The sequence below is a fragment of the Vombatus ursinus genome, unplaced genomic scaffold, assembly GCF_900497805.2.
Source record: "Vombatus ursinus unplaced genomic scaffold, bare-nosed wombat genome assembly UNPS02009205.1, whole genome shotgun sequence".
NCBI lineage: Eukaryota > Metazoa > Chordata > Mammalia > Diprotodontia > Vombatidae > Vombatus > Vombatus ursinus.
Window position 1 is genome coordinate 47614821 of NW_020948983.1, and position 72089 is coordinate 47686909.

Consider the following 72089-nt stretch of genomic DNA (forward strand, 5'->3'; position numbering starts at 1 on the left):
CTACTATTTGCCAAACACTGTGCTAAGCCCTACTCTCAAGGAGTTGACAGTCTAATGTTGAAGACATGTCAACAACTACCTGAAAACAAAATATAAATAGGATGAATTGGAGATAATTTTAGAGAGAAGGCTAATTAAGGAGAGTGGGAAAGGTTTTTTGAAGAAAGTAGGACATTAACTGGGACTTGGAAACCATAGAAACTAGGAAGTGGATATAGGCGGGTGCGTTTTTCAGGAATGGTGGGGATGGGATGTAAAAATGCTTAGAATGGGTAGAAAGGGGAGTCAGAGTGTTATGTATGTCAAAGTCAACTGAATGAAGCTGACCTTGTCTCCATTCCCAGATCCATGAATTGCCTGAGGTTGACCAGACATTATTCCTCCCAACCTCTGATTATTCTGTAAACGTCCCAAACTCTCCCTTCCAGGATTCCCAAGCTTTCTCTATGGACTTTCAGTAATTGTGCAAAACAGCTTACTTTATGAAACCTTGAAATGTGCCAAGCCCCTTGTACCAGCAGCCCCTCTTCCCTCTGCCCAAAGACTTTATAAGAACCATGTACTGTTCCCTTCATAGGGTACCCTAGCACTTGCTGCATAATGCCCTGACCTGCAACTCACTTGCCCCCATTAAAGACCTTGATTTTGCTATATTGGCTATACAGTGTCACTAGAACTCAGAGTGCATGGAGGGGAGTAAGGTATGAAAGAAGACTGGAAATGCAGGGAGGGGCAGAGTTATGAAGGTCTTTGAAAACCAAACAGAGGATTTTATATTTGATCTGAAGAGTCGTTGGAGTTTTTTGAATAGGAAGATGATAGGGTCAGATTTGCATTTTTGGTAGACTGAGTTGATAACTAAGATGTACTAGATCACATGAATGTGAGGATGTAATGGGGATGGTATCTGAACCACTAAAAGGAAAAGACCACATCTTCGAGTTCTAGTCCCCCCAAAAAAAAAGCCCTGGACTTTTCCACTATAATCCTCTCAACTGCCCTTTCATTGTGGCCTATGCCCAGTCTCCCAATTCTCTGTTACCTCCTGATCGCCCCTGGCTACTCCCCACCCTTGATTTTATCTAGACCCCGTTCTCCCTGCCAGTCACCCCTGACTACTTGGCCACTCCTAGATCCCTCCCACAGTGTTTCTGTATTTAAGATCCATTTCATCTCCATTAAGGTGCTCAGATTCTTAAAATCTGGCCAATAGCCCAGACTCACTAGGCATCTTGCTCATCCTAATCTGTGTTCTAATAAACCCTGTCTTTGGCTGAAAGAGGGCTTGAGCCGAATTCATTAGGGCAGGACCTGCATGTTGCTATTTCGGGGTCTCAGCACCCCTAAACCTCAGCAAATGGACTTGGAGTAGAGAGAGAGCTGAGGCAGAGAGAACAACCAGAATATTATTTCAGTTATCATGAGGGCCGGAATTAGGGTGGTGACTGAGTGGAGAGAAAGGGACGTATACAAAAGATGTTTCAAAGGTAGCTACAATAGGATTCGACAACATTTCATGTGAGGGGTTGAGAAAGTAAGAGTAGTTGAGCAAGACACCGAGATTGTAAGCCTGGTTTACTAGGAAGATAATCCCACCCTTGACAATAATTGGGAAGTTAGAAAGGGGCCCAGGTTGAGGAGGGGGAAGATAATGAGCTAAGTTTTGAATGTATTGAATTTATGATGTCTATAGGACATCCAGTTCAAGATGGGTCATACACACACACACACACACACACACACACACACACACACACACACACCAAACAAAAAAAGTTAAGAACCTTTGCTCTAGAAGGAAATAGGACAAGGTAAGATCAGAAGGTAGCATAAGAAGAGGGTTTAGCTTTGGCAAGTAGAAGAGCGACCTAATCTTTTTCTACTGAACAGAAAGAGAAGTTGATTTAAAAAAAAAAAAAGTAGAGTGCTTTTGAGGTATGAAGGAGAGAAGATAAGGAAGCTCCTTCCCTCCTTCCTTTCTTCCTTCCTTCCTTCCTTCCTTCCCTTCTTCCCTCCTTCCTTCCTTCCTTCCTTCCTTCCTTCTTTCCTTCCTTCCTTCCTTCCTCTTCTTCCTCTGACCACATGGGCAATCATACCCTTACATGTGGGTACTCTGCCCAAAAGAATATAAATTTTGATCTCTTGAACTTCATGAGGTATCTTGGGGTTTGGGGGCTAGATTTTTTTTCCCCCTATTCCCTACTTATTTATTCTATCTTTTTTGTTTTATTAAGAAAACCTGGATAATTAGCTCTTTTGTCCCATGTAGTTTTATTTATGATTTCTTGAAATAGAGCTCTGGACCACCAGGCTTTGATAAAGCCCATTGGGATTCAAATTGAGCTACTTAATTATGCCTTAAACCCATATCACTCTGGCTCTCACTGATTGGCCAATAATAGGTCCCAGCCCAAGCCTTACTTGGCTATTGTTTGGGTTTTGATGGCACAGAGTGAGTGTAAATAGCAATTGTTTCTGTTCTGGCCAGAAATCCTAAGGGTCTTCCCTCTTAGATTGATTTTTTTTTTTTGAGTAGGCAAACTAGGCCATCTTTTGCCTCACTTCTTGCCTACCCTTAAATCACTGAATCACTGAATAAGTGTTGCCTCAGACAAACTGAGACCTGGGAAAAACCTTAGCTTAAAAAGGCCAAGATGACCTATGTCTTGCCACTGGACTCAGATAACTTTGGAGGAGAGAGTGAGGCTGGTGACTTTGCACAGCCCTGCCTCACTTAAATCCATTTCCCTTGCAAGTCAAGACATCATCTTTCTGATGTCATTGGTCTTCTTCCAGAAAGAAGGAAGAATAATAACAAAAACAAATATACAATTTTAATAAACTAAATATTCAAGAAACTTATAGTTTCATATCCAATCTTCTTTTTGTTGTTGTTGTTGTTGTTGTTTATATATTGGAATGTTTATATTTGTTATAATTAATTTTTTTTAAAGAATGAATTTATGAGAAGTGAGGCTGTAGGAATGGTGGAAATTATGACCAGAAGAGGATGTCAAGGCACAAGATCATGAGGATGGATGAATTCAAAGTGATTGTGAGGTCAAAGGTATGACTATCCCATGGAAGTTGAGGAAGAATGAAGGTGAAAGTCATAGGAGTTGAGGAAATTAAGGGGTTATGGAGGCTTAATGAAGTGAAGGTTGAAATGAACATGAATGAGGGTAGGGAATGGGGTAGAGAGGAAAACTATGGGGTATTCCAAAGCAAGGAGAGTTATTTAAAAGTTATTAAATTATAGAGACAAGGAAGTGGACAGAGTGATATGACAGGATGGAGAGAACAGCAAAATAGAGTAATGGAGGCAAGAAGGGGTCTGCAAGTGGCAATGGAATTTCCTGACACAGGAGATAGCTTACTCCTCCAGGAGAATCTGGCTCCAAGCTTTAATCAGTGGATCAATCAACAAGCACTTATTAATTGCCCCTTAAATGCTGGGCATTAAGATAGATGCTGGGGATATAAAGACAAAAGTGAAAACAATCCCTTTCCTGAAAGATATTATGTTCTATATGTAGATGTATTTGTTGTTCAGTCATGTTCAACTCTTCATGACCCCGTGAACCATACTGTCCATAGGGTTTTCTTGGCAAAGATACTGGAGTGGTTTGCCATTTCCTTTTCCAGTGGATTAAGGCAAACGCAGGTTAAGTGACTTGCCTAGGGTCATGCAGTTTGTAGGCATCTGAGGACAGATTGAACTCAGATCTTCTTGATTCAAGGCCCAGAACTTTAACCACTGAGCCACCTAGATGCCCCATGTAGATATATACAAAACAGATGGTAATCAATACAACAGGGGAAGGCACTAGCAGGTAGCAGAATCAGGAAAGGCCTTATCTAGAAGGTGATACTTGAACTGAACATTGAAGGAAACTAGGGATTCTGAGAGATGAGATTAGGAGAGATTGCATTTGAGGTACGGAGACAATCTGTACACGGGCATGAAGGCAGGAGATGGAGTGGGCTGAAGTGTGTGTGTGTGTGTGTGTGTGATAATACGCAATAAAGTTGGAAAGGTAGGTTGGTGCCAGATTGTGAGGGACTTTCACTACCAACCTGAAAGTTTCATGCTTCCAATCATAGAACAAACATGGCGCTTCAGGGCTTAGACTTTGAGACAGTCAAACCTTGCCATGCAGCCACACTATTGTCAGTAAAACTCAGCCCAGTGGCCTTCCTGAGAACTTCCTGACAACTTGGTTTAAGGCCAAAGCTCAAATAATTGCTTCTATTCACACTATCAGTTGGCTGAAAGAAGAAGGAGGAGTTCTAGACACAACACAATGGGCTTGCTGTGTGAAGCCACTGGCACTAGAAAGGAGTGGCATTAAGGCAAAGATCACTGTCAATGGGGAATGGGCACTCGCATGAAAACTAGAAGTCAGAAAATAATCGTCAGTCCATTAGTGATGGACAAGTTTAATAAATGAATGCACACCTCATGGTGATGAGCCCTCATTCAACAGGTATTTAGCAACTTTGGCATGCCCATCATCATGCCTAGCAAAATAGTGGAAACAAAGGAATACAATTACAAATAAGTACCATTTACATAGCACTTTAAAGTTGGCAAAGCATGTACATTATCTGAACTTTACAACCACCTTGGGAGTAAATACTAAAAATATTATTTTCTCCATTTTACAGATAAGGAAACTGACACTCAGAAAGATTAAGTGACTAATCCATGGTCACTTAGCTAGTAGGTATAAAAGGAAGGATTCAAAACCAAGTCTTTCTTGACTCCAAGTCCAGTGTTCTTTCCACTGTACCATCTCCCTACTGTGGACATTTCAAAGCTGTCAAGGTCTTCTTCTGGTCAAGGAAAGAGGGTAGGTGACCAAGATCAAAGCTGAAGTGCTTTTCCCCTCCTCTAAAAACTTAACAATCATCTCTCATGGAATGGTACAAGCTAACTTCAGACAATCCAGTTACTCAATCAACCCCCCTTGGGAGTCAATTCACACATCTAGTACAATGGATCACTCAGAGTCAAAGGATTCAGACCAACAGCCCTTTTTACTGAGAACATATTCCAATATCCCCAGGTAAAATATTTCCCAGGGCTGTTAAAAGTCAGTCAGTCAATAAGCACTTATTAAGCACCTACTAGGTGCCAGGTACTGTGCTAAGCTGTGGGGATCCAGAGAAAGACAAAAAACAGTCCCTGCTCTCATGGAACTCACAACACGCAAACAGATACATGTCTATATATATGAATAATCCATGTGTAAGATAAATAGGAAATAATTAACATAGGGAAGGTACTAGAGCTAAGAGAGTTTGGGAAAGACTTCCTGTAGAGAAAGATTAAAATAAGAGTAAAGCCACAGACATGGGGTTCCCTGAATCTCAGGAGCTCCCCACCAAGGTCCTAAAAATGGTTTTTAGACTCTTTTTTTGCCCAGAGGACCAACAGTTGGGTCCTAGATGAATCCATCTGTCCTGCCCCAGGTCTGCTCCACAGCTTCCTTGATCCCGGTAGTCTCATCAAGTGCTTTAGGAGTGTGTAGACTTAAATTCCCAGTGCCAATAATATCCACCTTACAAAAGACATGACCCCTACGTTCCAATACCTTATAATTTTGTTAGGGAGAAAAAGACATAAGTAAGTAAACTAGCTTGAGAATAATAATAATATTTCATAAGACATATTACTCTAAATTTTGCAAAGCACTTTATATGCATCTTTACAACATTTGCTCCTTACAACAACCTTGTGAAGCCAGTGTTGACATCATTCCCTCTCACAGATGAGAAAACTGAATAAAGCCCATTGAAGTTATATAACTTGCACAGGTTAATTAGTAAATAAGTATCTGAGGCAAGATTCAAGTCTAGGCCTTCTTGATGAAGCATCTTGTTGTTAGGGGAACTTGAAATATTGAATTTGGAGTTATGGGCTCTGAATTCAAATCCCAGCTCTGCTACTTACTACCCATGGGATCTTGGGTAAGCCTTATTGTTTGGCCTTCTTTTCCTTATCTAAAAAACAAGTCTAGATGATCTCTAAGGTCCCTTCCTTCCCCACCTCCCTTACCCCCAAATCTATGAGCCTATCACTCCAAGCTCTTCTCTCTCTACTATTCCATACAGGAGATGATTGAGTCACAAGAAGATTGGTAGAGATGAGATACATGCCCTTTGACTTCAGAAGAGGGAAAAGTCACTTGCTGTAAGGTGGAATGATCTGGGGATGACTGAGACAGGCGGGTCTGAATAGGTGGAGAGGGAATGCAGAGGCCATTGCTGGAGGGAGGATGAGTATGGTGATTCATGGACAGTAAGGAAACTGCCTTGGATCGTAGGATGATATAATTAAGAGCTGAAAGGGACTTTAGTGGAAGAGAGTGTTCATTTTAGGGGAACAGAGGAAGATGAGGTTAAATAAGTAAGTAATGTGATACCTTCTGGAGTCAGAGAACTAAGGTTCCCATTATGTCTGTGTGAAACTGGGCAAGTTACCTCCCTAGGTCTCAGTTTCTTCATATATAAAATAAGGGAATTGGACCAGGACTAGGTGGTCTCTAGATCCCTTCCAATTCTAGTTTTGTGGTTCTATGATCATACATCAAGGTAGGATGGGGTTAGATTGTGGAATCCCTGAATGACAGCCTTTGGGGTTTTATTTAAATTGAAGTAGGGGAGCCTTAGATAAAGGATTGTATTGTATTACACACACACACACACACACATACACTCAGTCATACTGTATAGGAAACTAATCCCCATAGAAAGTGAGAATAACATGGCCAAGATCAACTTAGGATGTGGTTGGTGAGAATGATATGCCCAAGTCATAGGTTGCAGGAGAGGCTACACTACCACAAACATTCCGTGGAAGCTGCCCTTCTCCTTTGAAACTGGCACTGAGTGCTCTCTTGGGTCAGTCAGGCTGGCTCCTGGGAGCCCCACAGGGCACTGAGCTCATCCCAATTCTTTTGTTTGATTGAGCTAAATTCTGCTCTAGGTGGAGTACTTTCCGTCTGTTGAGGTACACGGCCCATATGAGGGAATGAGCCCATGCTGTTAGTGACCAAAAGGAAAGATGCTATTTTTAGTTCAAAACTAGGCTGGTTGTTTCCTGTTTCCTCCCTCACCACCAGGAGGGTGAGAGTGTAGGAGCAGCTTCTGGTGACAACCTCACAGGCTTCCATCTGCTCTGGGGAAATCATATGGGCACAGAGATGATCAAACTTATTCCAAGCTGAAAGACTAAACACAGTTCCTTTTAGACGGAAAAGCCAGCTTCTCTTGGAAAGTCTATTTTTGTTGCTTTGGGAAACACACACACACACACACACACACACACACACACACACACACAAAATGAAATTAAAAACAAGGACAGGCCCTGAGAACAGAGGGAGTCTGTCTAGGTCAATATCATTTCTGACCAAGGTTCTAGAGGTTTGGTGCCCGACGCATCTGTGTGAATTCTTTGCTTGGAAATCAAAATATATTTCTACATAAAAACAGTATGAAAAAAGAGTGGCTAGGGTTCCAGGCCAGCCATTTAGCCTGCATTTTTTTTTTTGCCAGAATTGTGATTTCATTGATGTAAAGGACTCCAGATGAACAGATTCTATCTATTAATGCAAATCAGAAATTCTCCTGCAATTTAGAGTTTAGGGAATTGCCTGGGGTGGGAGGCATTGAGAAGTTAAGTGACTTGCTTAGGGTCATATCTAATATGTGTCAGAGCTTGGACTTAAACTCTGGTCTTGTAGTCTCAGAAGTCAATTCTCTATCCTCTGCCTTTAGACTGGTAATATAACTGAACCTGAACTAGTAAGACTAATACTATTGAACCTAATCTAATCATTACCATTGTTTCTTTAAAAAATACAACCAGCTGTAGATACCAGAAATATACATGCGTGCGCGCACACACACACACACACACACACACACACACACTCACATAATATCATGGAGGAGAAACCTTCCCCTAGTACTTAGAGTAGGAACTTGCCCCATACCTCTTGCCTCAGTCTCATAGGGTGGGACAAGACTCAAGTGTAAGAGCTCCCAAAGTGGTTAGTGGAAGTGGGATTTGGACAAAAGGGAGTTGAGGTCTCCAACAGCTTCCGTATAACCTGACATTAGATAGGAAGCACTAGAATAAGAAATGTGGGAATCATAGAAACCAGAATCAGTGGCAACCAATGGGGATGGCTTGTTCTCTGGAGGTATGGAAACGTTTGGCAAAGGTGGCTCAGAAGAGGGCAGGGGTTCTTAGAAGCCAGCAAGGAAAATCCAATGGTATCACATCCCACTGGCAGCAATAGCAACAGCTTAAGCTTTAGGGCTTAGAGACATTTGCAGGGCAGGGAGAAGGTAAGGAGGTTGGGAACGAGGAGTAGAGGGGCAAAGAGGAAGGAAGAAAGGTCTTTTGTGCAGATCATTTCTAAGTTTTATTCAGCAGTAGGAGTTTATCATCCTTTTAGAGTTCTGAGTTCAACTCCTCCAGGAAGCCCTTCCTTATGATTCCAATTGTTTGTGCTCCAGCCTTCTTCCTTATGTTACTGCATGGATAACCCACAGAGCTTGTTTATTATTACATCATATGAAGGACAAACACCACAAATAAACGATGAGCTTGACTCAGAATTGAATGGGAAGAGGAGAGTTAATTGGAATGCCTTTGGAAAATTGCATGGTTCTAACCCCAAGGTTCTCCCTCAAAAGTCCATCTTTTTTTAATAGTAGTATTCTGTTGGTGATGCTATGTGGCTTTAAGCTTGGGATAACTCAAAGGGCAATGGTGAAACATATCATAGTGTTATGCGTTTTGAGCTGGAATGGATATGGTAGAGGCCATTAAGTCCAACCTCTTCATCATCCTCATCCTCATAGCTAATATTTTAGGTTTTAGAATCCTTTATATTATCTCATTTAATCATCTTAATACCACTTCAAGGCAGGTGCTATTATTAACACAATTTTTGAGGCTACAAAAAAATTAAATAATTTCCCCAGGGTCATACAGTTGGTAAGTGTATGAGGTAAGATTAGAACTGGAAGGGAAAAACTCAGATCTTCTTGTCCAGGGTGCAAACAGGATACAAAATATTAAAAACATAATACTATTGTTGCTGGGATGGTGAACAGGTGAACAAAACGGTCGTTTCACATCCCTCCCACTTTTGTGTGGGTGGAGCTAACCTAGGTCTCACCCCAGAGACAGGACAATCTCTCTTTTTCTCTTTTTTTCTTTTCTTTTCTTTTTTTTTTTTTGAGGGGGGCTAGGCAATGGGGTTAAGTGACTTGCCCAGGGTCACACAGCTAGTAAGTATCAAGTGTCTGAGGCCAGATTTGAACTCAGGTCCTCCTGACTCCAGGGCTGGTTCTCTGACAGGACAACCTCTAACCACTCCTTCAGCCACCTGCCTTTTGGGGCTGGTTTCCTTTCAAATCTGCCTTACTTGCCCCAACCAGCCATAGAAGCAATAACTGACTCACTTTGAACCTAGAGAACACCCCAGTGACTGTATTCTCTGCACTGAGAAGTTGTTAACATCAGTCAATACTTCCTCTGTCTTTGAACATGAGTCCTCAGTGGACAGATCCTTTAAATCTCCTTCCCTTCCATGTTTCCTCCACCCCTCCATCCACCTAATGTTGCATCCAAGTATTGGTACACAGTTTAATCACTGTTTCAACAAGATAAGAATTAAAACAGAATTTAGGCGTAAAACTTGCACATGCCAGTGACATAGCAGCTAAGAGAGACAGCAAAACTATTCCTGGTAGTGGCTGAAAGTGGGGGAGGAGAGCTTTGTGCTTGGACTGTAATGAAACCCTATCAACAGACACCTATCATCTTTGCTCTGGATTATCCCTCACTGAAGTATCCTGGATCTAGTCTGTTTCTTGGTGATATTTCCCATTGTCTTCCACCTTAGCAAGGTTGGAAGATTTGTGTTCCTGTGTTCTCTGTGACCATACCCTCTCATGGCTACCTTTCCACTCTAGCTTACTTTGTTTAAGGTCAAGTACTTTTACCCCCAGGAAAACTGTCACCCTCCCAGGCACTACTTTGAACAGGCAGCAATTACAGAAAGAAAAGCTAATACCTTGTCCATTTCCATTCTCCAATTCTCACCAGTATCTGGAAAGGGTATTAAACAAGGAATGATTCAAGAGAAATAGAATAAAAGAGAAATGTACATATTACAGGAGAAAAAGATGGGCCCATCATATAATAAATCCCATATAAAATTCCACATTCTACAGTAAGCCTTTCCAAACCCTTTTTAATTTTAGTGCCTTACCTCTCTTAATTATTTCCCATTTATCCTGTATATAACTTGTTCCTACATATTTGTTTGCTTATTGTCTCCCTGTTAGACTGTAAGCTCCTTGAGGGCAGAGACTTTCTTTTGCATCTTTTTACATCCCCCTGCTTGCCATATAGTAGTTGGTTAATAAATATTTATTGACTGGCTGAAGGATGTATTCCATTGGTATCCATCTTTGTTCCACTGGTATCCATGTAATGTCAAGAGAATTTGAGGAAAACTTCTAAATCATTGGATTGTCAGTTTTAGTTTTGTGTGAGGGCATGGATGAGAGTACCTTCATTAATGAGATCATAGATCCATTGGAGTATGGATCTTAACTGTTTACATGTCGTATTTCCTAAAAGAACTTAAGCTTCTTTTGGGCAGAAACCATCATTTTTTCTTTGTATGCTGAGCACAGTGACTTACAAATTCTAAGTTCTTAATAAATGTTTGTTGGATTGGATTGAATGGAGCTATCATAATGGGTTGGAGATAGCAATAAAAGGAAGAGATGGCATCAGTGTTCCCTCTAATCCTCTCATTCTGTGAAAAGATCATCATTCTGTACCAGTAGCAAGCTATAAAGACTAAGTATAGAGTTGATTGTTTCAATTAAATGGAACTGGGAGCAAAGTAAATGTGGCATATTTAATGATGCAAATAGTCATTAGACTAGATGAGAACATAGCATTTTCCCAGTTTCCAAGCTTTTTCACATGCATCATCTTATTTGATTCTCACAATAACCCTGTAAGGAAGGTAGGATAGGTGTTATAATCTCCACTTTGTAGAGGGTGAAACTGAGTCTCAGTGAAATTAAATAACTTGTCTAAGGTTACAAGTAGCAGAACTAGGTCTCAAACCCCAAGCTCTTGACTTCAAATCTAGTGTTTTGTTTTTTTTTTGTAATGCACCCCACTGCCTCTTTTACTGAATGGTAATTAGGCATAAATGGAAGAACGTTTATATAAATCACTATAATTAGTGTTGCTTTTTTCTATAGTCAAAATAAATTCTTAGGATTATAGATCCAAAGTTTGGAAGGACCTTCTAGTTTTTTTTCTTTTTTCCCTCTCTTGGTTCTCCAAGATCTGTGATCAGTGTTAGATCAACAGTTTCCCTGATATCATTTGCTCAGTCTTTATCATATAATCAGAATTTCAGATGTACAAGGGACCACATCTAAATTCACTAAATCTTCATTGATCAGCTGCTATGTTCAAAGCTGGGAGTATAATGACAGAGATCAAATCATCTTAACTCTCAATAAGTTTACATTCTACTGGGTAGAATATAACATGTTCACAAACAAAACAGTGAGTTGATAAAAGTGAGGTTCCCAGGTTCTAGGTTCTAGGGCAAGGAGGGTTCCAAACCCATTCCATAAGAGAGGCCAGAGTCGGATATCCATGGCATTATGTTGGGTGTAAATGGGAGAATTAATATTCTTTGAGAGAGAGAGCTCTCCCTATTCTGTCAGACCACCTACTTTGGGTCTCCAAACTTTTTTGATTGAGCACCACCAGTTATTTTTTTCCCTAGTGGATATGATAGTGTATGTGCATGTGTGATTTTCCAATTATCACCTTAACTGCTATGAGTGCTTAGATCAGAATTGGATCATAAATTCCTTGAGGTTGAGAGCTTGCAAAGCAAACACAAAGGGGTAGAGTGGGGAGAGTGTTGGACTTTAGTGGATGAAGGGAAGATGTGATTGTGTTGGAAACAAGCCTCATGATTGGAAATCAAGAATCACTTTCCCACCCTCTGCTTGGTTAGTCACATTCCTGTAAGGTCACTTTAGGGCCTGTACCTTGGAGACCAATGGCCTAAGCCACCCTGCTGATCTCTCACTCTGTTTCAGCTAATGATACCCTGAACTTTCAATGTTAGAAGACAAGAAATCAATATGACTCCCCCTGCTTTTCTCTCTATTGTTTTTATCTGTTCCTCAGTTTTTTAAAAATTTGACTTCTCACTTGCTTACCACATATGCCTGTCATCACTCACATTTTCAGTCACCATATTTTGGATTCAATGTGGTGTGGTGAGGAGACAGTGTTCATAGATATTCCCAGTTGAAGTTCAGCTGCAAAATATGCACCTTTCTAAAACAAAAAATTAAAAGATCTTATCTCCTCCCTCCATCTGTAAATACTAGGCATCACTACTTCTTCTTAAGAAAGAGTCCTGGGCTCCAGCTCTATCCAAAAGGTCTTTTAAGTAGTCTTTGTAAATAGATCTCACAACTTCATCTTCCCTTGGTTAGTTTTTTTTTTTTAAATTTAAGCAATCTCCTTCTCCCTCATCCCCCAGCCCCTGCCAAGTAGGGACAGAGATAACAGAATTTATCATTCACATGAGTGGCATTGTTATTTACCCTGGGTAAAGGACCAGATTGAAATAAAACTCTGAAGTCTGTCTTCAGTCTTTTCTGCAACCCTCTTCCTGGTTAAGTATCCTGCACTCACATTCAGGAAGAAAACCAGTCAGATAAGCATGAGTGAGACCCTGACCCTCCCTATAAAACACCTGGTCCTCTTCAGCATACCTGAGGTGCCCTGATTCATGGAGTGACTCAGTTTCCTTAAACTGATACCTTACATTTTATGTCCTAGGCAAATGTGCTCTTGGGGCTGATCTCACACCTAGGCAGAATAGAGAGTCACCTCTTTCCTTCAAAATATGTCCCTTGTTCAAGTGTCAGTCTGAAATTTTACCACTGGAGAATCATTGCCCACAACCCTTTATAAAGGAGGGAGGGGAGAGAGTTTGTGTTTATACTACAGTGTTTCCTAATGTTACCCCCTAAGCATCTGAACTCTCCTTTATAGCAAACAAAAAGTTATGCAAAATAAACAGACACAGGCTGCACCTGACAGCATAGGCAACTTTCTACAACTCTGCTGAGAGGAAGGAGCTGGGTTCCATCTTCTGTTCTCTGAAATCACAGTTGGTCTTTACAATTAATCAGAGACCAACTGCTTTTTAGTGTTGTTTCCATTCACATTATTATATTCATTATGTTATTTTCTAGATTCTGCTTTCTTTACTCTGTATCAGTTCATGCAAGTCTTCCAATGTTTTTTTCTGAATTCATCATATTCTTTTTTTTTTTTTTTTTTTTTGCTTTTCGGTGAGGCAATTGGGGTTAAGTGACTTGCCCTTGGTCACACAGCTTATAAGTGTCATATGTCTGAGACTGGATTTGAACTCAGGTCCTTTTGACTCCAAGGCCAGAGCTCGATCCACTGGGCCACCTAGCTGCCCCCATATTCATCTTTATAGTACAAAAGTATTCCACTACATTTACATAATTAATTTGTTCAGCCATACCCAATTAGATTGGGACCCACCCTTGTTTCAAGATTTTGGGTTTTTTTTGCTACTAGAAAAAAAAAAGTGACAGTCTTCTTTTAAAATTAAATTCTCCTGGTAGTGGTAACACAATTGACGATTTATATTTTTCTTTTTATATTTTTTATTAATTATTTATTTATGTATTTAATAAATTTATTTATTTTTACTTTTCGACATTTACTTCCACAAGATTTTGAGTTCCAAATTTTCACCCCTCCTTGCCCCTCCCCCACCCCAAGATGGCATGCATTCTGAATACCTCTTCCCCTAGTCTGCTTTCCCTGCTATCTCTCCCCCCTTTTCTTATCCCCTTCCCCTTCTATTTTCCTGTAGGGCAGGATAGATTTCTGTGCCCCATTTCCTGTATTTCTTATTTTCCAATTGCATGTGAAAACATTTTTTTTAAACATGTGTTTTTAAAACTTTGGGTTCCAAATTTTCTCCCTTCCTCCCTCCCCACCCACCCTCATTGAAAAGGCAAGCAACTCAATATAGGTTATACATGTGCAGTTATGCAAAACACTTCCATAGTAGACATGCTGTGAAAAACTAACTCTATTTCCCTTAATCCTATCCTGCCCCCCCATTTATTCTATTCTTTCTTTTCACTCTGTTCCTCCTCAGAAGTATTTGCTTCTGATAACCCCCTTTCCCAATCTGCCCTACTCTCTATTATCCCCCTACTCTTTTGTCCCCTCCCCACCCTATTTTCCTGTAGGGTAAGACAGACTTCCATACCCAATTGAGTGTGTATGTTATTCTCTCCTTAAGTCAAATCCTATGAGAATAAGATTCACTCATTCCCTCTCACCTTCCCTGTTTCTCCTCCACTGCAAGAGCCTTTTCTTTTCTGTTTTTTTTTGTGAGATAATTTACCCCATTCTATTTCTCCCTTTTTCCTTCTCCTAGTATAATCATCTTTCACCCCTTAATTTTATTCTCCAGATATGATCCCTTCATCTTCAACTCACCCTGTGTCCTCTATCTACTTATCTATCTATCTACATCTATATCTACATCTATCTATATACATACATATATATATATTATATATATATATATACACATATAATTTTTTCCCTCCAACTACCCTAATACTGACAAAGGTCTCATGAGTTACAAATATCATCTTTCCATGCAGGAATGTAAACAGTTCAACCTTAATAAGTCTCTTATGATTTCTTTTTCCTGCTTACTTCTTCATGTTCCATTTGAGTCTTGTATTAGAAAGTCAAATTTTCTATTCAGCTCTGGTCTTTTCATCAAGAATGCTTGAAAGTCCTCTATGTCACTGAATGACCATTTTTTCCCCTGAAGGATTATACTCAGTTTTGCTGGGTAGGTGATTCTTGGTTGTAATCCTATCTCCTTTGCCCTGCATAATATTATATTCCATGCCCTGTGGTCCCTTAATGTAGAAGCTGCTAAATCTTGTGTTATCCCGATTGTGTTTCCATAATACTTGAATTGTTTCTTTCTGGCTGCTTGTAATATTTTTTCCTTGACCTGGGAAGTCTAGAATTTGGCTACAATATTCCTAGGAGTCTTCCTTTGGGGATCTCTTTTAGGAGGAGATCGGTGGATTCTTTCAATTTCTATTTTGCCCTCTGGTTCTAGAATATCAGGGCAGTTTTCCTTGATAATTTCTTGAAAGATGAGGTCTAGGCTCTTTTTTTGATCATGACTTTCAGACAGTCCAACAATTTTTAAATTCTTTCTCCTGGATCTATTTTCCAGGTCAGTTGTTTTTCCAATGAGATATTTCACATTGTTTTCTAATTTTTCATTCTTTTGGATTTGTGTTACAGTGTCTTGATTTCTCATAAAGTCACTAGCTTCCAATCACTCTATTCTAATTTTTAAGGAAGTATTTTCTTCAGTAATCTTTTGGACTTCCTTTTCCATTTAGTCAGTTTTGCTTTTTCAGGCATTCTTCTGCTCATTGGCTTTTTGGACCTCTTTAGCCATTTGGGTTAGGCTATTTTTTAAGGTGTTATTTTCTTCAGTATTTTTTTGGGTCTCCTTTAGCAAGCTGTTGACTTGTTTTTCATGATTTTCTTGCAAAACTCTCATTTCTCTTCCCAATTTTTCCTCTACTTCTCTTACTTGCTTCTCAAAATCCCCTTTGAGCTCCTCCAAGGCCTGGGACTGATTCATATTTTTCTTGGAGAATTTGGATATAGGAGCTTTGACTTTGTTGTCTTCTTCTGATTGTATGTTTTGATCTTCTTTGTCACCAAAGTAAGATAATATAGTCTGAATCATGCTTACTCATGATCCCAGTCAATTGTTTGAGTTTTAAACTCTTTATTAAGGTAAGAGTCTGCTTCCAATGTGGAGAATGTACTGTCCCAAGCTTCAGGGGTTTGTACAGCTGTTTTCAGAAGCATTTCTAGTGACCTGTAAATTTTCAGTTCTTCCAAGGTGGTATGATAAGGGGCGGGGTATTTCCTCTCCATCACCACAACAAGCTCCTCCAGGCCAGCGCTCCTCCTTGCCCCAGGACCGCCCCTCAGAACTGTGACCCAGATCCAAGCACAGGCACAGCAAGAGATTTCTGCCTCAGCACTGGCAGAGAGATCCCTGCAAATCCCTCTGATCAGCCACTTGATTCCCCCTCAGTCTGTGGGCTGGGAGCTCAGGAGTCAGCTGCTGCCCCAGAGGCCGCGCTCAGGACTTGTGGCTGAGACCTAGCTCCTTCTCTCACCTCAGTCACAGACTTTTCCCACTGACCTTCTAAGTTGTCTTTGGTGTTCATGGGTTGAGAAGTCTGGAAACTGTCACAGCTTCCCGTGATTCAGTCCTCTGAGGCCTGCTCCAGGGTTGCTGCAGCCTGCACACTCACACCGAACTGCGCTCCTCTCCCCACCTGGCACTATATACCTTTCCGATCAAGCATCCAGGTTGTCTTGGGCTGGAAATCTGTTTCACTCTGTCTTTTTGTGGGTTCTGCTGCCATTTTTTACAGGTATTTGGAGGGGTTTGGGGGAGTGTTCAAGCAAGTCACTGCTTTTACTCCGCCATCTTGGCTTTGCCCCCCCAATTGACAATTTATATTAAAGTGTGAGTTGGTAACAAGAGGCATTAAGGACTAGTGGGTAGAGTACTGACCTTAGCACTGACTCACCTGAGGTGAACCTCAGGGACACCTGGATTCAAGTCCTGCCTCTGACATATTTTGGTTGTATGACTTCGAGCAAGTCTCATACCCTCAGACAACTAGCTAAGACCTAAGAATAGCAGAACAGTTGTAGTTCTTTATTTCCTAGTTTCTTTACATTGAGTTTCCTACACCAGTCAAACCATAGGTCCTGTTTAAAAAAAAAGTTTAAGTAACTTAGCAGATCTTTAGTCCGAAAGAACTGCGTACTTGGATGTGTGAACATGAGATATAGAGCTACAAGGGTTCTCAGAGATCATCTAGCCCAACTCACTTCCCAGGTCAGGAAACTGGGGCCCAGAAAAATGACTTGCCCAAAGTCTCACTAGTACTATCCAATAGAGATGGAATTTGAACTGATGTCTACTGAATCCAGGGCCAATGTTCCTTTCACTGTGCCATGTTTCAAGAATTGAAAGAAGTGAGAGGTACCAAAGATGGTACTCTGAAGCTTATGGGCTTATATGAAAGAGCAACCTTATCCATCTTTCTTCATTATCAATTCTGAAACAAAATCTTTCTTCCCTCTCTATGATGAGCCCAGGAAGGATTCCTCTCTTGAAATAATTAGGGCAGTTCTTAGACAAGGGCAAAGGGTCCTTGACTGATGTGCCTAAGAGTGGTAGCATCTTTCTCTTGTGTTCTGAAAAGATTAAGGTAATTATCAGACTAGGAAGTCTCTTGAGTTCACCTTTGACCAGCTGGAATGTGACCTTGAAGGGAGTAATCAAAGAGGGATTGAATGGTTTGAGGAAAATTATTCTCTAAGAGTGTGCTGATAGTTAAGTGATTATTGTCACTTTTTTTATGAAGCAAACTGTTAACTAAACCATTAATTAAACTCTTTCGTAGTAGATCTTGAATATGAAGTATTTCTTGTTCCAGAATTCCATAAACTGGGACTTCAAAATTACTTGTGTTAGAGAAATGTCTGAGGGCATGAGGAGATCATCAATAAATCTAAGCAGAATAATGCTTAGATTTAAGTTAATTTTTTAAAAATCCCATTGAGACAGGCTTGTGCTTACAATGTAGAGCATTGTATTAATTTTTCTTAAACAAATGATAGTGAAGTATAAATGTAGGATTTATTTGTGGCAAAGACAGCTCATAACTTCTGGTACTACAGAGCCTCAAAGACCTTTCTTTCTTTCTTTGTAGAGTCTTCACATGGCTCTATTTGGTGGATTGTTTACTTAAGTTCCCAGAGCACCCACCTCTTTATGGTTGACTCTCTTCTCCGCTGCTAGCAGTCTGGTTTACTGGAGCTGCTGCTTTCCTCGAGCTTTTTTTTTGTGTGTCTATGTCTGTCTGGGTTGCTTCTCAGATCCCTCAATTATGCCTCAGACTCTCTTGAACCAAAAAACTCCTGAACTTCTAGATAGGTTTTCTCCTGCTCTGTTGTTGGACTCCACAACTGACGTGGTGGGGCAAGAGAGCAAAATTCTCTCCTACTTTGCCAGAATCTCCTCCACAAAGCACTTTTGAATCCTAATTCCCTCAAATTTCTCAGGGATAGCTACTTAAAGCCCCCAGGGACATGGTTAATTTGTCTGCTCAGCCAATTTTGTCATTTCCTTCTGATTTACTCAAGAAATTCGTTCTCATCTCATAAAGACTGGACAAAATTTCATAGCTACTTTAACATCTTGTTATCTCATTAAAAATTCATAATTTATGACTGAATCAACTGAGTGTGTGGGTATGTGGGGCACAGAGGAATCATATACACCCTTTTTGACACTTACAGTGGTAGATCCTAAAATCATGGGCAAATCAAAAGTAGCTCCTCGTCAGTTACAGGTTGGGTAACTCTGTTCTAGTCTGACCTTCATTCCTACAAAGCTTTAAATAATTCTTTATGTAGGGGCAGCTAGGTGACATAGTGGATAGAGCACCATCCCTGAAGTCAGGAGGACCTGAGTTCAAATCCAGCCTCAGATCAAACACTTGACGCTTACTAGCTATGTGACCCTGGGCAAGTCACTTAACCCCAATTGCCTAAAAAAAAAAAATTCTTCATGGAGATCATTTAATCCTTCTCAAAATCCATTATAGCTACCTTTACATGGTTAAGCATGGACCAACTCTGGGGTTTCACGATTTTATATGGGACTCTATAGTTGAATTTGGGGATCCCTGTAAGTGGGCATCTTCCTACCATATCCTTCCAAGCATGTCCTCATTCTATAACTCAACCTACTGGCAAAGGACAATGATATCTCTGTTGTGTTATTCTAAATAGTCTAGACATACTGTAATGGATTTTGATGTCATTGCTAGAAATAGTCATATTTATGTGTGTATATAATAACATAACAGCTGTGTTTTCTGTGATATTTTCGCTAGTGTGTGCATGCATGAGTTTGTGATATGGCTGAAGACCCTTAGAGACTCAGAAACAGAAAAGGATTGATTTAATCATGTTTATACATGAGTCAGTGGACCATGAGATCAGGCCAACGTAGGCCTAGTGAGATTGTAGGACAATAGAGCTATAGCTATACAACTGAAAGGTATCCTATTCCAACCCCCTTATTTCACAGATAAGGAACCTGAGACACAATGAAGTCAAATGACTTGACCAAGGTCATAGGTAGCAAGTAGCAGAGATAAGATTCAATTCCACATCTTCTGACTCCAAAATTACTGGCCTTTTCATTATAACACACTGCTTCTCACCAATTATTATAGGCACTGAAGCACTCCTTTCAGGACCTGATTTAGTCACGTTTGCTTGGACGAGAATTTGTGAATTTATAAGCCCGTAGGCAGGCTACACTCCTCAAGGAGAATGGAGTGCCAAGACTCATCTCCTGTAATGACTAGGAGCACTTTGGAGATGACACACTCAGACTGCACAGAGGAGAAGCCTGGGACACCCCCAACAAGAGTGGCCTCCCAGACAATCTCTGTAGCTCCTCTTAGGGGATGATGCTGGTGAGGGGGACAGAACACAAGACAATTGTTTCAATTCATGTGCTGGGAAGGGTCATACAAACCTGGACCATTGGAGGGAAAAAAAGAGATGAAAACAGTCTTTTGTAAACAGTTTCATGCCAACACAGTGGGGTTGTGTTTCTCTCTGTCTGACAATGGGTGAAACATTAGACTGGTGCATCAATTATTCATATCTTACTCAGAGGTCAAAGTATGCCCTCCCACCGCCCCCCCCCGACCTTTCCCCCAAAATAATGCAACAAAACATGCTCAAAGTAGTTTCTTACATAACGATAGAATGATATAAAATACAGCCAGCCTTCTGCAGATTTATTTATGAGAATCCTAAGGCTCATATACCTATGTGGTCTACCAATAATGCTCCTTTTCTAAAGCTGTCCTCTCCTCTCCTCCCCTCCCCTCTCCTCCTCTCCCCTCTCCTCTCCTCTCTTTTCCTCTTTCCCCTCCCCTCCCCTCTCCTTTCTTCTCCTCTTTTCTCATTCTCCTCTTCTCTACAAACTTCAATGCATAGTGTGGTGGAAAGAGATCTAGATATGAAGTCAAAAGACCCAAGTTCAAATCCTGGCTTTGCTACTTACTACTTGTGTTACTTCAGTGACAAGTCACTTAACTTCTTTGGGACTCAGTTTCCTTATCTGTAAAATGAGGGAGTAGATGCTATGACTTCTGAGGTCCCTTTTAGCCCTACAACTATGATCCCAATAGCACTGGGCTATTTAGTAATTAATACATTAAGATGACTTAGGACACTCACTGTCTTAATGAGTAAAGATCCAAATTGATCTACCTGGGGCCAGGACAAGGTAGCTAGAGCTTTACCCTAGGGCATTGAAATATAGAAAGCTATTTGTATGATTCTTATATCATGATGTAGCCAGTAAGTTCTGGCCTCACTCTCTGAGCCAGGCTAATTAATGCAGATTAAACTTAGAGTATGCCATGTGTACAGTCCTCTCCCTATAGAGAGTTGGTTATTAAACATTTGCCAGCACACTGTTGATTCTAGGGAACACCAAAGGGTGTTGGATTTATCTGTGCTCTACTGCCATTGGCTCAAGTCTCCATCAGTTATGTTCCTATTCCCAATAGCCACCACTTTGTAGATTCCAATTTGGAAGGTCTGGATTCTAGTCATCCTTCTGACATTTATGGCCATGAGACCCTGTGTAAGTCACTTAATCTTAATGTCTGAGTGACCCAGGCAACCATTTGACACTATAGTTGTATGTGACTAATGTGGAAATATTTTTAATATAATTGTACATACATAGCCTATAACAGATTGCTTGTTCTCTTGGGGTGGGGGGAAGGAGAAAGGGAGGGGGAAACATTTGGAACTCAAAATATTATAAAAGTGAATGTTGAAACTATCTTTGCATGTAATTGGAAAAAATAAAATACTATTAAGTTGTATAGAAAGTTCATTGGGGAGGGGAGCTCCCTATGCCAATAAAATCACATGTATGAAAGGAGAAATAGAATAAATTACCCAATTAGTGAGATACATTCTAAAATTAAGTTTGAATTTATCTACAGCTATTGTTTTCCATGTGTAGACTTAAAACAAATGTTTGGGGTCATTTAGTACAAGTCCTTTTGTATCCAAAAACTAAATGACAATATATTTGGACAGATGCCGTAGATCTGAATTGACCCTGACGAGACCTCACTACTGCTGTCTTAAAAAGTGCAGCAGAATCCTAGCAAACTGTCTTTGTATCACTGCCTCTCAAGGGCCCTTAGGAAAGATGATGCTTTGAGACGCTCGGGCGGGGGGTTGGGGGGGCTGAACCTGACAGAGGCATCAGGGAAAAACTGTCAGGAACAAAATCTAACAGCAGTTTGCCAGCACTGAAGTGATGTCTGTACGACAAGGCTGACATTGCATGCTGGGTTGGATGCTCAGGAAAACCAGATGACAGCAGGCTGCCCAATAAGCTGTCATCTAGTGAGCCAAAGTGGGATAATTGCAAGTAAGAAGGGAATCAGAAACACATCCAAAACTGCAAGCCCAGATAGGATAATAATGATAATAATACTAGGTTATATTTTTATGATGCTCTGCCTTTTCCAAAGCTCTTCTACAGCTTTTATCTCATTTTATGTTCATAATGCTCCAGGGAGACAAGTAGAATAGAGGTTAAAAGAACACAGAAGTGGTACAAGGGACCTCCAAGGTCAACCAGTACGTCAAGAGAAATCTCTTCTCTTTGTATGTTTTTTTGTTTGTTTGTTTTTTTGGGGTGAGGCAATTGGGGTTAAGTGACTTGCCCAGGGTCACACAGCTATTAAGTGTCAAGTGTCTGGTTTGAGATCAGATTTGAACTCAGGTCCTCTTGACTCTAGGGCTGGTACTCTACCTACTGCGCCACCTAGCTGCCCCTATGGTTCTCCAGTGATGGAACCCATCATCTCCTGATGTAGCTCAAATCACTTTTGGATGGTTATAACCAGCAGTAAAGTTTTAACAGTCTTCCCCCTCCCAAATTTATAGTTTTGTGATGGTAAATTGGGCCATCTTTTGTCTTAACTTCTTACCTAGCCCTTAGTCATTGAATGGGCATTGCTTCAGACAAACTGAGACCTGGGAAAGACCTTCATTTAGAAAGTCCAAGGTCGCCAAGGTCACCAAGTGCATCTTGAGCCATTGATGGTCATCCTGACCTTTGTCTAGCCACTGGACTTCAATGACTCTGGAGGAGAGAGCGAGGCTGATGACTTTGTGCAGCTCTGCCTCACTTAAATCCAATTCATGCATGAGTTGAGACATCACTCTGTGATGTCACTGGTTCTCTTCGAAAAGGAAGGACGAATAGCAACAACAACTAGCTTTCTGAAAGAAAAGAGAAAATTGTACACAGCCCCACACTTTTAAGCTTAATAGGAATAATTAACATTTTATTCATTATTTTCTTTTTAAAAAAACTTTGATTATTCATTTTATTTCCAGAGAAGGATACTATGATTGATTTACAGTTCAAGTGTAAAGCTTTATCATAATTTTCCATTGTGTTTTGCCAGTGTACACTACATCGCTGATCAATCCATAATTACTCTGAGAGTAGAATTACACAGCATGGTAGTCTTCATAAATATTTCTTGTGTTTAGTTTTGCTTTTTCACATTCAACATAATAATGTTTAACAATCATTAAAAATATATAATTCTATTATTTCTTACATAAAGCAAACACAAAGCAGTGAAACATACAAATTAAACATAAAATTAACTGTTTATGAAAAAGAACAACTTTTATACTGAATAGACATGCTGGAAAAAACTAGCAGTTAATTTTACATATTTGTCATTCTTCATTCTGTACACAAAAAAGATATTATAAAAGAAGATAATAGGGCTACAGACAAGATGGTACAATAAGGTACAAACTTAAGAATGAATAAAATGACAATTGACTTTATATGTATAACTTAAGCCAAATGTCTCACATAAGAAATATATTTGCATTCTAAATGTCATGAGCATCCAAATTTTCATTTAATACTGTGTGAATTTTCATTTATATGTATAAGAATTAAACTGTCCAAAATGCAGATTTTCATATCACAAAACAACCTAGTGTTTTGCTGTTGTGTTTAATCTACTGGTTCCTTAGATAACTTCATAAACATTTATTAAAAAAAGACAATGTACTTCCTTTGGATCAAGTGGGGCTTGTTGAGATGATAGCAAATTTTTTTGGGGCGGGGATGGTGTAGAGGTAGAAGTTTTCAATGCAAGTATATTCAGAAGATTTGCTATTCAAATAATATTTTTCTCAAAACCAGTTGGAGGAATATGATAAAAGTCACCGAACTAACAATCAAAAATTACACTGTGTTATCAAAATGTACAACAGAATACATTGTCCTTCCTCTACCTGATGCTGGACAGTCCATATTCTTTCCATTCAAATAAACACTTAATTCTACATGGTCATATGTAATACCTACCACATCTCCCTCCTAGGGAAGATTGCTTGCTGGCAACATATTCTTTTCCTCATTGTTGTGGTAGAGGGTTCCATCATTTCTCATTACAAGGCTATGCACATCTTGGCCAAGTGGAATCTGATTCAAATTAACTTTCTGAGTTGCAACTCCAGTGTCCCAGATCACTGTGGATTGGATTTTGAATTCGAAGTAGCTTTTGTTCTGATGCAAAGGTGCATTGGCTAAATAATCTTCTGTCCCATATATCCTTCTTCCATTTTTGACAGTGCCAACATCTGTTCCCATTTGTTGTGTGTCCAGCTGCCCGGCTGACATTTCTTTCAGCCGGATGTGGTCTGTCCAGTGTCACCACAGCAGTGCAGACAGCAGAAGATCAAGGTTACCCTCTTGCTGGGACTGCCCAGGGGGTCCCAGTGCAGGCTCAGGTCTATTCATCATTTTCTTACTTACAACAAAAATAATGAATCAAACCCTGATTTGTAGCATTTGCTGATATCCATCTGAGGTGTAAATGGTCAAACTGAAAATTTAATAATTGGGAGCTAGTTTGAGCCGGCTCCAGCACACCCCTGGTTCTAACTATTATGAAAGTTTTCCTTAAACCAAGCCAAAATCTACTTCTTTGTAATTTCCACACATCCTTTCTAGTCCTGCCTTTTGGAATTCTACTCAACAGGAATTAACTCAGGACCCCTCTATATTTTAGGTTGGGGTGAATAATTCCTTCCAACTCTCAATGGGAATTTCCAGTAGCTATTACCAGCCCCATGCAAAATATCCTGTAGCTTCAATGAGGCTCAAAGAGGTATTTAGCCACACTGGAGAGGGCAGGGCAGAACTGCTGACCTTTGCCCTCAACTCCTACAGCTACATTTAGATCATTGTCATATTGGGCAAAGCCAAGCTCTTCACCTACTTTAGGACAGACAATCATCCTTTCTTCCATTTGTCTCCACATCTAGAAGATAAACATTTTCTGTTCCTTCAACAATTCCACTTATAACATAGTCTTTGGTCTTCTCTGGACATGCTCTAACTTGTCATTTTTCTTTTTGAAATGTGGGGTCCAGGACTGAACAGAATACTCCAGCAGTTGTTTGACCAGGGCACAAAATAGGAGAAATATTATGTCCCTCATTCTGGGCTTCTTTTAGTGCAGTCTAAGATTGTTGTTGTTGTTGTTGTTGTTGTTTTTACTGACATACCACTCAATTATGCCATACCATTCCTCCCAGTCCAATAAGCTCCTTTTTGCAAATCAGGAAATTTCTCTTCTTTAGTCCTGGAACACTGAACAGGTAAAGAGACTAAGACACAATGGTCTGAATCTGGGATAAGTCATTTGTGTTCACTAGGCAAGATTTGAAAATGGCATCTTCTTGTCTCCAGAACAACCACACCTATCCTTCATCCAATTCTGCCCATCACTAATTGTGTCATCTCCTTTGTGTCACCATCTACTTAGCTTAGCACTGCTACCATAATGTGTATATGGCACAAGGGTATAAGAAATACTTTTTGATTGATGGGTGGATAGATGTACCTCAAATAACTGCTTATGTATCATGGAGAGCAGAATTTTCTGGATTTAAAAAATATGTGCATTTACAAAAAGGAATAGAGATCATGTAGTGAAGTGAATAGAGAGCTGACCTCAGTCAAGAAGACCTGTGCTCAAGTCCACCTTCTGGTATATACTGGCCATGACTCTGGGCAAGTCACTTAAAGACTCATTGCTGTGGATAGCTAAGACCATAAATTGCAGAGAAGGGTCAACTTGTACTTTCTCACTGGGAGTTCCTAAAAAAATGAAATCATAGGTTCACTCCTATTTGATCCCATCCCATAAAATGTAATAGAAAAAAATCCTTTATCAGCCCACACTTCAGACTGGTATCTGCCTTACTCACCTCTAATTCTGGTTGTGCTAATCTCATAAACCAGTTAGTGGAATAGCTGAAACTACAACTGAGGTCTCCTTCCTCTAGACTAGGAGTTAACCTTTTTTGTTTCATGGATGATGAAGTCCATGGACCCCTTCTCAGAATAATGTTTTACATGCATAAAATAAAATATATATTGTTACAAAGGAAACCAAATATATTGAAATATATTTATAAAAAAACAAGTTCACCCATCTCAGGTTAAGAACCTCTATTCTAGACTAATATCTCTAAAGTAAGAGGAGCCCCCCCCCCCCAGACTGTAGCACAACCTTATAGAATGTGTAATCAACCAGTTGGAGGTTGCCCTACATGGGTCTTGTCTCCAGAACAACCACACCTATCCTTCATCCAATTCTGCCCATCACTAATACATTCCACCCTGAACCAGCTGCTATAAAAGCTCTTAACCCTCCCTCTTCTCATCTAGGTGTTAGTCCTTCAGGGTAGTTATAACTTAATACTAACCCAAGGACCCACAGGTACAGCCCCTCTAGTGCCATATAGTAAAATCCAATGCCCTGCAACCCCTCACCAGCATACCCACTGGGGGAAAAACACATTATTAATAGAAGAATTCAGGCAAAAAGTTTGGAGACCGTTGCTGAAGATCAATAAGAATTAGCCATGGCAGACAACCCACTGTGGTATATGGCTATAAGGAAGAAATTTTTCCTTCTGAGCAAAGACACCAGCAACTGAAAGTCTCAGAAAAGCCACAAACAGCACCAAGCTCTTTGAAAAGGAGGTGGGAAGCAGAGTTGCTCCCCAAAGAATCCATGTGACTTATGCTTAGTGTGGAAAGGGCTATTAGTCACTGCATTGGCCTTTTGGGTTCCATATTCCCCACCTAGGGGCTGATCTTCTATCAGAAGCATCATGTTCAGAAAACAAAGAAAACAGAGAGAGAAGAAAAAGAAGAGGAGAGAAGAGAAGAAGAAAAGAGAGGAGAGGAGAAGGAGAGAGAGAGACAGAGAATGCAACCACTTTCACTTTTGTCCGTAAGTTGAGTAGAAGCTCTTCCATGTCTTAAGACCTAAGAGGTATTACGAGAGGTTGTCATATCTCCACCAGTGGCCCTACCGCAGTACCAAAATTGCCCACAACTGCTGTCATAAGACCTTGAAAGCTCTAGGTAAAATCAACTTTAACAAGTAAACCAGCAAGCTATGACTACATTCATGCTTTGTATTTACTTCTCTGTAAAATACATGTTATGTTCTTCCTCTCCCCAGCAGAATAAGCTCCCTGAGGGCAGGGACTATTTGGATTTTATTTTGTTTCGTTTTTGTATCCCCAGTGCTCAGCATAGTGGCTTGCTTATGAGAGAGCTATCTCCCCATTAGATTGTAAACTTCTTCAAGGCAGGGACTGTCTTTTACCTTTCTTTGTATCTTCAGTGCTTAGCATAATGCCTGGCACATAACGAACTGACTGACCTTCAAGAGGTATCCTGTTGAGGAAATTTCCCTCTTGGAGACCAGTGACTAGTTCTTGAATGCAAGAACTATTGATTTCTTGGGAATCCATAACCTTGGGATTTCTCAAACTGTGAGTTAACTCCAAGGCTAGTAAATTACATTCTTGGGATATTTTCTCTCAGACTACATGCATACACATGTCTACCATACCATGTGCTTCTGCAAAAAACTCTATCAATGCCTTGGCTGATGGTGCTACAACAATCTTAGTCAAGGAAAGTCTATCTTTAAAAACTCTAATCTTTGACTTCTGCTTAGAAAAGGAAACAAAAATTCAGAAGGCAGACAGAAGCTCAAAATTCATGAATTCTTCTCTAAGCCTACAGGGCATAGGATAGCTCACCATTTGCTTCTCTGACCCTTCCTGGGAGGTGTGTGGGAAACTGCACAAGACAAGCTCCTAATAGGGATCCGAAGTTTCAGCAGGCAGAAATGTTAGAGGGTGTTGGTAGGTCGATGAAGGTTTATCTGTGCCCATGTCTTGCCTCCCCTGACCCAAACCATACCCCAGAAAACAGGTCTAAAAGTCCAAGGACTAGAGATAGAAAAGTGTGATCGACTTGCTTTAAGAGACCATGGGGGAAGGGCAGCTCGTCTGACAAGAGTCTGGTCCTCCCTGAGTCTCAGTCCCCAGATAACTTGGAGTCAGTTGCAGTGACCTGGAGTCAATCACAGGAACTGTTCTTCATCTCAGCAAGGGAGATGACTTTCAGGCAAAGGTCCTCTCCTGTAATGTCACTGAGTTGATCAGTCTCCCCTAATCAATCCCCCTTACAAAAATAATTTGGGGGATAAGGAGAGCACTAACAGCTAGTGGAGAGGGGCCCTGAGAGTCCTCTTGTAGGTGAAGAGAGCTAAGGAAGCCTAGAGGTGGAAGTAAGAGCATCCTATTCATGGAGAACAGTCTGTGAAAAGACTCAGAGAGAGGCAAGAGATGGAATATCCTCGGTGTTGTTGTTGTTCAGTCATATCTGACTTTTTGTAACCCCATTTGGGGTTTTCTTCGAAAAGATACTAGAGTGATTTAGCCATTTCTTTCTCTAGCTCATTTTACAGATAAGGAAACTGAGGCAAACAGGGTTAAGTGACTTACCCAGGGTCACACAGGTCAAATTTGAACTCAGCTCTTCCTGACTGCAGGCCTGGTGTTCTATCCACTGTGCCACCTAGCTGCCCAAGGAATATCCTATATAACAAACAGCAAGTGAGCCAGTGTAGCTGGAATGTAGAGGGCTGGAGAATATAAGAGAGTAACATATAAGTCAGGAAAGATAGGATGTAGCCAGATTGTGAAAGAGTTTCAACACCACCCAGAGCAGTTTGTGTTTTATCCCGGGGCAATAGGGAACCACTGAACATTCTTGAGTAGGGGAACTTGGGTAGACATGCACTTTAGGAATATTGGTTTGGCAGCTGTGTGAAGGACATATTGTACACAGCTGAATAAGTTGTTCACCTGTTGTCTTCCCAATTAGATTGTAAGCTCTTTGAGGGCAGGAATCTGTGTGCTTTTCTTTGAATCTACAGTGCTTTGCACAGTTCCTGGCACATAATAGGTGTTTCATAAATGCTTTTTTTTGACTGTCTCTTCAGGGAAGCCTTCCCAGATACCCTCAGTCATTAGTACTGTCTCCTCTCTGTTTACTTTGTATTGTACTAATTCATACACTCTGTCCCTGTTCTCCCTGCAGCCCCCACCTTATGCCTGGATGGAATGGAAGCTCTTCCAGGGTTGGGACTGTATTTTTTTGTCCCTCTATCTTCAACATTTAGCATATTGCCTTTTCCTTTGTAGTAGTTTAATCAAGGTTTTTAAAATTTGAATTGAATTGAATGTTAAGATGTCTAGCACTGGGTCTGGAGTCAGGCCTTTTGAGCTAAAATATAGCTTCAGACACTTACCAGCTGTATGACCCTGGACAAGTTACTTAACCTCTGTTTGCCTCAGTTTCCTCAACTGTAAAATGTGGATAATAAGAATGCCTACCTCCCAGGGTTGTGGTGAAGCTCACATGAGATCATTGTAAAGTGCTTAGGACAGTACCTGCACATAATAAGCACTACATATATGTTAGCAATTGTTATTGTCAATATGTGTAGGAATAGAAAAGAATAATGTCAAGTTCCACAAAACGCCCTTACAATGGGAATGCAAAGGATAGTTTCTCCCCCTACGATCTTGGGCAAATCTCTGTTATTTTCCATGCCTCACTTTCTCCATCTGGAAAATGAAGTGGTTGGCTTAGATGATCTCTAAAGGCCCCTCTAGATCTAACATTCTATGAGTATGATTTCTTTTCTGCTGAATCGCACAACTGTTTAGTACCACAGTGTTTTTTGTGTGTTATTATACAAGGGACTTATTACAAAACAAAACAAAACCAAAGCCCCTTTCCCAGGTTCCATGGAAAAACTCAAACCTTCTCCTTGTGCTCTGAATGTTGTGAGCATGCCTTGTCCCTGCTCTGGGTTTACTCAGTGCTGTACAGTACATTACATGTGCTGATATATGGGGTAGGGGGGGACACACACAATGCAGGCTTTGTAGAAGGCAGCTGGTACTGGGCATATGCACAGTGTGTTCTGGGGGCAGACCCCGTGCCCTGGGCCCTTGCCCCATGATTGCCAGCCACTGAGAAAAGCTGAAAATGAGTTTCTTTTATTATTTCTTCTGACTTGTAGGCGGCTGAAAGAAGCATTCTACTCATCCCTGCGAGTGATGCCATTGGGTGAGGAAGAGAAGAGGTGGAATAACTAAACAGTTTCTCCCTGGACAAATGATTAGAACATGCCTCATCCCCATACTTTGTTGAAACCCTGGAGAAATGAAATCTCTGGAAAAGAGTCCTTTTAATTATAAAGTCCTAACCATTCCTTATTGACCTTTGGAAAGGACCTCAGCCTTAGACCCACATAAATTACCCTGCTTGCTTTGCACATTGAAGACACTTTATAAATACATAAGGAATAAATTCATGAATCTGACAGATTTTTAAAGAAAAACTATCTTTTATCCTAAGTTCTGAGGGAAAATCTACCAAAGCAATTGTTTGAAGGCCAGCTCCTTTCAGGGGCCTGAGAATCATTCATTCATTGAATAATTATTTATTCCATGTCTACTGTGTGGAAGGCACTGTGCTAGGAGCCATAGAACATATTGATATAAATAGGGCATTATCTCCACCTTCTAGAAATTTATAATCTAAACATTGCAAATCATCAGCAAACACATCTTTGAAAAAAATGTATTCCTACTTCTTTGTAGCATTAAAGATGCTGCACCTTCTCTTTCTAAGGCCACCCTGATCTCTTCCCATTCTGATGTCTCACGGCATTTGTTGACCTGTATTGTCACTTAACTGCTTTTTATGAATGACTTGTTTTCTCAATGGTATTGTAAGATCCTCAGGATGTCAGAGACTTTATCATGAATTCGGCTTCTTTACCCCTTGTAGTAGTACTTCCATAAATTCCATAAATCATTGTTGAATTTAATTAAAATATTCTTCTTCCTGAGAGGCACTTCTGAATTCAAATCCTACCTTTGACATATAGTTACTTTATGACCCTGGGCAAGTTCCTCAACCTTCCAGGGCCCCAGGAAACTGAGTTACAGACAAGTTTCAGATCTTCATTGTGAGCTCCTTGAGGACAGGGACTGACTTTTGCCTTTCTTTGTATCCCCAGCACTTAACAAAATGTTTGGCACATAGTAGGTGATTAATAAATACTTAGTGACTAATTACATTAGCAGAAGCTTCCATACCAGGAATGAAAACATAGGTCTTGACAACCAACCCATCTCTGCACCTTAGAAAATTTTGTTCCTGATTTAATTGTTTCCACAGAATGGAGTGGGAAATATTTCTTAGTCTGCATTGGATGACATAATCTGAGCTCTGTCTGTTATACATATGAGGCTTCCAGAATCTTCACTTCAAATCAAGTCAACTAATATTCATTAGGGCCAACTAAACCAGTCCTGTGAAAACTGTAGAACTGGGAGAGTTAGTCTATCCCCTGGGCAGACAGACGGCACCAATTCTGTTTGACTGACAGATAATAGCTAAAAATATTCATTTCTTGGAGCCATTTTATTGCTTTACATGTAATCATGGCCTCAATTAACTCCAAGTCTTGTGCTACTAATCTGGGGAAATAATCCCTATTTGGACAGAATCAGGAATCTCATTGGAAGACTGGCCCAGTAACATACAGAGAGCCAAGGATCTACCAGGACAGAAAGGTGCATATCAGATTTAGTCATTGAATTTGTTGTCTTTTTTAACTTTTTCTTTCTTACATGAAAGAGAGAGTACTGTTTCAGGGTGGGAGTGGGGAGTATGTACAAAAATGACACCATATAAAAACAAACAGCAGCAATAATTTTTTTCTCCTGAAGAAACCTGTTCAGATTATGGATAGGGAGAAAGGATCACAAGTATAGTTTCCTCCTCGGGGGAAGAAAAGGACAAATAAGAAATTTATTTTTCTTCATTGAAACATCTATAAACTACAATCTGCCAGAAAGACAGAGTGTTTCTGTAACTCACAGCTTCAAGGGTCATTTGCATAAGACTCTCCTTATTGATGGAGATTAATTATTTAATACTTTGTGCTCCTTTGAGAGGATTGGAGATGGTGAAAGCTGGAGAGAAGAGAGATCCAAGACTTCTGCCTTTCAGCTTCAAGAGAAAAGAAACATGGATCCAACCTCCCTTCAGGTTTCTGAAGGGAGAGAAAGACTCTGGGAAAAAGCTGACATGTAGAGGAGCCAGAAATCGCTATCATGTTGGTTTTGAAAGGCAGAAGCTGGAAGATAGAAGACTTGGATCTCTCTTCTCTCCACCTCCCATCAACTCCACTCTTCACATAGATATGGAACACTGAATAATCATTCTCCACAAGGGAGGAGAATCTTATTCAAATGGCCCTTTGAGCCATGGGTTACAGTTCTATGACTTGGATCTTTGAGCACATTGATGCTATTCTCAATAAAGTTCACAAAGCATCCTTAACTGTCTATCCAGATCCATATGGCTACTAAACAAACACTGGAAATATATTATTAGGCAGCTAGTGCATCTAGCAGTGGACCTGAATTCAAATATGGCCTCACATACTTACTAGCTATGTGACCCTACTGTCTGTCTCATTTCCTCATATGTAAGATGGGATAGTAATAGCATCTACTTCCTAGAGTTGTTGTAAGTATCAATCCATTGGATTCATTCACAGTTCTTCATTGAACAATATTGCCTTTACTGTGCACAACGTTCTCCTGGTTCTGTTCACTTCACTATGCATCAGTTCATGTCTTTCCAGGTTTTTCTGAAATCACCCTGCTTGTCTTTTCTGATAGCACGATAATATTCCCTCACAATCATATACCGCAGCTTGTTTAGCCATTTCCTAATTGATGGATATTCCTTTAATTTCCAATTTTTTGCCATCACAAAAAGAGCTGCTATAAATATTTTTGTACAAATAGATCCTTTCCCCATTTTTTCTGAATGTCTTTGGGATATAGACCTAGCAGTGATTTTGCTGGATCAAAGGTTATGCACAGTTTTATAGCCCTTTGGGCAGTTCTAAATTGTTCTCCAGAATGGTTGAATCAGTTCATAACTCCATCAACAATGTATTAGGTTTTTCTAAAATCCAACATTTTTCTTTTTGTTGTATTTGCAGTCTGATAGGTGTGAGGTGGTACCTCAGAGTTGTTTTAATGTGCATTTGCTAATCAATAGTGATTTAGAGCATTTTTATATGACTACAGATAGCTTTGATTTTTTTTGTCTGAAAACTGCCTGTTTATATCCTTTAATCATTTATAGTGCTCATTTTTCAGTCCAATCCACTAATTATGCAAAGGTTCTTGTTGAAATTTGGCTATTAAATTCCCATTTTCCCTGATGTCAACCAGTTGTTCTTGAAAACTAATTAGGCGTACCTTTTCATATTTTTGACAAATGGGTTCCCAACGCACTCAATCTTTGTTCAGAAGATTTGTTTAAACTACTTCAATTTTTTTTTTGTTTCCAAGGTTTTGTGTTTTATTTTGAAGAATGGGTCTCCCTCACATCCCAGTTTGGAAGTGCAAGGACTATTCATGGCCCCAGTCCCACCACTGACTGGTATAGAAACTTTGAACTTCTCTGCTTTCTGACTGGAGCAGTTTTCCCCTCCTTAGACAATTTGGTCCCTGCCACCCACACCCCATTCCCCATCACATTGGTCTGGACTTAGTAGGGACATCCTATCAGCTCAGAACTCATGAGCTCAAGGGATGCACCAGCTTCAGACTCCTCGGCAGCTAGGATTACAGCCATGCCTAGCTGTTCCCATGTTTTCAAGTGTGTAGACACAAAATTTTTTGTAAGTGGCACATTTACATCATTTATAGCAACAAAAGCTTAGTGTTTGATCATGATGGCTTCACACTATCACTAACAAATATTTCAAGGCTCAGTACAAACTTAGGGAAAGGTTCACTGTTAATGATAGTGAAGATAAGTCCAAATTTCAAGTCAAACTAGGCCTCAATTTTTGCCTCAATTCTTCTGCCTTTTGCCTCGATTCTCACCTAGCTTTTAATCACTGAATGGGTGTTGCCTCAGACAAACTGAGACCTGGGAAAGACCTTAGTTTAAAAAGGCCAGGGTCCCACTGCATCCTGGGCCATCACCAGTCATCCTGACCTATGTCTTGCCACTGGACTCAGATGACCCTGGAGGAGAGAGTGAGTCTGATGACTTTGCACAGCTCTGCCTCACTTAAATCCAATTCACTTGCAAGTCAAGACATCACCCTCCTGATTTCATTGGTCTTCTTAGAGAACAAAGGATGAACAACAACAATGGTAGTGAAGATACATCCAAATTTCAGATATTCTTAACAATTTCAATTTTTTGGCCAATTTCTTATCAGATCTGATTAGATGATCATTTTTAGTTCATAATATGGCTGACAAAGAGCTCTCTTCAGAAGTATCAGCTCTGCTATTTTCTTGCTCACTTGTGCTTAGATTAATTAATATTATCTTCAATTATAGTTTTTTTGCAGGTTATGCAATGGAGCAGGATACTGCAGTGGAAAGAATGTGCAAGTTGGAGCATAAAACCTGTCCTCATCGGGCCCAAGTTCAAATCCTGCCTGTCATTTACTACCTGTATGACCCTGAGCAATTCATTTAACCACTCTGGGTCTCAGTTTCCTCATCTATAAAATGAAGGGATTGAGCTAGATGACTTTTAGGGTCACTTTCAGTTCTAGATCCTTTTCATTCATTTGTCTATTTTGTGGAGGTTAGTTTAGTTAAAACGGGATAATACAATCAGTAAGTTCACTTAACAAGGTGCATATAAACTGTAATATGTTGTGATACACTGAGAATGAATAAGGGTACGACTGCCAATCTCTCAGGCAGTACCTTACAGGCAGTACACCTTGTGTACCTTATCTGCCAGGTGACCATCTGACACATGAACTGAGGAAGACTGCCTATGTCAACCCATACATTAACTAGCAGTAGTATAATCTGTTATTTTTATTTTTAGAAAAAATAAGTAGAAATAGAATTTCTAATATGCCAATTGGGGCAGCTAGATAGCTCAGTGGATAGGCTTGGAATTAGGAAGACTCATCTTCCTGAGTTCAAATCTGGCCTCAGACACTTACTAGCTGTGTGACCCTGGGCAAGTCACTTAACCCATTTGCCTCAGTTTCTTCATCTGTAAAATGAGAAGGAAATAGCAAACCACTCTAATATCTTTCCTAAAAACAAACAAACAAGCCCCAAATGGGGTCACAAAGAGTTGGACACAGCTGAAACAGCTGAACAGCAGTAGTAGTATGCCAATTGATCATGTGGCATACCCTGGGGTACATGTACTCTACCTTGGATAACACTGGCAAAGTGAATAAAGAGATGGCTTTAGAATCAGAAAGACCTGGGTTCAGGTTCTGCCACTGACATACTGACTGATCTTGGGCAAGTCATTTAACATCTCATTTCCTTAGGTAACTCTTTAAGACTGAAAGGGATAGAGACATGAAGGATCTGAAATGATAAGAGAGAGTTCCCAATACCAGTGAAATCACAAGTTTAGACTAAAAAAGCTCAGCAGCATAAAAATGAAAGGCAGTACAGCATAACAAATAATGAGCCAGCCTTGGAGTCAAGGAGATGTGGTTTAAGTCCTGCTTCTGACACATACTAACTATATAACCCTCGACAAGTCACTTACCTTCCCAGCATTCCCAAGCTACTCTCTAAGACTGACCATAAGTTACAAAGCAGTTGATGATCTGCATTAGTGAAAAGAATTTCCACACTTGGAGTTCCCTCTACTGATATGTCCAGAGTTTTCCCCAAAAAACTGGAAATAAAAATATAACCTCGTAAAATATATCAAATAAGAATGTCCTTATCAAAGGATATCAAATATCCTTAGTACTATTACCAATAACCAAGATATTGAGAATTATACATTATGAATAAATAAAGAACCTTGTCTCTTCTTGCCTGCACGTTAGGTTGATTTTATCCATTTCACTCAAAGTGTAGAATGAAATTCAAATGGCCAGATTTCATGATCTAGCACATGACAGTCTTGTTATAGTCACAGACAGAACAACAGCTCACTTAAGTACTCACAGACCTTGAAGTCTGCTGAAGCATCAAAAAGTGAAGTGTTTTCTCCAAAGCTTCCATTCATTTATTCATTCAGTCAGTCAGTCAGTCAACAAACATTTACTGAGTCCTTACTATGTGCAAGTCACTATGCTAGGTTCTTAGGTGCTACAAACGTAAATAAGACATTGCCCCTTCCTCTGCAACTTTAAGATCTAGTTGGGAAGATTAGAAACGAACATAAAGAAATGTGCTTTCAAGTAGCCAGTGATAAGATCATAAAGAGAGCTACAAAGTGCTTTTAAAATTTCAAGGAGGAAGAGATCACTTTTTGCCAGAGAAAGCTTCCTGGAGGAAGTAGTGTTTGACCTAAACCCTGTTGACAAATGGAAGTAGCATTCCAGACAGAGAAAATACTATAAGCAAAGGCATGGAGATATGATAATAACTGCCATTTATGTTATTTGGTCATTCAGGCACGTCCGACTCTTTGTGACCCCTATGGACCATGCTGCTCATGGGGTTTTCTTGGCAAAGATACTGGAATGGTTTGCCATTTCCTTCTCCAGCAGTTTGCAGAGGTTAAGTGACTTGCCCAAGGTCACACAGCTAGTAAGTGTCTGAGGTCAAATTTGAAATCTGGTCTTTCTGATTCCAGGCCCAGTGCTCTATCCACTATACCAACTAGCTGACCAATCTCTTAGACAGCGTTTTAAAATTTACAAAGAACTTTAGGAACTATACTTTATCTCATTTGAGATTTAACAATCCATGAGGTAGATATTATAAGTATTTATTATCTTGACCTCACAAATAAGGAAACTCAGGCAGAGAGAAATGGAGTGACTTGTCTGGGTTCACACAACTAACAAGTATCTGAAGTAGGATTGGAATCCAGGTCTCCGCAATTCTCGGTCTAGTACTCTATCCACTATTGGCATGCTATTTCTCAAGGATAGCTGAGGACTTGTTCAGGGAAAGTTACATAGTTGAGTTTGGCTGGTGAATAGAGTGCAGAAAGAGAAAATGTTATAGAAGAGAGACCAAGTCAGGAGAGAAGAGTCTCTGAATGTCTCTGACACTTAGTAGTGATATGAACATGGTCAACTGACTTATCCTCTCAGAAAGAGAGAGCTTGTTATAGAAGAAAGAGCACCAGATTTGGAGTCAGGATGTAAGTCCAAATTATATCTCTTTAGTATTAATTACTTGTGTGATCTTGGGCAAATCACTCCATTTTTCTGGGCTTTAGTTTTCTTATATGTATACTCCTCCTCCTCCTCCTCCTCCTCCTCCTCCTCCTCCTCCTCCTCCTCCTACTACTACTACTACTATTACTATTTATATAGCATTTACTATGTGCCCAGTGCTTTGTAATAATTACAATGAGGAGATTGGACTCAGTGACCTAGAAGATCCCCTTTGCCTCTAAATCTATAATCTAATGAACTTCTCTGAGCCTCAGTTTCCTCAGGGTTGCTGTGAGGATCAAATAAAGTGATGTTATAAAGCAATTGGCAAGCTTTAAAGTGATATAGTCACATCAGTTATTATTATTACAAAGGAGACTATCATGAGGTTAGGCTAGAAAGATATGTTGGAGGCAGAAGTCAGAAGGTCTTGAATGCCAGGTTAAGAAATTTGGTCTTAATTCTGTAGGTGATGGGGAACCATTGAATTTTTGAGCAGAGGAGGGACATGATCAAAACTATTCATTAGGAAGATGATTCAGGCAGCAGTTTGTAGACTACTGGAAGAGACTAAAGACAGAATCAATTAGGTGGCTATCAAAACAATCTGGACAACAGATAATGATGACTGGAACTAGTTGAATGACCTTAGGAATGACAAGAAAGAGGTGGATGCAAGAGATATTACAGAGATTCCATTGAAAGGGCCTGGTGATTGATTGAATGTGGGGGACAAGGAAGAGCGAGGGAACCATAGCTTTGAGATTGAGATTGAGTGCCTGGAAGATTGGTCATGCCATTGAGAGAGATAGGGAAGTCTGAATAAGGCATATGCTTTAGGGACAAGATAAGGAGCTCAGTTTGGGGCATGTAGAATTTGAGTTGCTGGTGGGAGAACCAAGTGGAGATCTCTAGTGAACATTTAGAAATGTGGCTCCAGAGCTCAGAAGAGAGGTAGGGAAGATGGGAACTATCCAACCAACCTACTTATGATCTGAGTAGACTTTCAATTCAATTATTTTTTATTACATACCTACTATATTCAAAACACTATGCTAAGCTACAGATGGTATAAGATGCTTAGAAAAGACTTACCTTCAACTTCATAGAACTTAGAATCTAGAGGAATGTGATGCATATGCAAGTAATTCTAGTATAAAATACATCACAAGTACATCAGAAAACTATAGGCAAAATACTAGTTGGGGTCAAAGTGAGTAAGGGTCATTACTGACCTGGAGGAGTTAGGACAATTTCCTGGAAGAGCTAGTATTTAATATGGACTTTAGAATATGGGTAGGAATTCCATAGGTAGAAAGCAGAAGAAATAATTTCGGAAGAATCAGCACGAGGAAAGACATAGAGGTGAGAAAGTAGGTGGGTGCCAACTAGTGTAATTTGCCTTATACATAGAGAATGTGGTGGGAAATAAAATGAAACAAGGCTAGGAAGGTAAAAAAAGGGGGGGATCTTTGAATGTCAGTGAAGGATTTTGAATTTTATTTGATAGACAATAGGGAAGCATTGCAGGATTTTGTGGAGAGGAACGATGTGACTAGAGCTATGCATAGAAATAGGTACTGGGAAAGATAATTTGGAGTGGAGGGGGGTAGAGAAAGGAATATTAGGAGGTTATTACGATATTCTGCAATGGAAAGAGTTACATGAACTGATTCAAAGTGAAGTGAAAAGAACCAGGAGAACATTGTACACAGTAACAGCAACATTGTGTGACAATCAACTATGAATAACTTAGCTCTTCTCAGCAATACAATGATCCGTGCAATTCCAAAGGGCACATGACGGAACATGCTATCCACATTCAAAGAAAGAACTGATGTAGTATGAATGCAGATCAAAGCATGCTATTTTAACTTTTTTTTTGTTTTTTGTTTTCCTTTTGGTCTGTTTCTTCTTTTACAACATGATTAATATGGAATTATGTTTTATGTGATTTCACATACATAACGTATATCAAATTGCTTACTATTTTAGGGAGGGGAGGAGGGAGGGAGAAAATTTGGAATTCAAATTAAAAAAAAATTTTAATTGTCTTTACATACAATTGGGAAAAATAAAATACTGTTAAAAAAAACTAGTCCAGGCAAGCAGCAGTGAGAGCTGGCACTGGGATAATGGCAATTGGAAAAGAAAAAAAAATGCAAGAACTATTCAGAGGTAGAAATAGCAACAGGTGGTAACTAACTGAATTTACTAGATGAAGTGAAAAGTAACACCAAGCTTTAAAAAAGAGCCCAGCCATCTTCTGGCCAGCCACCCTGCCCTTGAATCCTTAGATCAGAGACTTTCCCCTAGAAGATTTAGACCCTTCAGCTCTGGAACTCTTGTCTCTGGGCTTCTTTGTCTTGATTAATGACTCTCAGATGGCCCATCATATCTAGGCAACCCCAGTCATGCTTTGCCTTACATATACTCTGGCCATCTTCCCTTCAGCTATTCTACTGTAGATGTGTATGTACCCTCATCTCCTTTTCAGTTCTGAGATGTTTACAACCATTGCTATTAGAAGGGATGTATCATTCTACTCCCCCATGGTTCCACTCAACAACTCTGTGATTTTCCAAACACAAATACCCCTTCCCAGCCACCATTTTCCTATATTTGTTGTTTCTCCTATTAGAATATAAACTTTTTGAGGGCGGGGACTTTTTTCCACTTTTAAATTTACATCTCCAGAGCTTAGCACAGTGCTTACCGCATAGTTAAGTACTCAATAAATGTTTTTCAATCATCTATTCATGCTTTCTACTTATGAGACTAGGTATTACCACTGATGGCAACAGGAAAGTCAGAAGGAAGAGCAGGTTTTGGGGGGAAAGATAATAAGCTCAGCTTTATGCATGTTGAGTTTGAGTTGCCAGTAGAAAATCAACGTAGAAACGTTTTGCATATAGGTGATGCCCTGTCCCTTAAGGCCTTTGGAGTAAGTGAGGTTGCTGAGAGAGAGGAAATAATATAATGGTAGAACCTAGGGGGCACCTACGTTTCAGAGGCAAGAGAAGGAAGAGGAAATAGTAAATGAAGTAAACAAGGAACATTCAAAGAAGTAAAAGGAAAGTCAGAAGAATGTAGTATCTGAAGCCAAGGGAAGAAAGTAAATCAAGAAAGGAATAGAAAGAGTGTTGAAGATAAAGGAGGCTGGCCACTAAGAAAAGACCACTGGTTTGGAAAATCATTTCAGTAGAGTCCTGAGAGAAGCTAAATTAAAAAAAGGTTGTGCATTGAGTGAGCAGCGTCACATCCTGGCCCCAGCTATTACCTTTCCAAAATTGGGAGTAACCTCCGAGGACACTGATCAGATATTCAGCTTGGCTGAACCTGAATGTATAGGCTAATAACAGCAGCATTTCTCTCCTGTTCTAGTGGTGACCAGACCTTGGGACCATTTAAAAAATGCAACCATAGATACCTGAGATTTACAGAGGAAATAGGACTGAATATATTTGCCGATTTCCATTCCTAGAGCATGATATAGCAAAAGCAAGAGAACTCAGACACAAGAGATAAAGCCTCAGACCACCTTACCCAGGCTGCTTTGCTGCCATGATGGTACCATCTGACACCTCTTCCAGCTCACCATGGACTTTAACGTTCTTTGTTACTTCATAAATGGAGCAATTTAAGATTTAACACTACCACTGACTACATTCCTTTAATTACCAAAATATGTTGACTTTTAGCTTAGAAGTGGAACTCTCTTGATTACTTTTCACCGCTGTCAGTCTTCTGTGTTGAGTTCAGATCCTCATTACCTCTCACCTGTACTTTGACATAGTCATCTAATCATTCTTTCTTCCTCAAATTTCTCCCTAATCCAATCCATCCTCCACACAGCTGCCAATATGATTTTCCTAACTTGTAGGTCTGACCATGATCTATATAAATTCCAGTGGCTTCCTATTACCTTTCAGGATCAAATAGAAAGTTCTTTAGCATTTAAAGCTTTTCACAGTCTAGCCCTTTCCTATCTTTACAATCCTCTTACATATTCCTTCCCTCCACACACTCTAAGGTCAGTCATACTGATTTTCACACTCACTCTTCTTCATACTCTACCCCATATACCCTGTCTCTCTGTCTCTATATTCTGGTTGTCCCCCATGATCTGTCTTCTTGTCTCTAACTCTTAGACTCCCTGGCTTTCTTCAAGATTCAGCTCATTGGCTCCCTCCTGCATGAGGCTTTTCCTGGTCCCCCCAGCTATTAAAGCCTTCTCCTCTAAGGTTACTGTCCTTTTCCTCTGTATGTATCTTGTATGTACCTATTTAAGTAAATATTCTCCCCTCCCCCATTGGAATGCAAGTTCTGTAAGGAGAGGGAATATTTTTGATTTTTCTTTATATCCCCAGAGTCTATCACAGTGCCTGGCACACAGAAGGCACTTAATAAAGTTTGGTAACTGATTGATTGTGTCAGTGGTGAGAAGGTAGAGGAAGTAACTTCAGATGATGTTTTCTAGAAGCTTGGCTATAAAAGGAAGGAGGTAAATGAAAGGATTACAGTTGGCTCAAATTATAGAATCACAAAACTGTAGAAGTCACCTAGTTCACAAATGTGGTGGTACACACCACATCTGTAATCCCTGCTCCTAAGGAGGCTGAGGCTAATGAATCAGTTGATCTCAGGAGATTTGTGCTACAATAGACTAAAGCTAATTGGGCAGACTCTCTAGGTCCAGCACCAAAATGGTGAGCAGTGGGCCAACAAGTTGGCTAAGAAAGGACAAAGCAACTCAAGTCAGAAAGGGAACAGATCAAAGCTTCCATGCAAATCAACAGTGGAATTGGGCTGTTGTATTCCCAGCTTGGGTTAGATGGGGAGACCCAGTCTTGGGGGGAAAAGTCACCTAGTTCAAAACTTAACTCTTACTAAATAAGTTTCTAATATCAAATGCAGTAAGTGGACTCACTTTTGAATCCCCAAAATATTTATTAGGGACCCCCCAAATACAGTTATACTTATTGGGGTGGCTGCAGAAGAGAAAATTCATGTTTAAGGACATATTGACAGTTGACATTTCTACTCAAATAGATCTGTCACTTGGATGTTCCCTCCAATGATGCAGATTATAATCTATTTATATATGGATTGTGACATTGATAAAGAGCTAGAAAAGTGTTCTACATAGGTTTTCTCATTTGAATTTCACAATGATCCTATGAGATAGGTACTACAGGTATGTAAGCTTTTCCCAGTACATTCCTCTCTTACCCCTTAATTTCATTCTTTAGATATCATGCCTTCATATTCAACTCACACCTGTGCCTTCTGTCTATATATACTCCTTCTAACTACTATAATAATGAGAAAAGTCTTATGAGTTACAAACATCATCTTCCCATGTAGGAATGTAAACAGTTTACATTAGTGTAACTTTTAACATACAATTTACATGCATGTAAATGTAAACATTTATATTACACAAATAGTTTAACCGTAAGCCCCTTATGATTTCCCTTTTCTGTTTACCTTTTTATACTTCTCTTAAGTCATGTATTTGAAATCTTCTATTCAACGCTGGTCTTCTCATCAGGAAGGCTTGAAGGTCCTCTATCTCATTGAATATCCATTTTTTCCTCAGTTTTTCTGGGTAGGTGATTCTTGGTTGTAACCCTAGCTCCTTTGCCCTAGGAATATCATATTCCAAGCCCTACTATCCTTTAATGTAGAAGTTGCTAAATCTTGTATTATCCTGACTGTGGCTCCACAAAACTTGAATTGTTTCTTTCTGGCTGCTTGCAATATTTTCTCTTTTACTTGGGAACTCTGGAATTTGGCTATAATATTCCCGGGAGTTTTCATTTTGGGATCTTTTTCAGGATCAATGGATTCTTTCAATTTCTATTTTATTTAGAATCTGTATTATTTAGAGTATCAGGGCAATTTTCCTTGATAATTTCTTGAAAGATAATGCCTATGCTCTTTTTTTGATCATGGTTTTTAGGTAGTCCAGTAATTTTCAAATTCTCTCTCCTGGATCTATCTTCCAGGTCTGGTTTTTTTTTTTTCAATGAAGTATTTCACATTGTCTTCTATTTTTCCATTCTTTTGGTTTTGTTTTATTGTTTCTTGATTTCTCATAAAGTTATTAGCTTCCATTTACTCATTCTAATTTTTAAAGGATTATTTTCTTTGATGAGCTTTAGGACCTCCTTTTCCATTTGACCAATTCTGCTTTTTAAGACATTCTTCTCCTGTTTGGCTTTTTGGACCTCTTTTGCCACTTGGCCTAGTCTGTTTTTTAAAGTGTTGTTTTCCTCAGTATTTTTTGTGTCTCCTTCACCAAGTTGTTGACTATTTTCTCATGATTTTCTTGCATCACTGTCATTTCTCTTCCCAATTTTTCCTCTACCTCTCTTATTTGATTTTCAAAACCCTTTTTCAGCTCTTCCATGGCCTGAGATCAGTTCATATTTCTCTTGGGGGCTTTGGATGTAGGAGCTTTGACTTTTTTGTCTTCTTCTGAATGTGTGTTTTGATCTTCCTCGTCACGATAATAACTTTCTATAGTCAGTTTTCTTTTCCATTGTTTGGTCTTTTTGCCAGCCTATTACTTCACTTTTAACTCTTTGTTAAAGTAGGACTCTGCTTCCAAGGTGGTGGGCACACTCTCCCAAGCTTCCGGGGTTTTGCAGTTGTTTTCAGAGATACTTCCTGGGATCTGTAAGTTTTCGGTTCTTCCAAAGTGGTAGGATCTAAGGAGAGGTGTGTTTACTCCTCTCCTGGCCTGTGCTCTGGTCTTTGAGTGACCACAAGCACTCTTTTCTGCCCTGGGACTGTGAGGAAGATTCTCTCTCCACTGATGCCATAAGCTCCGCTATGATAGTCCTCCTTCTCACCGCAGGACTGCCACTCAGGACTGTGACCCAGATCCATGTATGGGCAAAGCAACAGAGTCCTGCCTCAGTGCTAGCAAAAAGACCCCTGTAATGCCCTTCTGACCAGTTGTTAGATCCCCTTACCATCTGTGGGTTGAGAGCTTCAGAAGCAGCCATTGTTGCTGCTGCTGCTGCTGATTCAGGTATTCTCAAGGCCCGCTCCTGGTGTGCTGGGGCTGGGGCTGTGCTGGCATGGCCTGCACTGGACTGTGCTCCTCTCTCATCCAGGTCTGACAGACCTTTCCTGCTGACCTTCTAATTGTCTTTGGCATCTATGGGCTGAGAGGTCTGGAAACCGCCACTGCTGCCAATGATTCAATGGCTCTAAGACCTGCTCCAGGTTTGCTGGAGCCGGGTCTGAGTTGGTGCAACCTGCATTCTTCTCTCATTGTGGAGCAACAGACCTTTTCTGGTGACTTTCCAAGTTGTCTTGGGCTGGAAGTTTGTTTCACTCTTTCTTTTTACAGGTTCTACTGCTCTAGAATTTGTTTAAAGTCATTTTTAAAAGGTATTTGGAGGGGTTTGGAGGAGAGCTCAGGTGAGTCTCTGCCTTTACTCCACCATTTTGGCTCCACTCCCAGGTATGTAAACTTTTGAGTAGGGATTGTTTCATTTATTGCCTTTGTACTCCCAGTTTGCCTATAGCTATAGTGAGAGAGAGGCAGAGAGAGAGAAAGGAAGAGGAAAAGAGACAGAGAGAGGAAGAGGATGAGAGAAAGAAAGGGTTAGGAACAGGAATAGGGAATGAGATAAGAATAAGGAAAAGGAAAGAGAAAGAAGGCAAAAAAGAGGAGTGAGAAGGAGGAAGGAAGGAAGAGACAGAAAGAGAGAAGGGGGAGAGACAAGGAGAGAGACAGACACAGACACTGACAGAGAGACAGACACACAGAAAGACAGAGAGAGTGAGAGACAGACAGACAGACAGACAGACACAGACACAGACATAGACACAGACACAGACACAGAGACACAGAGACAGAGAGACAGACAGAGGGAGGCTATCAGCTTTGACCTGAAAGCACTACCTTACAATAGAACATGAGTATTATCATTCCAATGCAACATGAGTTGTGTACTGTCTGTTCACTAGGAACCCATTTTTAGAGCAGCAATTAATGTCTACCACCATGTGGGTGGTCCCTTGTTTTTACTGTTAGCCTACATAATTGTAATGGTGGGAGGGGTTGATTTGGAGCATTTCTCATAACATTGGGCATGTGTGCTTTAGCTGCATGAGGAAGGACACATGTTCTCTGACCATTTGCTAAAAGGTTCCCGGTTGGTTCCTTGGTCCCCTGACAGGGAGGTCAGGGGAGGCTATGACAAAGAGGATTGATGATTGTGCTAGGAAGAGCTGCTCATTCTGTGTCCAAAGGGAGCAAGGAAAAATGGCTTCTGGTTTCTTTCAAGGCAGACTTTTGTTCAGACACAGGCCAAACCAGCTTTCCTTTGGACTCCCAGCAAGGAGCCTGGGGAGAGGTTTCCTCTCTTCTCCTCTCTGGCACCAATGACCATATGTACATGGTAGCAAGAATATATACTTGCCTTAGAAGAGTCTGATATTGGATCTCAAGTCCCTGGAGCTGCATGGCAGACATCAATAGGCCACGGGATGTTACCAACAAAGAATTGCTTCAGGAATATCTTATAGGACTAGAGTAGAAGATGATAAACAGTAATGCCTTGCAAAACAGCAAGAAGCCATAGAGATAAGGGAAAATAAGTTCATGGAAAGTTTACTGAGAGATTCACATAAGCCAAGTCATCTTCAGAGAATATAAAACATTCTAAGAAGGGAAAACAACACATCACAATAGTAATAGCTAGTATTGATCCAGAATTTTAAGGTTTGCAAAGCACTTTACATATATTATTTCATTTAATCCTTATAACAGCCCTACAAGGTAGGTACTGTTGTTTCTCGTTTTAAAGATGAGGAAACTGAGGCTAGGAGAAATTAAGTGACTTTCCCAGGGTATGAGGCAGGGTTTGAACTCATGTATTTCTGACTCCAAGTCCAGCACTCTAGCTACTGCCCCATAATAGTAGGAGTGGTAGCCAGGGAAGGAGTTCTGGTCTGGGAAGTCAAAGGAATGGTGAGTGACCTGATAAGGCAATAAATTGACTTGCTTTTTCCAGGAATTGAAGTTTTGATTTCATTAATGTTTCTAGTGAAAGAAGTGGAAAGTGTGTGGGGATGAGGCAGATGGGTAGTGAGGTGTGGGGAAGAAGGTAAGATGATTGTTATAATATAGTATGGTCCTGTCTAGGGCTAGTGAGATATGGTGAAATCTCACCAGATTGCACCAATGTAGAGAGTATGCCCCTAGGGTGGACACTGGAGGTAGAGGCCCTGGTCAGAGATGGAGGGCACAGCAGCGGCAGGAAGAGCTCCAGTGATAGGGGGTCAGAGAAACAGGGTGACATGGCAGCATGCCAGGAAGTTGTCTGAGGTATAGCATGGGTGAAATGGTAAGATGCTTTTGTTCATTATGGAAGATTTGTAAAACGTAAAGAAATACACAGGGGCAGCTAGGTGGCACAATGGATAGAACACTGGACTTGGAGTCAGGAAGACCCGAGTTCAAATCTGGCCTCAGACACTCATTAGCTGTATGACCCTGGGCAAGTCAATTAACCCTGTTTGCCTCAGTTTCTTTATCTATAAAATGAGCTGGAGAAGGAAATGGCAAATCACTCCAGCATCTTTGCCAAGAAAATCCCAAAAGGGATCACAAAGCATCAGATATTACTGAAAAAAAATTTAAACGACAAAGAAAGACACATTGCAAGCATCATTGAAAGGAACAAATTTTAATTGTCATTATATTGTCAAAAAGGTTTCTTCAGTCAGGGTGATACAGTGGAAGAAGCAGTGGTTTTAGAATCAGAGAATCCAGGTTCAAATTCTGACATTGCTACCTACTAGCTGTGTGACGTTGGACAAGTCACTTAAACTCTCCTGAGCCCCAGGTTCCCTGTCCATAAAATGAGGGCATCATCTTCATGGTCTCTAAAGTCCTTTCCAGCTCTCAGCCCAAGAAGATGAGATGGGAAAGTCTTCTGAGAAACAATACTTTTAAAGACAAAAAAAGAAAACAACTGAACCAGTAAAATTTGCTTGTAGAGGCTAGAAAAAAAAGTCTTTTATCCTATTTCTGTAAAATGAAGATGTTGTACTAAATGTTCTATCCTGAACAGAGCCTTGACTTTTATAGAGATAAAAATAATATTAAATTAGAGATTAAAGTAACACATTAACAAATTCACACTAAGATTCAAATGATCCTGTCCCCAGATAAGAATTTTGAAGATAGTAGAAGTAGAGGGAGGGAGGGAAAGGAAGAAGGTGGGTTGCATGCCCTGAACTCATGTGTCCTGCATTCATCCTTTCTCAGGGCCTGAAAGTGTCTGAAGAAAAATGGAAACTCAAACCAGAAAGGAAAATTCACTAGTTTTACAATTTTGCATGGGATTTTCCCCCACTCAGACACAGACAGTCTCTATTCAGTGAAGCTTTCGGTGGCCACATCTACCCTGGTGTCATTTTAGAGCCCAGAGAATTATGTCCAAGCTCTAGGTCAGTCCTAGAGGCACTGGCTTCAGCAGGTTTTCCTGGTTCTTTATAGGGGGCAGAGGAAGGTCAAGCACCCTGCTGGAGTCCCATAGATACCCTTTAATTTTCCCCTTCTTCCTGTGGTTTATCTGCAAGGCCAAATCCAAATAATTGAAAACCAAAAATTGTTCATCTCAGTCCTCTTTGGAAAAAAAAGCTACCTTAAGGTTAGCCCTCTTCCCCCCCACCCAATTGGAGTTTTTCCATGCCCTCTCTCCATTTTTGGAAATTGCCTCATAAAATGAGCCAACTTACAAGAATGAATGTATAATCTATAAGGCTGTAAGATGGTAGCACCATGAATGGAGGAGGGCATGAATTTCAGAGGAATTGTGGCTGTAGAATTGTTAGATTTTGGTAATCGATTGAATATAGACACAACAGTTATGGTGCTACTTTGATAATAATGATTTGTGAAGTACTGAAGCAGACCCATTAGAAATCCAGAAAGACTATGCAGTAGTTCTATGCAAAGTTCTGACTCTTGGGTCAGGAGTCAGAAGACCTAAATTCTAATCCTCTCTCTGCTATTAACTAAATACAGCTTTGAACAAATCACTTAATGTCACTGGGCCTCAGTTTCTTCATCTGTAAAACAGAATAACACTACCAACTCTGCTTAACTCAGAGGGTTTTAGTGAAGATCAACTAAGAAACACACAGGAAGATGACTTATGAGTCCATTAAGAATAGTCCCTAAACACCAAAGAAATTTTACCAACCTATATGTTCATCATTATGGAACTTACTCATGACTGGTAGATGCAGACCATCTGGGGTCTGCATACCATGCCTCAGTACACTGGTGAAACTTCCAGCCCTCACCATTCTTCTAAGTAGAAAACCTAACCACCCTGGGCCACTCCGAATCAGCCTGCTATTCTAAGAAAGGTGTGTGTTCTGGGACTATCACTTATGCTGCTTCATCTCTCCTAGCCAGAATCAAGAGAGCAGTTTGGGTGGCATTCACTCACCCTGTAGTAAGAATAATAAAGCACAGCTTTGTCTTTGTTCTTTGAAATCCCAGACGGGCCTATCTCACAAAGTTGTGGCCAGCTAATGAGATTTTAAAAGTCCTTATTCCTACTAGACCTGTTGGAACTACTTTCTATTAGGTCATCAATGACTTCTTAATTGCCAGATCCAACCACCTTTTTTTATTCCTCATCAGCCTTTTCCTTTTTGGTAGGCTGGATATCACTGGGCCCCTTCATCAATTTCCCTGACCGTATCATCTCAATAGGTTGTCTACCTGACTGCTCCTTCCAAGTTGTACTCATTATTTCATCTTCCACTTTTCCCTGCCCTACCCCAAGGGATTTCCTTAAGATTTTGTTCTGGCCCCTCTTTCCTTTGCTTTATACACTCTGTCACCTTTGTGTTTCTTCAATGTAGATATTGACTCACCTTATTTCACTGCAATTATCACCTCTATGCAGATGACTCCAAAATTTTGCCTTGTCACAATTTCCTCATATACAAAGTGATGACTAAATGGTCTCTACACTGGTAAATATTTAACAACTAGCTCTCTGAAAACTCATGGCACAGCTTTAAGTTTAATCTGCATTATTATCATTGGATCACTTTCTTAAGACTAGAGTATAATTAAAAAAAAATAAATCAAGCCCTGTTTGATAGCATTTGCCATTATTTATTTATTTTTTTAGCTAGGCAATGGGGTTAAGTGACTTGCCCAGGGTCACACAGCTAGTAATTGTTAAGTGTTTGGTCTGAGGCTGGATTTGAACTCAGGTCCTCCTGACTTCAGGGCCAGTGCTGTATCCACTGCTCCCCCTAGCTGCCCCTCAACCCCCTTATTTTTACATAAGAGGAAATCTAGGCCCGAAAAAGTTAAGTGACTTACCCAAGGTCTCACAGGCAGTATTAGAGTCAGGATGGAACCTATTCCTCTGCTTTCAGAGTCAGTAGTCTTTTCAATGTACCATACTGCCTTCATGTAGAAAGATAGATAGGTAGGTAGACAGATAGATAGATAGATAGAGATATCAGAGATATATCAGAAATTAGGAGAGAGATATACTAGGAATTCTTACCCTGGATCTATGAATTTTTCTTAAAAAATATTATTTTATAGGTATATTTCAATGTAATTAATTTTCTTTGTAATTCCATTTATTTTACTTTATGCATTTAAAAGCATTATTCTGAGAAGGGGCCTTTAGACTCCTCCAAACTTCCAATAAGGCCCATGACACAAAAAAGGTTAAGAACCCTCACTAGGGTAAGGAAAGCAGAAAACAATATGCACAGTCACTACAATGATGTAAATAGAAAGAATGTAATTATACACCCAAAAATCAAAAGATACATAACAAATTTGTAAAAGTCAAGCAGGACTTGAATGAAGAGGTATGAGAAGATGCTTCCAACCTTCTTCTTTGTGGAAGTGGGAGATCCACAGGTGTTACATTTTGCACGTTTTCAGCTTTTTTCAATGTATCTATCAGCTGTATTGCTTTTATTTCCCTCTAAAAATACTATTTGTCATAGGAAATGGGAAAGGGGGGGAAGGGAAAGGGATACACGGGATAAGAATGGTGATGTAAGAAACAGAAAATATCAACATTTTAAAAAACCCCACTGCTTTGCATATAGCTACCAAAATAATCTTCCAAAGGCACACATCATTACATGCCATTCCCCTGCTCAAAAACCTTTACTGGATCTGTATGTATTGTTCATAACATAAAATATAAATGTTTTAGCCTAGCATTCAAGGCCATGCACAATTTGACTCCTTTCCATACATACCTTTCCAGCCTTATTTTGTTTTACTTTCTTTCAGATGTGTTTTACATTCTAGGCAAATTGGAAACTGGAGGCCTAGCTGTCCCCCAATATTTTCCTGCTTTCTCCCAAATGTTTGGATGTATCATTTCTTCTCCTGGAAATGTATCTTCCCCCTCCCATTTCTGCCCATTGAAATCATTCTCTGAGTTCAAGGTCTAGCTCAGTTACTTTTCATCCTCCATGAAGCCTTCCCTGGTGTCACTGGCTGAAAGGAATCTTTTCTTCCTCATATTTTCTTATAGAACTTTGCCCTCATCACATTCTACCTCATATAATTCTTATGTGACATGGGACCACAAGGTTTAGTATTGGAAAGGACCTTGGAGGTCATTTAGTTTAATTTCTTCTGATACTCAGAGACAGGAGGTATTGTCTATGACTCCCACTCATTGTGCTCTAAGTTGCTTGAGGGCAAGGTCTGTACGGTTTTCTTTTTTGCTTTCCCATCATAGCACATTAAACTAATGGACATAATAAATACCTGTCAGATGGAACTGAATCAAAAGTGCTTGAAAAGTTAAAAATAAGGCCGAGCCTAGTGACTCACACCAGTAATCCCTGCAGTTGTGGTGACTCTGGCCGGTAGATGGCTTAAACTCAGAGTTCTGAGTAGCACCAACTCAGGAGTCCCCCAGATGCTATGGGCCTCCAGGCTGCCTAAATAGGGGCAGCAAACTAACACAGGTCATAAAAGGAGAAGTCAAAGCTTAAGTGATGATAATAGTGGAATACAGCCAATGAGTGACCGCTGCACTTCCAGTCTGGGCAAGCTAGGGACACTCAGTTTCTGAAACAACAACAACAAAAAAGGTTCTAAAGAATTATATGGCACAAAAATGAACTACAGAGAAGTGCACTTTTAGATAACTAAAACATATAACTTGAATCTCTGACGATAACTCCCCATTCACTCCTATATTTCCTTTCTTGGATAGCCTCTATATGACAAAGTCATTGGGGGTTTAGGAGGGAAGTACCCGCTGATTTGAACCATGCAGTTACATGTATTTTAGAATAAACCACTTTGCTTTATCCAAACACAAAATACTTAGCATTTAACAGAAAATACAGCTTTTCCCTTTACCCAAATAATCATTTGCATAACAAAAGTTTTTACCCCCAAAATGCATTACATCAATTGTCTCCTACAGCTTTGTTCAGAACTCACATCACTGTGGATGGAATCTATGGGAAATTGTTAAGCTTCATCAAATCAGTGGAGTTGAACCCTTTGCTTTGAGCTAGCCCAATTTCTCAACAAAAAAGCAGCAATCCTGGCAAGTGGTGAGTAGTCAGTCAATTTTCTAATGAAGTCCTCAGAACCTTCTGAGCTCCACAGGCTGGCAGCAGACAGCAGCTGGGAAGTGAGGGTATCATGGCTTGCCAGCACCTGCTACTCACTGTTACCACCACCACCAAATGCTTATTATTTTTCCCCAGTCAGTTATTAAGGCCACATGAAAGCTCATCACTGGCATTTAAGCTTAAATGGTTTCAAGTATTGGAAGCAAAGGTTTTTCTATTTCAAAGAGAAATTTTACTTGTAAATGAAACTTGGGTAGTAGCATAATGTTCCCAAAATCCAAAGACTTCATCCACTGAGATAAGGACTCACTAGTCAGCAAAAAGTGCTGGGAAAACTAGAAACAGTCTGGTAGAAATTAGGTTTAGATCATTTATCTCACCCTAAAAGATGCTTGAATGCACAGAAGAGAGCAAAAAGAAGTTCAGAGGGAAACACAGACAAGTAGGACATCTTTGAAACTAACAAGTTGTTTATTATATACTTTTAAAAATGTAAGTGGTATATAATAATCACAGTTTCATCTACAACCCTCTTTTTCTATTCCCTTTTGTAGCTGGAAAGTTTACGGTTTTTTGGTCTTTCTCAAGTTTAGAATAACAAAAAATAAAGTAAATTGTAACCCAGAATTCCAAGTTCTAGGTCCAAAAGCACTGGGTTCAGATTTGTGGGCATCCCTCTCCCACCCAAATCATATAGCTTTGACTCATAATTGTCCCCAGAGCTTCTCTGGGAAATTTCAGAATACATTAATTAGTTCAGGATATATGTGTTACACCATAGTGTGGATAAAATGGTTCCCAGCTTCCGTGCAAATGTGAAATTTTACAATGTATATCAAAAATAGGGCAACCTTTATTTCATGCTCTCAGAGCATGCAGAAAACATACGAAGGACTCACAGCGGGCACTCAATGATCCCTCTCTGCTGAGTCCCACCTCCCCTCTCCCAAGATTACAGTCCCCTCGACTTATAACACAACCCTATGGTTTGGACTCCCTTCAGATGGAAAGCAAACTTGGAAGGCAGAGGGGAAGAAGCAACACTTTCACATTCTGGCGAGTCTCACCTTCACCTCAGGGGTGCATGCATTCCAGCCTTTGGGTACTACCCTAAAGGTTTGCACTGTCCCAGAAGGAAATCAACTTGGTTTTTTACAGAGGCAACCCATTAGGCCAGCACTATCTAAAATAAGTTATAGCAATAGTATAGAGCAACATTAATGTCTTTCATTCCTCCATATTATGGCTAAATCTCTTGCTGCCCTTTCATTTCCAGTACCACATACATGATCTTCTTCTCAAAAGGCTAGTACTTTCAAGGAACCCAAAAGAGTATCTCTCTTCTATCCAGAAGGCTGGGTCCTGAAACTCTACTGAAACCCAATGTGACCTAGGACAGTGCAGTCAGACTCAAATAGATTCACATCTCTGCAGGCTGCCTATTGACTTAGAAAACCAGAACTTAACATTATCTATGTTGCATTGTATTTTTATTTATTTTGTTAAACATTTCCCAATTATATTTTAATTTGGTTCAGGCCCCACTCAAGAGTTTTACCACCCCAAGCTGCTAGCTAGCTTCAAGTTTGACAAATCTGGAGATTCTGGGCTATCTCTTCTTTGTCCAGTAGTCTGGAATTGAAGAACTTTCACTACTTCACTAGATGGGTTTCCTCCGCTGAGGCTGCATCATTGTGACTATGTGCAGCTATACTAGAATTCTGTCAGTGCCTCTCCAGATGCTGGGTCCAGGCCCTCAGAATCCAGGAATTTGGATTCCAAGAATTTCCACTGCTCCATTATTGTCCTGGCTACTGCTATTTCTTGGGCCATTAGTCAATCAGTCAGTCAATAAGCATTTATTAAGCTTTTACTCTATGCCAGGCACAATGCTAAATGTTGAAAATACAAATACACTTAGAAAGACAGTCCCTGACCTCGAGGAACTTACATCCTAATCAAGAAGGCAACACATAAATAAATAAAACAAAACTTAAAAGTGGGGAAAGAGAAAGGTATCCAGAAGCAGCTTGGTAGAGAAAGCTGGGAGTGCTGGGAGAAGAATGAGACATGACTGACCTGGGCAACTTCCTTCGGTGGAGTTTCTGGGAGGAGCCATCCCACCAGAGGGAGATGGGGGTGGGGGGTATTCCCAATGTGTGAAAATTTCAGGGTGGGAGTGAGACTTCAGGATGAAGAGTTGAGGAATGATAGAGGAGAAGGGCTGAAAGGAGAATGATCAGATAATTCCTAGGGCTGGGGGAGCTATGCCAATTTTTTAAATTAAATTTATTTATTTTTAGTTTTCAACATTTACTTTTATAAGGTTTTGAGTCCTAAATTTTTCCCCCTCCCTCTCCTCCCTCCTCCCCAACACGGCATGCAATGTGATATAGGCTATACATGTATAATCATATTAAACATATTTCCACATTAGTCATGTTGTGAAAGTAGAATCAGAACAAAAGGGAAAAACCACAAAAAAGAAAAAAAGAGAGAAAATAGTATGCTTCAATTTGCATTCAGACTCTATAGTTCTTTCTCTGGATGTGGATGAGCTATGCCAATTTTAAGCTGCCCCCTATCTTCAGGAACCACTCTCTCAGAACACTTTCGTGTCTCTGATCTTTAATTTGTACTGTATTTCTGCCCTCACTGAATCTCTCTAAAAATGGACAAAAGGCAAAAGGCTCTGACTCTAAAACTAACTCCCTTTTGTAGGCCAAGAACAAAGAGATACTGACCCGCACAGCAGACCTGAGACAATTAATTCATCCCACATCAATCCGTAGTAGTCCAAACCTAGTAATTCACCCCCAAATGATAAATTACCATGAAAATCTTAAACAAAAGCTAACCACCTGTGAGGCAGCTAGGTAGCATAGTGAATAGAATGGCGGGCCTAGAGTTAGGAAAACTCATCTTCCTGTGTTCAAAACTGGCCACAGACACTAGTTGGGTGACCCTGGGCAAATCTCTTAACTCTATTTGCCTTAGTTTCCTCATTTGTAAAGTGAGCCGGAGAAGGAAATGGCAAACCACTCCATTATCTCTGCCAAGAAAACCCTGAAAGGGGTCATGAAGAGCTGAACATGATTGAAAAATGACTAAACAACAAAAAACAACGAACTTCCTGACTCCAGGCCCAGAACTCTTTCCAATGCATCACCTAGCTTTCCCTACAGCTAGGGCAAATAGACTTGACCTCCAAGGTCAAAGTAGACTGTACCTCGACAACAATAAATGCCCTGAATAATCCAGTGCTCTCCCCATCCTTCCTTCCTCCCATGCTTATGTAACCCATCTCCTTATCAAAGCTCTAGATGCAAACACAAATTTATAACTTGCAGGCTTCTCAATAATCAATACTCTATATAATTTGTGTCCTTTTGTGAGATTCTCTCTGTAGGAAAATAATAATCTGGTGCATTTCTAGCTCTTCCCTAAGGGAGACTCCATTTCTGGAAACAACCTGAGATTTCCAATCATCATTTAAACCTGGACTAATCTTTTCAGGACAGTAATAAACAGAAGCAGCAAGAACCAGAACTCTTCTAGTGAAGCCAGGAGGGAAACAAGCATTTATTAAGTACTGACTATGTGCCAGGCACTGTGTTAGGTCCTGGGAATACCAACACAAACAAAAAAGGACAGTCCTTGCCCTCCAGGAACTTATATTGTAAGGGAGGAGGAGTGGAAGGGGGTTGAAAACGAAGAGGAGCAGACGCAGGATGTGATATGAAGTTCAGAAGTCAGGAACAGAGACAGAAGAGGAATGAAGGCCAATCTGAGCTCTTCCACCAAATGAAGGCTCCAGGAAGAACCTGCCAATGGGAGAAGGCGTCAGACCTTACAGAAGGATCTTCCGGGTTGAGAGAGGGTGCAGGGATGGTCGGATGTTCCAGGACAAGGAGGCCCCAGTCTCTGAGGAAGTTCCAGGATGAAACAGTATGATTCAGAAGTCCAGAAGCCAGGAACAAGGTTGGGAGCACTATTTTTACCAGAGGTTCATTCTTAATCCCTGAAAATTCTCAACAACAATTAGGAAAGTCTAAAGGAAGTCCCAGTAGCCTGAGCAGTTCAATGTCAACTGGCTTTACCCCAACTCCAGGTTTTTGTCACTGCTTCTTCTGTTACCTTTAGATTTGAAGGCCTAACCCTGCTGTCATCACCTGGTTTTGGTTTTGGGGGGTTTATTTTTGCTACTGGCTTGCCTCCCTGCGGCATAATCTTTCAACTCAGTCTTAGCCCATCTGGCCCCTCATCTTTCAAGCATAGCTACTGCCCACATGGTTTCTCTCATCACTACTGTCTTCTGACCTTGGACAAGTTATTTAATCTTTCTGGGCCTTTGTTTCTTCAACTATAAAATGAGAGATTGGAACTAGATGATTTTGAAGTTTCCTACCAGCTTCAAATCCATGATCCTATGTTCTTCTTCTTCCAACTTCCTTATGGTTTTCTTTCCTTTCTAACCACCTCCATTTGTTGCTCTCCACCATATGCCTTTGGCCCACAGAATTGTAGGAAATGGATTTTTTTTTCCTACTGGTGCTATGACTGCTGTAGTAGTACAGGTACTTTCCTACCTTCTGCCCAGGATCCTCCTAAAAGGAATGGAGAGAGAGAAGAAAGAAGAGCCTCCACCATTTTCCACCTGCCATTCATATATGCCATGAGAAATTCTTCCTCTTCCCCCATTTCTAATTGGGGTTGTCAGAGAAGGTTTCAGGTAGGAGGTGAAACTTGGGCTAGGCTTTGAAGGATAAGCAGTGATGTTGAGGGAAGAAAGGATCGTGTTCACTAATTGTTGTATTTGCCTACAGTTGAAAGTCTCTTGAGGGCAGAGATATGAAGGTTCTCTGGGATCTGCTTCACTGAAAACCTGCTTAGAAACACGGCAAACATATCTTCATAGTTGGTAATCTACTGATGCAGCCTAAATAGAGTAATGTAGGCCTTGGAAGGCAAATATAAATCCTGAGCCTATATGTAAAAAGACAGACCTCATTGCCATGGCATTCTGGGCCTAACGAAATTTGTACTGTTCTTAGTGATGAGGCTCTCTGGAATAAGAAAAGTAGTATATCTGCTTAAAATCCAGAGCATAGACTATTCAGGAAACATAAATTTAATAAACACCAGGAGATAAATATTTCATAATCTCCATGAGATAGGAGATGCATAATTAGTGACATCTATTTACCTCTTCCCACCTAGCTCCTAAAGAATATAAAAATCTACACATCAGTATATTCATAACTAATTGGACTTACTGGGCATCCAATTAATCTTTAAAAAAACAAACAAAAAAACAAACAAACAAACATTTAGTTAGACTTTGAATACCTCCCCTGAATTATCCAAGCTGGAAAATCTTCCCAAATCAGAAAGCTGCCTGCTTAGCTAATGACAGATTTCCCAAATCGACCCTCTCCTCTAGCTGCGTGTGGATCCCAGACGAATGTAGTTACCGAAAAGTGCTGTAAGTTTGTCTAGTGGAGAGAAACATCTTTGAGAAAGGGAGAGGTATATTCTTTGGTATCTTCACCTCAAGAAAGTGAGATTGTGAGAGGGAATCAGTTTACTTGCAGAAGAGGCCCTACCAATGCCAGCAACAGAGAAGTTGCCTGGATTATGATACATGAAAGTTCATTTTTGAGGGTCTGTTTGTTAAGACCAATTCTATTTATTTATTTATTTTTAGAGAAACATAACCCTTGGGCCTGTTGTTTGAAGTCAATTTTTGTTCCTTTTCAAGGCAGACAGCATGCACAGTTGAAGGTTTTACTTATTTCCTGAGACAAATACCAAATTTAGACAACTAACAGACTTCTAAGGAAAGGATCAGACTGTCAACCATGCAGACGGCAATTATACTCAAGTTCACATTCAGAGATCTCAGTGTTCCCTTAGTCACCACTCTCTCATCTCGATCCCTCCCCCCAATACTTTGCTTTTGAGAGATGATACTATTATTCCAACCCAACATTTATTGAACATGCCAATTATAGATCTTTATTTAACATTAGGAATATATATTGTTGCGGTCAGGAGGTTAATAAGCTTCAGGATGGGCCTTATCAGGGGAGGTCTGGAAATCAAAGACCCCTCATGTCCACAGGGATATGAAAGCAATCAATGGGAGATTCTAGCAACAGATTATAGGAGGAAGTCCAGGAGAGTAGATGGTTAGCATCAGGGGAATTCAACAGTAAGCAATGCATTAATCTTCTGGAATAGCCTTAGAAATTTAACTAGGGTAAGACAAGCAAGGCTTTTAGCCAGGATGCCTAAATCTAGAAGACACTGATAGCACTTTAGTAATGTAGATGCAACTGAGCTTAGCACCAGGATCATAGGAATAATTAATTAAAATAAGAGGCTGTCTTTATATTTCTGTCTTGCCAACCACCTCTCCTTTTCCCAACTGAATCTATTCAAAAGTTAATTTGAGGGCATTTTTCTTGCTGTTGGAACTAGTGTTGGTTGAAAAGGTTATCCTAGGCATAAAAAAGTACTAGATATAGTTCTGTGTAACCTGGGATAATAAAGCAGCAGAAAAAACACCCAATTAAGAATTAGAAGACATGGATTGTGATCTCTGGTCTCTCACCATCTAGCTCTGACCTCATAAAGCATGTGACTATTTCTCTGAGCCCCAGTTCCTTCATCTTTAAAACAGTAGGGTTAGGGTCAGGGGTATACTGGTAAGTATTTAACAACCAGCTTTCTTGGGGGAAAATGTATACTTTACATACTATCAAGTTTAAGCTGCATTATTGAAATTTTTTTCCATCACTTTCTCAAGTCTAGACAATCAACAAAACAATAAATCAAACCCTGATTTCTAGTGTTTACCAGTTTCTGAGGTGTAAAGGCTCATACTGAAAATTTAACAACCAGCTGTCATGAGCGGGTGTGAGCTGGCTGCATTACACCACTGACTATACTAGATGATCTCTAAAATTACTTCCTGGTTTAATTCTATTTCTATGATCCAGTCATGTGGACTAGGCTTCATGGGCAAGTATTTTAGCAGAAACCAGATTCTGAAAGGAGCCACATATACAAAAATATTTATATCAGCTCTTTCTGTGGTGGCAAAGAATTGGAAACCAAGGGGATGCCCATCAGTTGGGGGAAGGCCAAACAAGTTATGGTATATGAATGTAACAGAATACTACTGTGCTGTAAGAAATGATGAGCAGGTGGACTTCAGAAAAACTTGGAAAGACTTTTATGGACCGATGCTGAGTGAAGTGAGCAGAACCAGGAGAACACTGTACATAGTAATAGCCACATTGGGTGATGACTAACTTTGATAGTCTTAGCTTTTCTCAGCAATGCAGGGATCTAAGACATCTCCAAAAGACTTATGATAGAAAATGCTATCCACATCCAGAGAAAGAACTATGAAGTCTGAATGCAGAGTGAAGCATACTGTTTGCTCTTTTTTTTCTTCTGTTTTTTTTTCTTTCTCATGGTTCCTCCCATTGGTTCTAATTCTTCTTTACAACATGACTAATGTGAAAATATGTGTATGTAGAGCCTATATAAGATTGTATGTAATCTTGGAGAGGGAGATGGGGATGGAAGGGGAGAAAATTTAAAACTTAAAAGCTTATGGAAGTGAATGTTGAAAACTAAAAATAAATTAATTAATTTTAAAAAATGGAAAAAAAAAGGAAAAGAAACCAGGTTCTGAGCAGGGAGTTAGGGCAGGAACTTAGACATTGGGATAAAGGGTAGGGGACAAGATAGAGAGTCCCAATTAACAGAAAAGGAGCACAAGACAGGGGTTTGGTTACAAGGAACAAGGTAAGAGTTCTGTTACTAAAACCAGGACACAAAGTCCAACAAATTACACCATATACTTATGGAGTAACTGCCTACTCTGCTGCTGTGAGGCAAACCTTAGCCATAGAGATGAGGCAAACCTTCTGGGGGCTGCAGAGAAAAAAGACCCCCTCCATCCCCCCTCCCCCCAGTGACAGATGACAATAATAATCTTGGCAACCCTCAATCACAACTTTCTGTGCTAATGAAAGGAAGCTCTCCACCCAGGCTCCGAGGGATTTCTGTTTTTCAGAGGATGATCATCAATCAACTCTGAGCTGGTGATAGAAGCGCTGGAGGGCCTGGCAGGCGGGCACACTGCCCTGGCTTCTGGGCTGTGGAACAGCCTTGTCATTGTATAAGGATCAGTTGATGCACTTCACTGGTTTACTAGGGAATAAATCCTTTCATGCAGTCTTAGAGAGTAAAGCTCTTGAGCCTTATAAGTCACCAGAGCCCTGAGGTACCCTGGGTATCCTCCCCTGTTCTTGAGGTGCTCTTTTTCTAAAGAATAAGACAGGCAGCATACTTTCTCAACCTGGAATTTACTTGAAATATTTTAAAAGATAGTGCAACCTCCACAGATGTGGGTTTTTTAAAAAATGCATTGACATTTCAAAACAACCCCTCTTCTAGAAATTCTTGTTCACTAGAGGGGGAGTGGTTGAAACACAGAATTTTTCCCTGCTTTGTTATGTTACACAGTTGCTATAGGGTTGCTGAGGCAAATGTGTGTTTTGGTTGGCTATAAATGTGGGTGGCCAAAACACCCTAATTTCCTTCTGAAAACAATTCCCAAAGAGAACAGAGATGTCTGCTGTCCAATTGACCTACTTAGCTAGTCTCCTAGGAAGACATGTCTATGTAGGGCATGGATCCGTGCCTGGCATAGATCAAGCTATTGGCCCTTATCGTTTAATCACAGAATTTTAGAGTTGAAAAGGACTTTGAAGGTTCAACTTTTCAACTCATTGTAAGATCCCAGTCTACAACATCTTTTACTGATGGGTCTACTGCCTAGCACATAGTAGGCGCTTAAGTGTGTATGCCTTGATTGATTGATCTAGCTTCTGCTTGAAAACAAAATATAGCTATCCCTTTCACATTGCTGGGGGGTGGGTTAGGGGCATGGTGCCCTAACAATCTGGAAAATTTGCATAAAATTATTTGGCCCTTCCTTTGTACTTGAGAAGTAGTCTGAATTTTTTCTTTTTCTTTTACGGGGTGTTTACAGTACCTTATTGTAAAATTTGTGTTGACATTATACAATACTATACATATGCTTTCTGCATTTCTGAGTTTTTAAACTTTTTCTGTGTTGTTGCTGGCCTTGCGTGTCATCTGTGGCTTCCACAAAACTCCAAAATTCCCATTTAATTTCTTATGCTTACCTGCAATGTATCAAAATGGTGATGGGGAAAGTTGTGATGTGAAAGGGATAACTGTAGTAGTTAGCCATAGGCAGGGTTAGCATTTCACCTTCCAAGAATCTTGAGAAATCTGAAGTTAAGAAAAATTTCACTAAAAGGGAGAGGACTATACCACTCTAGGCCAGACAACCATAAAAGCTCTCAAAGGCAGATTCTAACAAGGCATCTTTATTCAAAATCCTAATGATTTAGAGCAGAGACGGACAGTTCATAGCATAGATAATATGGAACTTATAAATTCCCATAGATTGTCAATTGACTGATGTCATTCTCTAACTAACCAACTTATGCATTTTTATCTCCTGCTTCTACCTTCCTTTTTTCCTTCACCTCCATTCCCTTTCCCCTCTTTTATTTCTTCACACTCCACTGCCCTGAAGTGTTACTTGGTCCAGCAGACAGCATTCATGGTTGATGATATCTGAATATGTTTGATGACTTCTGCCTGCCTCTTCTCCCACCCTTATTTATCTGACTTGGTTTTTGGGTAGATTTTTTACTCAGTACTGTGTACTAATATATGGGTACATACCTTGGGGGTTCTAAGCCACAACTGCATTTATTCTATTTCCATACTATATTCTAATTCCTGAGGCCACAGGAGGGAAGAGGGAAGAGGAAGAGAAACTAATGACCTCCATGCTTTCTGACTGTCTTGGACACATGCTGGCCAGATGTGCTCAGCAATCTCTTTGAGTCTTTCCATAAGTCCTGAGATGCTTCTCCAAACTATCAGTGACCTGAATTTGGGTCTTGACCTGAGATTGGTAATCAATGCCCTATGGCAAGGTGTATTTCGAAAGATGCTTGATTTCATTGGTTTTGGTACTTTATATCAACATACACCACAAATCCTCCAGGCTTTAGGAGACAATCTTCATGAATAGCCATGGCCAGAAAAATTCATTACCTTGTGGCCAGTGTTTTACAGTAGAGACTCTCCAAATTTAGCTAGGCTGGTGTTTAGAAGTAAAAGACATAAGTAATGGCTTGTGTGGGTCCATATTCAAAGTTTTTTCAGTTTGGCAGCATCTGTCAGAGTTTACCCTCCACTGGCATAATCTTCTAGAACTCAGGGTCATTGCCACATCATGATTAGACATTGAAGTTAAACTTTAGGGAAGAGGGACAACACCCTGACTTTTTCATTCCTTTTGGGTTTTTTTTCCTTGAAAGCTAAAAAAATTCTTTTGGCTCCTAAATTTTGGAGCTAGTATATAGATTCAAAACAAATTTATCAACCGTGCTCTCAGAATGACTGTCTTGTTTGTGTGTTTGGCACACAATGGAGTTCCATAAATGTCCTTAACTGGTCAGACCTTGAAAATTATGCAATTGACCTGTCCAAATGGCAGGAAGGGTCTGAATGCCCTAAAAGAATGTCAGGTCAGTTTAATATGACAAAGGATTGATTTCACTTCCATGCTCACGTATTTATATAGAGACTAAGCTGCAGTGGTTCAGTTTGTCTTACTTAATGAAATTCAATGGGAGCATTTTCTGGACTTGTAGGAAATCAATCAATCAACAAGCATTTCTTAAACACTTACTGTATGCCAGGCATGTAGTATGATCCATATTAGAGATCTAAACAAAGAATGAAACCATCATTACACTCAAAGAACTTACACTCTAATGGCAGAGACAACAGGAACATATGTGTGTATATATAGAATAAACATACAGAGAATAAAGACAAGATAGTGTGGGAGGCAGAACACTAGCAGTTGGGGGCACTGGGAAAGATTTTGTGTAGAATGTGGTGTTTGTGCTGCATCTTGAAAGAAGAGAAGGATTCTATCAAGTGGAGGGGAGGAGGAGAGAGTGCCTTCCAGGAATGGAGGAAGGCCAGTGCAAAGACATCAAAGAAGATGGAAGACCTTAAGGATGTCACTTAAGCTCTGTAGTGTTGTCCTTTTGGCTGATATGTTACTGTAATATAGATAAATCTAACTGATTTTTAATATCTTCTCTCCCTCCCCTGGAGGAAAGACCCCAACACAATCCTCCTGAATTCTCCTGGATATATAATCTCAGGGAGCATATAATTCTTCCCAACTGAAACTGGTCTTTTCTTCCTCCCTCAGATTCTCTTAAGTGCCCTCTGTTTTGATCTCAGCTTTGCCCCATCACATTTCTGCCTTACTCTTAGGTATGCGCTTCACTCTGGATTAGATGGTAAGATCCTTGAGGGCAATGACTTTTTCTCTTATCCTTGTATCTTACACAAAGTAGATGCTTTAAGATGTTTTGACTGAAATTTGATGAAATGACCTAAGATAATAGAGCCCTGCACCATTGTGGTTAAAATAGAACCCTAAAAAATTCACTTCGAAAATAGTATAAATTTATGCAATTATGTATTTTAAAAATATAAAAATGGATTGGTCTCTCTTGACTAACTATACAGTCTTACATATACAGCACATAAAATTTGTGAAGTATTTGAGGATATGAAAAATGAACAGATTATTTCCCTTGTGGTTAACTATAAGACCACATGTACCCATTTTGGAGAGCTTAATCTTACCATAAGTGGTATGACCTATAAGCTTTTTTTCATCTCTACTTTTAGTTATTTTCTGGCACATAGATCTTGACTGATGTCTATTGCAATATCAGCCAACTAGCATATTGATTGAAGTTCATTGAATTTAAATAAATTCAACTTAAATTCACTCAATTAACAATAAGTGGCATGTATAGGACTGGAAGGAAGGAAAACTCTAGAATTCCATGGAAAAGCCCCCCAATTTCATTAGTGGGAATATTCATTAGGAAAAATTACCATGGGAGCCACAGAGTTGACCAAGCTACATCTAAATAAATTGACTTAATTTATCTTCTCATTTGGCAACTGACCACACATACACAGGTTTGTATTTTTATAGCTTGGGATGAAATTAAAGAGCTGAAAAGATGCATACAATATTTATGTCCCAGACATACCACACAAGGAGAGCATTATAGGTCAGGAATGGCTAAAGACCCAGAGGCCAAAAAATGATGTCAGACTGAGTTAAGTTGAGCCAAAAGGAGTGGGCACGTACAACAACTCCAGTAGGATGGTACATTATCATGGGGAACACATGGACCACATTAGATCATTTGAGCAAAATGAGAAAAGACATTCAACCTCAGATTCCATCTTCAGGTGTAGTAACAGTCTATTTTTAGGGCTCACTATGAAGGCTAGCAGAGTTTCCCCCTACATTTCTTATTTCTTATTCTATTATTATTTTATTGTTATTATTCTATTTTCCCCTACATTTCTTATAGAACTCATAAACATCATTTGGCTATCAACAATGTTTATAATATGTTTCCGATTTTGATCTTTCTACATGTAAATATGTGCCAGATGTGGAACTAGTTTTCATCATTTAGTTTTTTGTCTTTTTGTTTTCATTTTAGGGACATAGGAAATAAAACATGGAAAAATGGGTTGCTTCCCTCTATCTCCTATCCCCCCTGCCATTGTCACATAATCAATAATTCACATGTTCTCATTTTCCATTTTAATTGTCAGGTACAAGGCTTTGCTCCTGATACACTGGCTTACATCAAGTGATTACTTAAGATCTTTCAGTGAATTCCTCGACACTGATAATGAGGTTGTGGAAAAGGTTACATCTGAGTGTTGGAAAAACTCTAGACCCAAAGTTCTCTACCTCATGAATCAGTCTTTAGTAATATTATTAATAAGATAAGAAACAGAAAAAAGGTAGATAAGAAGGGAGAGGAGAAAAGAAAATGTGAGCAGAACCAAGAGGGTTACAAAGGATCATAGATCTAAATCTGGAAGAGACCTTAGGAATCATATGGTTAACCTCTCTAATTTGAAGAGAACTCTGACAACCCAGGAAGGAAAGTGAAATGGCTCTTCTAATGTAACCTAGGCAGGATTTGAACCCCAGTACTCAAAGTCAGTCATCTTTCTATTATATCACACTGATTCCATTAGGAATGCATTCCTTCCCCATGGAATGGCCTATAGCAGGCTTCTTAAGTGTCTTGGACCCTTGAGTAGGTTAGCAGTACACAGATGTGGCACAGCTAGATGGCACAGTGGATAGAGCAGAGGGCCTGGAGAAGAAGACCCGAGTTCAAATCTGGCCTCAAACACTTGCAAACTGTATGACCCTGGGCAGTGTTATTTAACTCTGCCTCAGTTTCCTCATCTGTAAAATGAGCTGGAGAGGGAAATGGTAACCCATTCCAGTATCTTTGCCAAGAAAACCCCAAATGGGGCCTTGAAGAGTTGTACATGACTGAAATGACAACAACGAACTACATACAAATGTAATCCTTGGCTCAAAGCCCATTTGCATCAAACTGTCCTCTTTAGTGGAGATTAATTACTCAATTACTGAGCCTTCCAGAGGGGAGAAATTGGAAGAAGACGGATCCTGGTCTTCTGGCTTCCTGCTTTGAGGGGGAAGACATGTAATTCCACACTCTTTTCAGGTCCCTGAAGGGAGAGAAAGACACTGGGAGGAAACCAGCTTTGAACTATGGGTTGCACAGAAATAAGACGTCCTTCAAAATAACAACAATTATATACGACTTCAAAGTTTACAAAGTGTTTACAGATAACTAACTCATTTGATCCCTACAATAACCCTAAAAGGTAGGCAGCACAAGTATTATTATCCTCATTTTAGAGATGAGGAAACAGTCGCTCAAAGACAACATGGCTTGTCAATAATCACACAATTAAGAAGTGTCGAAAGTAGGATTCAAACATACATATCTTTTGACTATAGGTCCAGTATTTTCTCCATTACACTGTGTTGCTCATAAGATCTCTAGAAATTAGTCTTGACCTTTATGTTTACAACTCAGCAACTTTTTTTATTATATTTATTAAGAAACTTTCCTGAGTATTATGATAGGTGCTATGTTGAAATTAACTAAAAAAGGTATGGTCCTTGAACTCTAAGAGTTTATTTTCTAAGTAGAGTTCAAAAACAGGTTTCATACACACACACACACAAACACACAAATATCACATATATATATATATACATACAATACACACACACACACACATATATATATTTCCCTCCCAGATACATAGAACAATGGAGTGTTTACATTCAGGCCTGATACAATTTTGTCTAAAAGATTTTTTAGTTGTAGCATTCTTTAGCTACTCCTTGGTGTAATGTAGTTACTTGGTGGATAATAACTGTTCAACTCACAACTTGAGCCCCTATCTAATGTATTTCTGTATGACTAGTCAGAATTGATAGTTAATATTAGTTATTAATAATTATTAACATCACCAGACATTATTATCAAAGACATAAATCTAATAACATGGATTTAATGAAGACATGAAACACTGTGGATAACTAGGAAGAACATACAAAAGTAAAACATCCTTTGCACCCAGACACAAAATTTCCTACAACTCTAGGTGAATTATAATCTAATTCCTAGTGAATTCTTCTAACTCCCCAAAATGCTATTCTCATACGGCTACTTCAGAACTCACAGTTTCAGTGGTAAAGGTTTAGCATTCCCTCAGGGTAGAATAGAAAACCTCTGAAAGTAGTCATCCTGGTTTTGGTGACTACATGAAATTGATGTAACGATTGGGTTTGGGTAAAACTTCCTAAAGTAAGCTTAACTGAAAAAAAAAAGAGTCAACAGCTAAACACAGAAGTCAAAAGAAACTCCATAGTTAGTATTCTCTAACATCAGTGCTTAGAATAAGATTCCTTTCTGATGTCAGCGTCTGCCCTGGATTTCACTGTCTTTTCAGAGCATGACCATTGCCAATCAACCAGCCATGAGGCCTCAGCTCGTTCAATGTATCTTGAGTTATTTAGCAATGTCTACACTACAGTTCGCCTCAGACTTTCTTGGGGTTGGGAGGATCATGTCATTCCCTTCCTGAGCTGGACAGTTTGAGCAGTTCTTACCATCAGATGGCAGATGATAAGATTTTCTCGCCTTAAGGGTAGATTGCTTGTTTGCAACCTAATAACTACTTGAGGCACAGAGACTCTTTTGTAACTGGGATCTTCATAGAGTTACATAGCTGCTCCCCGTGGGAAGCCAATTTTTCTCACTGACTATCTACTCAAACGGGTTGACTAAAACTTTGTTCCAATCCTGGTATCTTTCCAATCTCTCTGGAACAAAATGGGCTTCTAGGGGGTTCTAGCTCAGTTCCAAGAACTGAGGGTGGGATAATGTTGTGATGAGATTGAAGGGGTGGTGATGGGGCATGTATCAACTGTCTCGAGCACTCTGTTTTCTGTCACCATGCTGTCATCACGGGTACAAGAAAAGAGCTTTGAATTTTGGGTCAGGAAGGCCTGTCTATGGCATTTACTAGCTCTGTGACGATAAGCAGTCTCAACCTCTCTGGAGCCTCAGTGCATTCATCTGTAAAATGGGAGTGACAGTGACTACTTCACAGGGCTGTAATGAGGTTCAAATGAGATTATATATGCAAATCACTTTGCATGCTTTAAAGTGATACAGTAACAGCAACATTGTATGATGATCAACAATGAATGACTTAGCTCTTCTCAGTAATACAATGATCCAAGGGAATTAAAAAAAGACCCATGATGGAAAATGCTATCTACATCCAGAGAAAGAACTGAGAGAGTCTGAATGCAGATTGAAGAATACTATTTTCATTTCCTTTGGGGATTTTTTGCATGTTTTTTTTTTATTCTGTTTTTTGTTTCACAATATGACTAATGTGGAAATATGTTTTACATGATTGCACATGTATAACCTATATCAGATTGCTTGCCATCTTGGGGAGGGAGGGAGAAAAATTAGGAACTCAAAATCTTATAAAAAATCAATGTTTAAAACTGCCTTTACATGTAATTGGAAAAAATAAAATAATATTTTTAAAACCTTAAAGTGATATATATGTATGCATATACACACATACATACATACATATACACACATATATTGGCTATTATTATGACTTAATTTCTTTAGAGGGTATATTTTTTGCCTGTCGATTTCTACATCATACGTAGGCTCACAGGTTTAGAGCTTCAAGGACTCTCCCCTGACTCCAGGATATAAGACCCTCTCTTTGAAATTAAAAGCTCTTCATAACATGAGCACTTTCTACCTCTGGAGTCTTCTTACAGCTTATTCCCTTCCATATACTCCATGATTGAGTTACGCTGGCCCACATGCTGTTCCTTGTTTGTGATGGTCTATCTCCTGACTCCATGTCTTTTTGTCACTTAATAAATGTTTTTGGATTGAATGATTGATATTCACTGTGCACAGGGACAAATTTTGCCTGCTAAAGAAATTGAAATCGAGTGTCCTCACCAGGTAGAGCTTCGGAAGCTACTCTACAGAGAGAGAGAATACTACTAGGTCACATTAAAGTAAAATTATTCACTTAAGAGAGAGCTCTTTCCCAGTGGCACCCCGAGGAAATTTTGCCCCACTGGTCCAGCATCTCAATAAATTCTCTTTTAGAATTTGTAGGTTAGTACCTTTCAGAGGAATTGGAGGTCGTCTGATCAATAGATACATGAACAGATTTCCATATTCTGTGAAAGTCAGACCTGTTCTTGTTTTCCCTAGAAAACATTCTGAGAGATTAGAATAGTCATCAAATAAGCATAGAATGGCAGAATTTGAGAGTTGAAAGGGACCTACAAGCCACCATCTAGCCTAGCCCATACATGAAGGGAATCTCCACTGTAAAACATCCCACAAGTGGTCTTCTAATACCTGCTAAGTCCATACTGGGCCTTGAATCAGGAAGACCTGAATTCAAATCTAGCTTCCCAATAGTTGTGTGATCCTGGGCAAAGCATTTAATCACTGCCTGTAAACTCTAAAATGAAGAGAATGATAGTACCTGCCTTTCAGAGTTGCTGTGAGGATTAAATGAGATAATATTTGTGAAGTGCTTAGCACATAGATGCTTAATAAAGATTAAGCATAGATGCTTAATAAATACTTATTTCCTGCCTTCCTTGAAGACCTATTTCCAAGGAGGGGGGACCCATTGCCATTTGAGGTAGTCCTTTCCAACCATTCAGTCTTATTCCAGCACATTGCATCCATTTTCTTTTATGCACTATGGTTACTTGCTTGGTCCAATCCATTTGCTCTAAGAAATTTTCTTGCTTAGCTTCAGAAATCTCTTCTAATGCCATCTCTTTTTTCTGTTCCTCTGGATAGGATAGTGCAGAGACAAGAATCCATTCTGTCCTTCTAATTAAAAGGTAACAATGTACCAAGAGTATTGAAACAGTTCCAGAGGCATCTCTAAAACAATGTGGTTCACAGAATGAATATAATTCAACATAGTTGGCCCTTAGTAAATGTTTGGTGAATGGAATGTGTTGACTGGAAGAATACAGTGAAGATTTCTTAAAGGATACTTGAAGGATACACTAATTTTAAAGATAAGTAAATTGAAATCCAGAGAGAGGGAATGGCTTGTTCAAAGTCAAAAGCACTATAGGTGGAAGAAGGGGTCAAACCAAGGTCCCCTGACTCTAGAATTAGTTCCCCTTCCTTTCTACCATACTGCCACTCTTGGGTCATGGGTTATATGAGTTACAACTTCCATTCATACTTTGGTGATATAATGGATTGAATCTTTGACTTTGGAGTTAGGAAGATGAATTCAAATCCAGCCTCAGACCCTTGTTAGCTGTGTGACTCTGGGTAAGTCATTTAACCTCTGTCTACCTCAGTTTCCTGAGATAATAACAGCACCTCCCTCCCAAGGTTATTGTGAGGATTAAATATCTGTAAAGCATTTCACAATGCTTAAAGAGCTATATAATAATAATAATAATAATAGTTATTATTATTGTTATTATTATTCTGACCATTGGATTTTTAGCATAGTTCCTGAATCAAAGGTCTTTGAAATGGCACTAAGTCCACAAAATTTCTGAATCTAGTTACCACTGAACCTCCCCTAGGGGAGTAAGTGATCAAACATCCTCCTTTGGGGGAGAGGAGGAAGTAGGAGAATATTTACCCTTCTCCCCAGTACTTCAATACTCCCAGGCAGGGAGGCCTTGGTGTTCTTGGGCCCTGCCTAGAGTTCACTTCATCTCACCTTCCCTCTTCCTTTCTCCATGCTTGGGCCTTTCTAAACTGAGACAGAAGCTTGTGGAAAACATCTGCTTTTTAGTTATTTTTAATCAGTTCAATTCAATTCAATAAGAATATTTTTTAAACATTTGCTATTGCCAGGCACTGTGCTAAAAAAAAATAATAATACAAAGACAAACAGAATAGGAATCTATCCTTTCTTTCTCACTGGAAGGTAACCCTGTACCAAGGGCTCCCTGCCCTCAGGGAGCTTACATTCTGTAGGAGTTATACAATGAGTATATAAATAAGAAGTAAATACAGAGTAATCTTGGTTTATGCCTTGCTTGACTGTCTCACCTGAAAATGTTGCTATGGGGCCTTGACATATGGAAAAGAGAAGACCAAAGAATTAAAAATGAGTATTGTGCAAGAGAGCAATGGTAGGGAAATAGGTATTAGAAGGCTACAATGTATAACCAATAAGGGACATTAAAGAAAAGTAGGTCTAACTGTATGATAGTCTAGAAAGTACTCTCTGGCTTACCAGGCCCTCTTTACAAGTGGAAGAGAAGATGGGCTGGTTGGTTTCAAGGCAAATCGACAGGTGGCCAGCTATAGTGCTCCACTGGCAACCTCCCAAAAAAGGCCTCTAGCACATGGGATGGATCTTCTGTGGCAACTTACAGGAGATCATAGACAAGAGTTGCATAGGAAAGGCGGCCTGGATGAATTATAAACTGCACTGTTGATGGGAGCTTCCAAATCAATGAGATTACAGATCCGTTGAATATCTGAGTCAATACAAAATAATTCAGTTGGTATGTAGGGAGAGTACCAACCATGGTTTGGGGAGGGGAAGAGTCAGGAAAAACCTCATTTAGCAAGTGGCACCTGAGTTCATCCTTAAAGGGAATTTGAGGTAATGAGACATTGGTGAGAAGAGAGAGCATTCCAGACCCAGGGGGCTTCATGGGCAAAAACGTGAAGTCAGGATAGAGAATGTTATTTACAAAGAACACTGAGTTGGCCAAACTTGGGTGGAATGTACATAGACTATGTGAGGGTAAGTAATGTGAAATAAATCTGATAAGATAGCCTGGAGTCAGATTGTAAATGCCAAGTAGTGGAGTTTTTATTTGATCCTAGAGGCAATGTGGAACCATTGCAGCTTCTTGATTTAGTTGTGAGCTTAGTCTCATACCTAAGTACCAAGAGCTGGTTCATATTAATTGATTCTTTGCACCAAATGCTGCTTCCACTTAGAAATGTGATTAAGTGTGTGTGAAAACTTGATTGATAGTGATTGTGCTCAGGAAAGACAGCTGGCAATGTATTAGCTGCATTTGTGCAGAGCATATCTTAAAAGGGGAAGGAAGAGGAGAAGGAGGAGAAGGAAAGGGGCAAGGAGGAAGGGGGCAAGGAGGCAGCGGACTATATCACTCAGTGCTTCTTGATCAGGGGAGTGCTTTGGAGCAGATGTCTACTTTAGAGGAGCCGCTAGAAGCACCTAGCTAATTTAGGAGCAATGGATAGAGTATGGGGTCTGAAGTCAAGCTGACCCGTCTTCCTGGGTTCAAATCTGGCCTCAGACACTAGCTGTGTGATCCTGGGCAAGTCATTTGACCTTATTTGCCTCAATCTCCTCATCTGTCAAATGAGATAGAGAAGGAAATGGCAAACCACTTCAGTATCTCTGCCAAAGGAAACCTCCAATGAGATCACAAGGAGCCAGACATGACTGAATAGAGTGCTTTAGGAACATTGCAGTTAGAAAGCTATTGTTATGGTCCAAGCAAGAGGTGAAAAGGGCCTGAACTAAGGTGGTAAAGAAAGGGGGGTTAGTGTGAAAGATATCAGGAAGTTAGAAGAGATAAAACTCATCTGCTAATTAAATATGGAGGAGTGAGAACTGCTTTGAGCTTTGAACAGAGTAATGGTGATACCTCCTATAGCAGCTGCTTTCAAACTTCATGTTCTCAGAGCTGCTTTACACTTAAATGTTATCGAATATTCCCCCAACACACACCTCCCAAAGCCTTTTGTTTATGTGAGTCGTATTTTATTGATATTTAGCATATTAGGGGCAGCTAGGTGGTATAGTGGATAGAACTCCAGACTTGGAGTCAGGAA

At 39.9% G+C, this 72089-nt stretch overlaps 1 pseudogene; it reads right to left on the reverse strand.

The window, feature by feature from the left end:
• Positions 1-23452: 23452 nt before the first annotated feature.
• Positions 23453-55851, reverse strand: LOC114035678 (annotated as a pseudogene).
• Between the last annotated feature and the right edge of the window lie 16238 nt (positions 55852-72089).